Here is a 70,933-nt window from a genome sequence, read left to right on the forward strand (position 1 = left end):
AAAACAGTAGGTATGAAAATGTTTTACTCCTTGAATAAATTAATGTGACTAAAATCAAATTGGTAGAGGTTTAATTAGTCTTTAAAAACGGAAGGTCTCAGAAGAATTAAAATATATAATTACACATTTTTAATATAAGTGGTAATGTTATCAAGAAATATTTTTTTTTATTTATATTAAATTGTATTAAAACACTTGCCAACCCATTAAGTAACAGCAAAAAGAAATAGTAATATTTAGTGGATAAAGTTTAGGAGAAACTTTACTTTTAATTTAAGTTTAAATTTATTATTTATTTTGTTTTGTATTAAAAAGTTTCTATCAATAATTTTTCTCGAACTTTATTATTGTTTAACTGATTTTATTTAAAGACAATGATATATTGAGAATTCATATTTTTAATATAACCATTCCAACTCTCAATACTATTATTTTAATACTTTTTTATATTATTTAATTTTAAACTTATCTTTATATATATATATTTATTTTTTTAAATTCATTACATAAAAATTATATATAATTCTAAGGATTATTAAAGTATGATTTTTCTTATTTAAATGTTTTCCCAACAAATTTCTGTACCTCTGAACTCTCAACATAATAAATGTTTCTTAAATGATCACATTTTAAAATAAAGATATATTTTTTTTCCATTTTTGCTACACTATAAATAAAAAATATCATTTAATTTATGTAAGTATGTTAAAAACATGTTATTTATATTCTTTTAATGAGATAGTTATAGCTAAAATTAGGTATTATATTTTATTAACGAACTAATATTTGCACATTTTATATTGCACGAGATCCATTAAATTTGAATATAATTGGAATAATTTTTTTCTCAATCAAATCAATTTAGTTTTAACCGGACATAAGTATTTAAAAAATCTAAACAAAATTCCTGTTTTAAGTTTTCTTTAGTTATTATGTTAATCCAATTTTATCAAATGGTTTTTTCAATGTGAGAGAGCAGTTAAAATTAAATTTTAACAAATAGTTATTATATAATATTAATCATCCAGAAAAGATATGCATTTTCTATGGGTCTAATCTGTATTTTATCCAATTGTATTATTTTTTAAAAATTTTAATATTTATATCTTATGACTTTTTTTATTTAAAACTAATTCAAATATATTTTTATCACAACTTTACCGTATACCTACCAATATATATATTTTTTTTGGGTGTGTACCACTCAATTAAAATCCAAAGATAAATATTTTGAAGTTTTGTGATCCATTTAATAATCTTTCACAACAAATATTTTTCCATTCATATATATCTGATATCAAATCTTTAACTATATATTTAAAAAAATTCTGTTAATTATATGACACAATCTTAGTGAATCAATATTAATGTCAAACATTAAAAAACATCCGAATTAATAAAAGCTGGAAGATAAAGTTAGTTACAGTGGATGAATATTAGGAATATGTTAGTTTTCAAAATTGATGATTGATAAAAGATAACAAGAACAAACACGATGTTTAGATTGCTATAAATACACATGATGTGGGACTCAAAAACTGTGTGACCATTGCTCAATTTACTCTTGTTCCTTTTGTGCCAAATCTTTGTTTTTTCTCTTCCTTTCTCTGAAGTGTTGCGATGGAGATTGATCTTTCTCCTCAATTAGCCAAGAAGGTGTACGAGGGCAATGGTGGGTCTTACTATGCATGGTCCCCTTCTGAGCTTCCCATGTTGCGTGAAGGAAACATCGCTGCTGCCAAACTAGCTCTTCAGAAGAATGGTTTTGCCCTTCCTCGTTACTCTGATTCGTCCAAGGTTGCATACATTTTACAAGGTCAGTTTCCATTACCTTCTCTTTTTTTTCATATCTGTTTTCATTCCTTCACTTCCCTTATTGTGATGTGCTTAATTCACCCAATGATCTTTTGAAATCACAAAATGGTCTTTTTAAAGATCCTTTCTTTTTCAATGATGATATCTGACCATTTTTTTCTGCATATACCCCCTTGTTAATATTCATTATGTTTTGTTGGATGATCCATCAATCATTACGTTTTTAAAGAATATTTTAGTTTTAAATTTGATTTTCATTTTGAGGGTCATGTGAATCGAATTTCCTCAGACACTGATTAAGAATCAACTAGATCGGTTTTGATCGCAGTGTTGTCTCTGCTACACCGTATTAACAATCACAGTAATTATTGAGATTCTTAAGAGCATGTTTGGTAACCCGTTTGAAATGCTGCAAAAACGGACCTTCACACTTTTGGAGAAGACTAGATTTATGACATTTAAGAGAAAGTTCTGAAATTGTAGCTATTTTGTTTTTGTTTCATGCTGCAGTTAAAGAACATTATTTTATAGACGCCTTTTCTCTTAAACTGAGATGCAGTTTTTTCAGAATTTTTTACATGGTTACAAAAATGACTAATATATAATACTATTATACAGTTATAATTTAGTTGGAGGATGCTGGGCCTGCTATGATTTATGATATCTATAATATTCGTATGTTTTTTTTGCCATGTTAAATATGTTAATTTATTATGTTTTAAAAAGTTATTGATAATTTTTTAAAATCTTGGACAATTGTCTAATTTTATATTTCCTACAACAAATAATGTACTACTTGTCAACGATAGATAGGTGAGTGAGATGATACTCTGAAGATAAAATTTTATGATTAGCTTTTAATCAAGTAGGGTGTTCTTAAGATTAGTAAAAAATGATTGAGTGAAAGGCTCCAATTTGTATCTGATTCAGTATTCTGATTATTGGTTGATTTTTAAATGTGAACTACAGGAAGTGGTGTTGCTGGAGTTGTGCTCCCTGAAGCAGAAGAGAAGGTTGTTGCAATTAAGAAGGGTGATGCTTTGGCACTCCCTTTTGGTGTGGTGACATGGTGGTATAACAAGGAGGATACTGAGTTGGTAGTTCTGTTCCTGGGTGAAACTTCAAAAGCCCACAAGACTGGTGAATTCACTGATTTTTTTCTGACTGGTGCAAATGGAATCTTCACTGGATTTTCAACTGAGTTTGTGGGCAGGGCTTGGGACTTGGAAGAAAAGGATGTGAAAACCCTTATTGGGAATCAATCGGGTAAGGGTATTGTGAAGCTTGAAGGAAATATCAACCTTCCTGAGCCTAAAGAGGAACATAGGAAGGGCATGGCATTGAACTGTGAAGAGGCTCCATTGGATGTTGACATCAAGAATGGAGGAAGGGTTGTGGTGTTGAACACCAAGAACCTTCCCTTGGTAGGTGAGGTTGGTCTAGGAGCAGACCTTGTGAGGTTGGATGGAAATGCAATGTGTTCTCCAGGATTCTCTTGTGATTCTGCTTATCAGGTTACATACATTGTGAGGGGAAGTGGTCGTGCTCAGGTTGTTGGTGTGGATGGTCGTAGGGTTCTGGAGACAACTGTGAAAGCTGGAAATTTGTTCATTGTGCCAAGGTTTTTTGTTGTGTCCAAGATTGCTGACCCTGATGGCCTGGAGTGGTTCTCCATCATCACTACCCCCAAGTGAGTTTTCTTTTCTATTCATTGTTGTTTGTCATCAACATCTGATAAAAAAGCACTAATCTTCTGTCCACTGCATAAATAGGTTTTAAATATTTTTGTCCACACCAGTCACCACTTTTTGAGTCAATATGCCACTCTTGACTTGGGAACCTTCCTCTATCTTATTCTGAACTGTTGTTGAGCAGGATTAACAATTAATTACCATTGACATTGTTGATTCTCTTCTAGAGAAAAAAAAAAATCCTTCCTCTCATGTTTTTGGTATTGTTTTTTCAGCCAAAATTGGATGTCCATTTTGGTTACATAAGCTGATCCTTAATGCAACCTTGCCTGAATTACTAAATTAAAACTCTATTTTCAAATGGAAAACAACACTAACACAGTTGAGCACAATAGTCCAAGTTCTGTGTCCATTTTTTTGTAGATGTAGCTGGTGGTATCTGGGTAGTTAGCTAATTGCAGTGAACTAGTGATCATCATGCTTAACTTGACAATCATGAGTCCTAATAAACTCATGCTTTTAAGTAAAAGTTGTGTCTAAAAAAGTTACTTATTTGTTCATATCTCTTTGCTTGTGGCTAGTTTTGAAGCTATAATGCATATTAACTCAAAAAATGGCTATGATTGTTGTTTTGACAGTCCTGTATTTACTCACCTGGCTGGAAGCATTGGGGCATGGAAGGCTCTTTCACCAACGGTTCTGCAGGCTTCTTTCAATGTAGATGCAAAACTTGAGCAACTCTTTCGTTCAAAGAGGAATGCAGATGCCATTTTCTTCCCTCCTCCAAATTGAAGTAGCACAAAACCAGCATTATATTATATTTACATGGTTGAAACTGTTTGAATTATTTTGAGCTTTTTAATGGACTACTTTATATAGTATATATTTAGTATATATATCTTATTGTTTTAAGATACATGTGTGATATATATTTATAAGGGTCTTTACATATTATTACTCTTTAGAAAAGAGAAAAATATCTCAGTATTTGAATGTCATTAGAATTTAAAAATATTTTTTTTGTTTAGATTAAAAATACATTTTTAAATAAGACTCTTTAATTAATTTCAAATGTTTTGTAAAAGAAGTTTGGCCTACACAGCAAAATAATTAAAATAACAATATAACATTAAAAATGACAATGAATATTTTTTAATAAAATATTAGGGATAAATTAAAAAATAACATCATTTTAATAACTTAAAGAAAATATTACACTTATCTTCTCCCATATTATTTTAAATGACATTATTTACATTTTTTAGTTTTAAAATAGATATTTATTATTGTTATGTTTATAATAAAATAATATTTACTTTCTTTAAAATTCTTAAGTGCACATTAATTATGTTAGTAATTTTTATATTTTAAAACTTTAATTTCAATTTTCATAATATTTTATTTAAGTTTTAATTAATACAGTATTTTAAATGAATTAATATAATGAAGTATTATTTTATTAAAAGTATTAGAAAAATTAATATTTTTTATAATTTTTTTGAATATATATTGTAAAACTAGATAATATGTTAAGTTGATAAACTTATTTAAATGAGTCTATAAAATAGCAAAATAAGAAATAACTTGTAATTACTAAAATAATTACCAAAAACATTGATAATGATATTTTTATTTTTTTCTAATATTTTAGCTGAATAAGAAAAAGTCTAAATATTTATAATATATTAATCAGGACATTGACATTAAAACTATTTACATAAATGAAAATAATATTTTTTTAATATCTTGCTCGTCATAAGTATTATCAATAATAAATATTTTGTTTTTATACACAGTAATATAGATGAAGTAAATAACTAAATCATATTACTTATAGTTTACTTCCTTTTTAAGAAAAAAACCAATACAACATATATCTCTCATCATTTTCGCTGAGTTATATTTTTATTTTTGTCTACATATGTAGAATTTGAATATTTTTCTAAAAGAAATTACCAATACAAAAAAACTTATATAACAATTTAAATAATTATTATAAATCTAAAATAAAATTAAGTATTAAAAAATATTTACATATAACGATTTTTATTTATATTATGAACTTTTGTCACATTTCACACGAGACTTTGGCTTATAGAAGATAATAGAAACATGGTTTAGAGAAAATGGCACCCTTGAAATCGCTGGAGAAAGAGTATCCTCTCATTGACTCCATTTTTCAAAGCTTCTGTGCTTCACACGCCATTTTCTCTGGTTCTCTTCTCTTCCCCTATTTCTTTTCTTTCCAATTTCATTCTTCACTTTTTTCAGAATTTGCTTACGAAATTCCACTATCTTTCTCAGTTGAAGATTTCCTTCTGCACGATATTGATGCGTTAATTGCCTTGGCGGATAATCACTGTGCTTCACAAACACTTAAGCAGGTAAGGGTTACCTAATTTTTGTTTTTTTTAAATTATTTTATTTTTATACTCTGTAAATTCTGTTATTAGGTTAATCAATAATAATTTTGAGTATGCATTATTCAGGGAATCAACCAGCTTCTCTCAATAATAGATGCTCGTCATCCACCGTTGCTAAATGGTTTGCAGCTCTTGGAAGACGCTCAGCAGAATAAACATGTTTTGTCCACTGGCTGTGAACGGTATTTTCAGCCTAACGTATAGTGTTGATGTTATGTTAGCATTTTGCATTGTTAATTTAATAACCGTGTTTGCACGCCTTTTTCATGCTCACGTTTTTTCTTTGGGGTTGAAAACTTTTGTGGATTATAACGTTGAATTCTAATAGATGTTAGATTTGTTTTAGTAAGGCGTGACTGTCTATTAAAAGTAGCACTACTTATTACTTAGTGCTTGAGTCCATGTAACTCAGGATTGATGCATTGCTCGGAGGTGGATTACGTGAAGGACAATTAACTGAACTTGTTGGGTCATCCTCATCTGGAAAGACACAGGTAATAGCCCACTCCATAAAAAATCATAGCTTGAGTAGGAGTGTTAACAGGGTGGGGCAGGGATGGACACTATTCCCCTGCGCATCTCTGATGGGAATTCCCATTTCTAATCTCTATCGTGAGATGTTTACCCATGGGTTTTTATTTTAAGAAGTCACAAAAGATTATAAATGCCTAAAATTTTTCTGTCACAATGTGGCCTTATATTAATTTCAAAGAATATCACAAATGGCAGTCTTAGTTCAATTTTGTCCTGTAATAATTAATGCGCACAAACAATATGAAGGGAATAATTTCTTTTGACATCTATTATCATTGTAAATTCATTTGTTGGAAAAGTCACTATAAAAGATAAAAAATATTACATTCTCTTCTCATCTAAGAAAAGAGAAAAAAATATAATATAAAAATGTTAAATAAAAAATATATTTTGTTGAGTTCTCTGCTGTTAACTATTTTGATCTCTACTCCTTCCCTGTTTATCAAACGGGGGTACCTGTCATCCCCATTGCAGGAAAGCCCTATGGAGTTTGCAGAAATGGAGATTTCATCCATGGTTTATCCTGGATGTATTAAGAATAAAATTATAGAAGTAAAATGGTTTACTTTGGTCCTGTAGATGATCTTTCTGCTGCCCCCGGTTCTCAGCTACACAGCACACACATATATCCTTCTGAATATTGACATGTACATGATGCAATTGCTAATGTGTCATCTCTTATTTGGTTGATATTATAAATTTTTATCTCTGTTCTTTTGTTTATTATGTTCAATTAAAATATAACTTACCTTTTTCTTTTATTCATTTATTTTAGGCATGCCTATTGACTGCTTCAACTGTTGCAAAACATAAGAGTTCAGTTATATACTTAGATACAGGCAACTCATTTTCACCTCACCGTATTGCACGTTTTGTTGGCCAGTCTTCTGCTTCTGACAATCAGGTTATTTTGACTTGAGACTTTTGACCCATTCATTAATTTAATGATCTTAAAGCTGTTTTTAAATTATTTGTCTTTTAGGCTGCCCATAAGCTCAAAGAAGTATTGGACAGGATAATTTGCTACTCAGTGTTTGACATCTATCAGATGTTTGATGTGCTGCATCAACTGAAGACTAACTTAAGATCCGAGGTTCTCATTGACTGGAATATTTGTAGTTGATGCAACTTACTCGATTTGTATTTCTTTCTAAAAAATAAACAACTACTTTATACTGGCCCAGATTGTGAAATCAAATCAGCATGTTCGATTGCTTATTGTTGATTCAATCTCTTCACTGGTTACCCCGATCCTTGGGGGCAGTGGTCCTCAGGGTATGGTATACTTTTCACACAAAATTCTTGGCTATGTTTACCTTAGATGATGACACTGCTTACCATTTTAGTTTAATGAGTTGTGCAAGTTGCTGTCTATTTCATTCTTTAGGAACTCCCATCCTGATTCTATCCCTTTTATCCAATTTACCTGCTTTATGTATACTTTCTTAGCAACATGAGCTTTTAACTACCCCGAGTTAAGAGAATAAGAGTGTTTGCTACTCTACATTTAAAGAAGGATGCAGAGGAGTATGGCGTGCATCTTATGTAATTTTGAACAATTAATTTAAAGAGCTGGCTTCTTGTTTTATTAATACTTTTCCAACCATACTTCTCGAATTATCTAAGAACTATGTATCAAGTCAAGTACTTCATTCTGATTTCAAAGTTTAACCACTAAGTCACTATTTTGTTCTTCTCAGAAACACCAAAAAGCAAAAGATTAGATATCTCCTAGGAAAGTGTATATATTTTTCATAGAGATATATAAACTTGACTGGACTCTTGAAATGAAGAGTCCGGTTATATGGATCATAAGCCATTCTGCAAATTGATTAGAGGTCAAGTTATTTTTCATGTCTTCCTATTTTCAATTCCTTTCCCTTCCTAGGTTATGGGAGTCTTAATTTCCATTATAAGAGGTTGGACAGAACAGAATACAGATACTGACTGGTGCATAAACTAACTGTTACATGCAATGGGTGATTTCAGGACATGCTTTAATGATATCTGCTGGGTTTTTACTGAAGAAGTTAGGTCATGAGCATAATATTGCTGTATTGGTAAGTTTTCGTTTCCTTTTTCTTATAATTGTAAGTAAAGCCTACTATTTAAAAGGATTATTCTGGGGTGATCTATATGATATATACAACCAGTAATATAGTTGTCAGAATGGGCCCGCCTGGCAGTTGGACCAGTCCACCTTGACCTCACCTTATAACTAGGTTGTCATGGTCTGACTTACTTAGCAATATAATCTGAAAAATATTGGCCTGGTTTTGCCCACCACGGTTTGGTGGATTAAACATGTCAGTCCATCTAAATTTTGACCTAGTTATTTTAAAAATAAAAAAATTATATTTTTTAATTTTTTTTATATATTTAAAAAAACTTAATACGTAAAAATTGGTACTCCATAATTAAGAATTAAAGATTGCATATGATACATAATGAATAATGAATTAAAGAATTAAAAATGTCACGCAAACTCATTTTTCAATCCTCGTAAACGTCACAAGTTTTCTAGATTTTAACATTACTTTTGTCTATCAATTCCAAGTTTTCACATAATAGATAGTTAATAAAAGAATTGAATTTTTAATTTATCATTATCTTTGCAATTAGGTGATTTGTTTTTGCGAGGTTGTTACTGGGCTTGATCCAAAATATTTGACCCATTGTCTATCTAAAATAAAATTCATTTCTGGCCCGCCTGAATCCATCATGGTCTGGGTTGACTTGTGGGTTTGGACCCGTTTTGACAGCTCTAGCAATCGCTAAAACTTTTCTCACTAGGTGGGATCACCAACATGGATTAAACAATGTCATACTCTGTCCTAAATCATGTTTGTAGACAATTTTTTTGCTTTAAAATTCTTGATTTGTTTCGGTTTCTTCTATAGTTTGCTTTGATCTCCCTCTGTAGGTCTAGGATATAGCTGCTGGACTATTCTGCATCTGGTCTACTCCATATTGGAACTGTTATAAATTTTCTTCACACACACCTAAACCACTTAAAACGATACTTTACCATTTGTTCTAGAATAGATGCTACTCAACTTTACCCTAGTGCCCTCATTCATTCTTAATCCTATCTTACCTAGTGGAATCCTATCTTGCCTAGTATGTCCACTCCTCTAATTTAAGATCTCATCTTTGCTACATTGAGTTTATTCTGCTTTTTTAAAAACAGAACAAAGCATGAAGGATGTAGAAACCAAACTTACAAGTAAAATAAAAAATATGTATAAACATTAAATGGCAGCTGAAAAATCTCAATTGGCAACACTGCTATTAACGTTTTAGTTTTTTTTATCAGCAGCTATTGACGTTATTTAGTTTCATACAACCTCAGAGTCACAGGTCTTGTAGATGTGAGCTAAAAGTTTCCTTTAAGTTTGAGCAGTACTTTTTCCATAACAAATAAAACTTGAGACTTCTCCATTTCATCCATTTTGTTTGAATCCTGTGGGTTACTTCCCTTCTATTTCTCAGTCATCCTATATGATGTATATAGTGTATGTTCTCCAGGTTTACCTCCATGTTAAGGTTGTTACACCTCTTACTGGATTTGCATTCTATATACTGTCTTCTGTTCATGAAAAAACCGTGCTTTTCCAAAGCTCATCTCCAACATCCCATTTATTTTTTCCAATCAAAACAATATCATCAACAAAAAAGCATATATTGTGGTACCTTATAAGAATGAACAAGACTACGGTAAAGAAATATGGGCACAAAATCGATCCTTGGTGTAGTCCTGTTCTTTTTTCTCCTATTTATTTTCTTATATATTCATGTTCAGTAATTACTACCGTTATGTGTGTTAAACAATGTAATAATGAGGAGAAGTTTATGCAGCGAGAGACACAGCCTTTGAAAAGGCCAGATAACGGTTGACTCGTGACTGGTCTCATTCTATATTTAGAATATTTCAAACATAATTGCTGTGATTTTAATTAATGAGGAATGGAGCCTATATATCTTCAAATAACACTTCTAAGGAACAAATTTTGAAGGTAACGAATCATGTGGTGGGTGGGGAAGATGGTGTTTCCAAACCAGCTCTTGGAGAGAGTTGGAAGAGTGTCCCGCATGTACGGCTTTTGTTTTCCCAAGATTGTGGAAGCAATGTCTGCAATATTTCAATGCTAAAACATCCATCTATGGTATGCCATTTGATCAGAAAATGTCTTTATGGTGTCGTATGCGTTAGTTAATGTCTTGTTAATGTCCTGTGTTATTTATGGGTATTCATTAATTGGGATTGCATTCTACTCTGGCACCATTTTCCCGTGGGAATTTGATTCCTCCACATCTCTATAATTGATGGGGCAATTTGTTATTATTATTTGGGGTTGACCACTGAAAAATTAACCAGTCTGAATTTGTTATTCTGTTTCAGGCTTCTGGTAGAGCTGCAAGTTCTGCTATGTTTTTATGACTGTTATTACGGTTGATTCAAAATTATATGCTTCATTATAATTCTGATCCCACCGTGATATTCCAAGTTAAACTACAACCATTTTGATTAAAATCAATTCTGATAAATAGAAATATATCAAACATTAAGTATGGTATTGACATTATCTTGAAGAATTGATGTCTGTAGTCCTTGACATTTTAGTTGTCGTAGCCATTGGTTTTAACATTAACACTGTAGTTTGTAAACATTGGTTTGAAAGCACAACATGCTCAAAAGTCAATTCATTACATGAAATTCAAGCATGTTTGCAGTGATTGTAAGTTTAAAACAAGAAATCCAGAGAGGCTGAAAGGAGGCTAATAAGCAAGATATGCAGTGAGCTGCAGCAGAGTCTCAACTCCATCAGTATTTTGTTGCTGACCGCTAACCGGAAAAGTCTTTATGATGGCAAACCCCTCTGCGTTCAGATACTTTCCGGTTCCTCCAATGATGGCAATGTGGGACTCAGAGACCTGCGTTCGATGGACACCAAAGAAGCTGAGACTGTCCACGTAACCATTCTCTTCAAACTTAGCAGTGAAAGCCATTGACTGGCTTGTTCCATCCACAGAGCTGGCTATATAAAAGCCTTGTGCTTTTCCCACCAAACCCGAACCCAACTCGTGTCCTTCCGTCAGTTCATCGTCAAACACAATCATTGTTCCAAACATGACCTTTTGCAGAGTCATTCCTTCTGGGAGCTGATTCGTGTTGGTCACCGGGAAACCAATCCCACCGTTCACAAGGTTGTTGCCATTGTTGTTGAAGACGTTCCCTGTGGTACCACCGAGTCCGGTGAGGAAGGGAAGGTTGTTGTTGTTAAGAATTCCGCCATTGTTGTTGTTCTGGGGAAGGCCACCGTTGAAAGGAAGGTTTGCGCCGTTTGGCTTAGCGAATGCCACTTGAGCGTTGAGAGCAGGATTGGTAACAACGCCCGTTACGGCTCGAGCTGAGGGGTTGGAACCTCCGAGAATGTCGTGCATGAAAAATGAGAGTGTGTGATGTTGGTCAACGCCGTTTATTGGTGCCGCAACAGGGGATGCAGGTACAACTGGAGGGAGAATGGATGAAACGGGGGATTGAGCAGTGTTAGTTTGTTGTGGTGTTTCTTCTACTTCATCCAGGATTCGAGTTGAAGTAGTGGAAGTGATTGCAAGGAATGTAAGTGCTACCAAAAGCATTGCATTCAGAGGCATTGTCATGCTCATACTCATGGAAACAGATTTAAAACTTGCTTGAGATGCAATTAAAGTTATGAGGATAGAGATGCATAAATAGGTAAATTAGAGAAGCAAGTTCAAATATATATATATATATATATATATATATATATATATAATATGTGTGTGTGTGAGAGAGAGAGAGAGAGACGTACGTGTGTGATGGAGTTGATGGGTGTGGAGTAGTTGATGGGAGGAGCTAGTGCAAACTAAACATGAAGGATTTATAAATGAATAAAACATTAAAGGATCTTTCTCATAAGAAATTTGACGCAGCCAAAAAAAAAAAGGATAAAGATGGTTTCCCATGATTTGAAAAGAAAAGTGAGTTATCCTAATAATAATTTTGACATCCTCTTGGATAAAGCATTTGGTGGTTAAGAACCGAATCGTCATGTAATTGACTGTAAAACATGAGAGTTGATTTCTACATCGTGGAATTTAGAAAAGTTTAGCATGGTTCTTTCATTGTTCCTATTAATGGGTATTAGAGTGTTTTGTTGTGTTTCCCAACCACAATAATAAGACTTGGCCTCAACTTGTTTAATTTTATAATCAAATCTCATCCTCACTAAATTGTTGCAATTTTATTTGCCTTGTAAAACTCGTTTTTGTACTTTATTCTTTTTACTTTGTTTGATTAAATTAATTAGAAATAAATTTATTATTAATCGTTAAGGTTAATTTTCTTTTCTTGTTATTAATCTTACATTGGCGTATTATTATTGTCATTATTGTTGCACTTGGTATTATTGTTATTTCTTTAATAAATATTTACTTTATCCCGATCCTAAAATAATTTGAGTTCATTCCTTAAGAATTTATCTTCATCTCAACTATCAATGTAACTTATCTTTATTTCATATTTTTCTCCTTTTCTTAATCTACACATATTAGCGGCTAATATATTAGTTTTCTAGTGAAAAATTAAAATCTATACATTTTTTTCTTTTTCACTTTTACCATCAAGTTAACTATGTACCTTTTTTTGTTTATACTTATCTAAGTATAACATTTTGGTATTCATATTAAAACTTAGATACTTTCATTCAGCAATAAATTTATTTAACCAACTAGGTCGAGATATAACTAAAAGAATGAATTGTCGAAAGGTCTAGTCGAAAAGTATATACATAAAAAAAATTAAATGTTTAACTAAAAGAATGTACTGCCAAAAGGTCTAGTCCGTAAAAAAGTTAAATGTTTAGAATTTAGGGTTTAATATATATATATATATATATATATATATATAATAAATATGGCTATTGTAATAAGATTCAACATGACAAGGTCCAAATTAATAGGTGTGTGTTTAAAAAGATATTGGGTACAAAAAGAAAGGCTTAAGTAGGTTAAGAGTCCAATAAGAAAATACTATAAATAGGCATCAGTCTAAGATGTAAGTAGAGTGAATTTTATCTGATAATTACATAAAAATGATTCTAATTTTAGCATCGGAGCGCCTTGCAGGTACTCACACTCAACCGTGAGAGGAGACCAAGAGGAGAACCCGGAAGGTACAGTTGATCTAGCATAGCTTTGGAAGCTTGCCAAACTTAAATCCAATCCAAAGAGCCCTAGCCGAGAGTCAAGAGCCCAATCCGAGAAGTGAAGGCGTTCTGGTTGAAGATAGTTTCTAGTCCTTTTTGCATGAAGAAATCCTATTAGTAGCATTTCACTATTACTTTTGTTGTTATTAAGGCTATCATTACTATAAGTACCATTAATTATATTATTATTATATTTTTTTATCTTAATTGATAAATTAATTGCGTTAATCACGGTTTCTTATCTTCTTTTATTGTTTGAGTTATTATATTCTTTCATCATATTTTGTTTGTTTGCCTTAGTTTGATGGGCCATTTACAAACCATTCTCAAATCAAATCTCATCATTTCAATTTGCATACTCAATTCAGAGAATTTCCTTTTGCACCTCATAAATATGAAAAATTTCGCTGTCATCTTGGTTTAAAGTTTAAAATTGAAAGTCAGCTTTTTAGATTAAAAAATTCAGAAATTTTTTTTTTACAGAAAAGTTTTTAAATTCTATAATTCAAAAGATACATTCAACTTCTGGATTAATTAATTTAAAAATATTTTTTTTTACATAAAAAAATTAGATTGTATAATCTGAAATTTGTTTTGACTTTCAAATTATAAAATTTAAAACTTATGTTTTTGGCTTAAGAAAATATTTTAGATTATATAATTTAAAAGTATTTTTTTTTTTTAAAAAAAGTTCTTTAAGTTATGAAATTTGAAAGTCAATTGTAGATTGCATAATTTTGAAACTCATTATTAAAGTTAAGAACTTTTATAAAAAAAATATTAAGAATGCAAAAAATTTCTAAATATAATTAAATAAAACAAATAAATAAATAGTGATCCTGCCTGTTGACCGGAGCGCTGGAGAATGCCTCGTCAAAGGATCGACGTGCGCGCCGCTTCCCACCTCCGTTCCTCCTCTGGATCTATCTCAAGAACCTGCAAAGAAACGATACGGCGCCGCTGCGGCCGATCGCACTCCGACGCTCAAGTCAGTGATGGTATCACCAAATACTAAGAACTGGAACCGTGCAAATCTCTCTCACAAACAGCTCTGTCACTCGCAAGCGTAAAGTGTATGAACTGAACGTGCGTACCTTAGAAAATCTGTTAGGAACTCTTATATACCTGGTGGCTTTCTCTCTCCTGGCAGTTACAGACTTGGACACGTGGCTCGTATCCAACTGTACACGTGCCATCATCTGGAGGCTCCCTGACTTGGCGCTACTTCTACTCTCATTTTGGCTAAGTTACCTATGCATGGTGCTGCCCAGTGCATAGCTAACTCAGGAGTGCGATCTCTATTGAAACTGGCGAGGTAGGGCCTTCATACACCTTCCCTGTGGTCTCGCCGGCCGCCTTCATAATCTGCTTCTCCTTTATCTTCGGCGATGTGCTTGTTCTGGCGATCTCCGACTGCCTGGTCGCCTGAGTCTGCATCTGGCGACTTCATCCTCAACCTGGCGATCGCCTATTCTGGTAAGCTGGAGATCGGAACACGCCAACTTAACTATCGGCGACTACACGTGCCTCCCGACTTCCTTCCCAACTGTCAACCTGGCGCCTTGTCAACACGCCTACACCGTAACAGGATGCCACGTCATCGCATCCGACCACCAGGGCGGTACACAAGCCCCCCAGTCTTAAGCGAAGACTTGTCTAGCGAAAAGACTGAAAAAGCCTTCGTTAACACCGGTCTACGTGGCATGGGCGCAAAATTCCAAGCGATAGTACTTTCTGCTGCTCTGACGCTCCACCAAACTCTTCGCGCATCGTTCGACACGTGGCTCTCATCAACGGCCATCTTCATCTGCCGTTAGCGCTTCCCAAAACCGTTCGAAGACCCTTAAACCCCTTACGCTCCTACTGTTCCATCACTTTCTTCACACTTGCATACGCTCTCATTTCTTTCTGCGAAAGCTCTCGACGTTCCTCGACGCTCTAGATCACCACCTCCCTTTAACATTCTCCCGATCATCGAAAGGTAACTACTTTCCTTCATCTGCTGGGTTTTCTTGCATTTTCACCGATTTGCATCATCCTGTAACTGTCTGGTGCATATGTTGTGGGCTGTTTTTCCATTTCTCCTTCTGCGTGACTTAGGGCTTTGTCGATCGTCGCAACGAACTCACATTCGTTCGTCTTTCACCTTCCATTCATGATCGAGTCAGCCTTTGTAACCCTCCTGATTATTTTTCCTTCCTCCTTCGTTTGCAGTTGCTACCATGACTCGCACGAAGATCACCCCGAACCCCCCTCCGTCAGCGCGAAACCCCCCTTCACAAGCACACGACTCTACGCAAGTTCGTGGTGCCCCCTCTTCGCAGGCTGTGAGGCCCGCGTCTTCTCAAACCACTCTGGCCCAGGCGACTCCACCAAACGCTGGAGGAGCCCCCACCCCACTGCCAGACTTCAAGACGTTATACTCATGGGCTAACTCAACCCTCTTAAAGGAAACGTCGTCGGTGAACACCGCGGGAGCGGTTCTGCGATTGACCAATGGGGACGAGGCCCACCAATCATTCCACAAGGAGCACGATGAGAGAATGATGGTGCTGCCTTGCCCAGCCACTCTGCCAGTGTGCGCCGATGATAAAGTGAGCGCCGACGGGCCCTTCTGCTTCGTCTACACCACTCTCTTCAAGAAGGTTAAACTCAGGTTCCCTCTCACTCGATTTGAGAGGGAACTCTTAACCGAGCTCAACATCGCTGCCGCCCAGCTTCACCCCAACAGCTGGGCGTTTGTCCGAGCTTTTGAGGTAACGTGCGCCCACCTGGGGTTGCCCGCGTCAGTGGACGTGTTTTTATTCCTGTTTGAGGCCAAGTATCCAGGAGATCGCCTGTGGGTCAGCCTGAACGCCATTGCTGGGAGATCCATTTTCACCATCTTCCAGCAGTCGTACAAGGATTGGAAGGGGAAGTTCATCCAGGTTCGCGCAAACGACAAAGACCCTTCCCTTCTCGACGGTTTCCCCTTGTACTGGGTGGACAAGGGGAAAAAGGAGTCCAAGAGCTGCTTCAGGAGGCCCAGAAGTCCTGATAGCATGGAAGCTTTGGACAGAGACCTTTGTCTCTTCTGGAAGAGGGTGGCAGATGCCCACATAACATTCTTGACCCCCACCCTGATTTCCTTCGAGTTCTTTGAGGACCAGTTGGAATTTCAAATAGGTTAGGGCGCTACATCTTTGTCTTGACATTGCTTCTGATATTGTTTCTGGGCGTCTTGTGCGATACACACAAGACTTTGGTTTTATCTTTTCTGCATATGCCTGCTTTTGCTGTCTTATTGTCTTGTACACTTACCCCTTTCTCCTTTGAGCTAACTTATGCACTTTCATTTCATGTAGACACCATGTTGGGTAAGAACATGCTCGCCGATTTAAAGGCGCTCGCCCGCAACCACGGGTTGGCGACCGGCTCCCAGACGGTTCCCAACTCAGCGGTCGAGAAGGCCATCATCCAGGGGCGATCACCGCCTAAGGCGCCCACCCAACGAAAGAAACTGGTCCTTAAGAGGCCAAAGCGGAAGGCCCCCCATGTTGTCCAAGAGGATGAGGAAGAGGACGACGAGGTCACAGAGGATGGCCTTGTCACGAAAAGGAAGAGGGTGGCACCATCTTCTCCACCTGCCCCGCCCCCTCTTCCAGCTTCAACACCACCATCAACACCCGCTCCTCCTCCTTCACCACCAGCACCACAAGCCCCTTCACCACCAGTCCAAGCAGTTCCATTGGCCACTGCGCCACCTGCAACTGGGGCCCAAGAGCCAAACTTCTTAGAGGACCCCCCGAGCGCCTCCACACCACATATATCAGCAGGAGGGGGCCCTCCTTCCAACACTTCAGCTGCAGGAATCGTTCCAATCGGGGATGAGGTCGCTCACACCTCTCCAATCCTAATCACCGAATCCCCGATTGCGTCGCCACGCCAAGAAGCAACCACCGAAAATATTGTTAAGGAAGGCGGCGACGAGAACCCTCAACAAGCCCCCCTGACGCCTCTCCAAGCTGCAAATCTTTCCCTCGAGGTCACGAGGATGTGGGAACCTCTGACTGCTAAACTCAAAACCATTGCAGAGGATATCCCATCAATCATAACGAGAGCTGTGGAGAGCTCCACCAGGCGGCTACAGGATGATATCTACAACCTCAAGACCGAGAACAACACAATGAAGGTCGAGGTGGAGAAGGTGTCATTCAGCCTAACGCTCGCGGAAATGGAACATTCTCGAGTGGAGGATGCCCTAAACACCGAGCTTAGGCTTGCGCGCAAGGAAGCTGTTGACCTTCGCCGCAAAGTCCATGAACTTGCCCAAGAAAAAGTCGAACTCGAAAGCAGAATCGTGCCTCTACGTACCAAGGCGAGCGACCTGGAGGCTCAAATTCAAGCCAATGCCGATAAGGTACAGAAGCTGGAGCAAAGGTCGATCGACCGCGAGAAGCTACTTGGGCAAGTAGAGAAAGCAAGAGACGACGCCATGGCTGATCTCTCCGAGGCAAACAAAGAGAAGGTGAAGATGGCTGCCGAGTTGGCCCAAGCTCAAACAGAATCCAAGAAGGTGGCTGACGACCTTCTTCAAGCTCAAGAGACCAACAAACAACTCCGAAAACAGGTCGAAGAGCTGGAGCAGCAGAACAAGGAGCTTAAGCAGCAGGTTGAAGGATTTCAAAAGCAAATTGAAGAACTTAAGCTAAGCTCCGCTCAGATTCTGGTTGTCGGGTTTGATGCCGCTCGAGAACAGTTCGCATGCCTATTCCCCGATCTTGACCTTAGCATGGTGTCGTTAGACAACGAAGTAGTAGATGGGAAGGTCGTTCCCGCCGAAGGCTCAACCAATTCTACCCCATCTGCTTCTTTATGAATTCACTTGTATTTACCTTGTAAAAACCCTTGCACACGTATTTTGAACAGCTACTTATTTCAATAGCGAAACTTGGACATTTCTTCTGACTCCTTTTGAGCGCTTTACTTTCTTTGTATGTTTAACTCTGCTGCGTTTAACTTAGCGATTTTGCAAACATGACCTTTGGCGTAACTGCTTCGAGCCGATTCAAACTTAAGCAATAATCGCTTTAAACAACTTGTACCCCTGAGGCACTAACCTGATCGTAAGAAAAGTTCCAAGCAACGAACTGTGATTCAATCATTGGTTCAAACAACGTCCCACTTGACCCGCTTTATCAAACAAGTCTTTCAACCTTCTCGCCGTGTTTGAACTTTTCGCGATCACCTAGACCTCTTGGTAACACCAGCTTTCCTTAGCCTCAGGCTTTGGCAGTCATTTCTTTATCTGAGGCAGAAATGCCCTTTGGGATCTTCCTTTACCTCCCTGAACCCCAGAGCTAGAGACTGGCTGGCTAGGCGTTCTCTTCGAACCTACCTTAGCCACCTTTCAAGCTTCTTCCACCCTCTTCGCCATACCTGAACTCGTTCAAGACGAGAAGGATTTTATCTTGCCTATACTCGCACACAAGCGAGAAGGTCTTTTAACTCGCCTGAACTCGCTCATCGGCGAGAAGAACTTTTACTCGCCTGAACTCGCTCATCGGCGAGAAGGACTTTAAACGGCCTTAACTCGCCCGACGGCGAGAAGGACTTTGTCTGGTGCCTCAACTTGCCCAGGGTGTACATCTCCTCCCCCCTGGATGCACTGAGGACCTTTTCTTTCTCATGCCTGCACTCGCTCGACGGCGAGGAGGTCTTTGATGGGCCTTAGTTCGCACAACGGCGATAAGGACTTTATCCGGTGCCTCAACTTGCCCAGGGCGTACATCTCCTCCCCCCTGGATGCACTGAGGACCTTTCTCGCCTGCGCCCGCACAACGGCGAGGAGGTCTTTAACTTGCCTCTACGTTGCCCCGGGAGTTACATCTTCTCGCTCCCAGAAACACGGAGGACCTTTCCTCTTTCTCGCCTGCACTCGCTCGACGACGAGGAGGTCTTTCATCTGGTGCCTCCGATCGCCGATAAACGATGAGGACTTAACAACTTAACTGGTGCCTCTAATCGCCGAAAAACGATGAGGACTTTAAAACTTTAGCTGGTGCCTCTAATCGCCGAAAAACGATGAGGACTTTAAAACTTTAGAAAACACGCGACATATCTTTTCGTGCCTTAAATCATGTACGAATGACAAGGTCTTTCTTCGAAACTTTTGGGAATAACACATATGCAATCTGAAAACACCTTATACTTCGAAAACTCTTCTTTTATTGGGTGGCCTCATTAAAAACCCTCCTTAGGGAAAAAAGAGTGCCCCCTTGAAACTGTTTTAACAGAAACATTGCAATGTAATATTTGTGTTTGTCTTTACTTACAAAGCTCTTAGCTATAGTACAACTTCAGGTGTGTGGCGTTCCAGGTACGAGGGATCGCCCCCCCTTCCAACGTCTCCAAGCGATAGGCTCCGTTCCCGAGTGCCTCGGTTATTCTGAACGGTCCAGTCCACTTGGGTGATAGCTTATTCTCCATCTCGTACTGGTGGGCCTTTCTCATCACCAGATTGCCTTCTCTAAACTGCCTTGGCATCACCTTTGAGTTGTACCTTCGCTCGACCCTTCTCTTCACCGCCTCAGCCTTCAGCCTTGCCTCCTCCCTGACTTCGTCCAGCAGATCCAGGTTCAGTCTTCTCTCTTCATTCGAGTCTTCCTCTACAAAGTTCTGGAATCTCGGCGAGCTCTCCTGAATCTCGACTGGAATCATGGCATCACACCCATAGACCAAGCTAAACGGGGTCTCATGGGTTCCTGACTGCTCGGTGGTGTGGTACGCCCAAACTATTCGGGGTACCTCCTCAGCCCAACTTCCCTTGGCTTTCTCGAGCCTTCTCTTCAAACCTCTCAGCAACACCCGGTTAGCTGATTCCACCTGGCCATTAGTCTGAGGGTGCTCGACGGATGCAAACACTTGCTGAATTCCGACCCCTTCGCAAAGCTTCTTCAACAGGTGGCTCGCAAACTGAGTCCCATTATCTGATACCAGGCGCTTAGGCACTCCAAACCGGCACACAATATTCTTCCATACAAAGCCTTCGATCTTGTGCGCGGTGATCTGGGCCACTGGTTCTGCTTCAATCCACTTGGTGAAATACTCAATCGCCACCACCAAGTACTTCATCTGCCTGATCGCCAGTGGAAAAGGTCCCAGGATGTCGATTCCCCAAGTATGAAACGGCCAAGGGCTATAGATCGACTTCAACTCCTCGGGAGGTGCCTTGTGCCAATCGGCGTGCTGCTGGCATTGTTTGCAGCACTGGGCGTACTTCTTGCAATCTTCTCTCATGGATGGCCAATAGTAGCCTGCACGGAGAGTCCTCGCGGCCAGAGCTCGACCCCCGACGTGACTTCCACATATTCCTTCGTGGAGCTCTGCCATAATCCTCGTGCACTTCTCGCCGTGTATACATTCCAGGAGTGGGTGAGTGAATCCAAACCTGTACAGATCGCCATCAATCAATGTATACTTGCTGGAATTTTTCTTTACCTTCCTAGCTTCTGTTGGATCTAGCGGGAGGAGGCCATCCGCCAGGCACCGCTTGTACTGTGTTATCCAAGTGTCTGGCTCGTGGGTGGCACAGACATGCATCACGTCCACTTTCTCTCCTCGACATGCTCTAATTCTCGGCGATCTCAGAGTTTCTTGCGTCAAAGACTTATGGCTTATCGCTGCTCTCTCCGTCGACCTGCTTATCTGAAGGACCAGGTGATCTGCTACAAATGCCCTCGGCGTCTTCAAAGTTTCTTGAATCACTGTCCTCTGCCTACCCCCCTTGCCTGAGCTGGCGAGCTTAGCAAGCAAGTCAGCTCGGGCATTCTGTTCTCGGGGCACATGCACCACTTCAAAAGAGGCAAAAGAACTCTTCAATTCCTGCACATACGCCAAGTAAGCCGCCATTTGTGGATCTTTAGCCTGGAACTCGCCTGTTACTTGCCCTGTGACTAGCAGCGAGTCACTCTTAGCCATTAGCACTCTGGCTCCCATTTCCTTAGCCAGCAGAATCCCGGCGATCAGCGCCTCATACTCTGCTTGATTGTTGCTGGCTTTGAAGGCGAATCTCAACGATTGTTCGATCAGCACGCCATTGGGTCCTTCCAATATGACTCCAGCACCGCTACCCTGTTGGTTTGACGATCCATCCACCGAGAGTACCCAACGGAAATCGTCTCCTTCAACCCGCGTCGCCTCTGAAGAGAGCTCGACTACAAAATCTGCAAAGATTTGCCCTTTGATCGAGCCTCGAGGCTCATATTTAATGTCAAACTCTGACAACTCCACTGCCCACTTCACCATTCTTCCTGCAACGTCAGGCTTCTTCAAGACCTTCTGGATGGGCAAGTCAGTCATCACCAGTATTGTGAAGCTGTGGAAGTAGTGGCGCAACCTCCTCGCCGAAAACACCACCGCCAGCGCAGCCTTCTCCAGGGCCTGATACCTCGTTTCTGGGCCCTGCAACACTTTACTCACGAAATAAATAGGCTTCTGAGCCTGGTCTTGGTCCTGGGCGAGCACGGCGCTCACCGCCCTCTCAGTCACCGCGAAATACAATCTGAGAGGGGTTCCCGCCAGTGGTTTGCACAGAACCGGCGGGCTCGCCAAATATTCCTTCAGCTTGACGAAAGCTTCCTCGCACTCTTTCGTCCAAACGAACTTGTTATTGCGCCGCAGACACTGGAAATAGGGATGCCCCTTTTCTCCGCTTGCTGACACGAAGCGGGATAGTGCTGCCATCCGACCTGTCAGCTGCTGGACCTCTTTTACTGTAGTCGGGCTTCTCATCGCCAAGATGGCGGCACATTTGTCCGGATTGGCTCCTATTCCTCTTTCAGTCAAGAGAAAACCCAAAAATTTTCCAGCCTCCACGCCGAAAATGCATTTCTCCGGGTTGAGCTTCAACTTGAACTTGGCGATCGTCGTGAACAATTCTTCCAAGTCTGCAACGTGCTTGCTTTTCTCCTGCGAGGTCACGACCATGTCATCGACGTAAGCTTGCACGTTCCTTCCCAGCATTGGTGCAAGTACTCGGTCCATCAGCCTCTGGTACGTGGCCCCCGCATTCTTCAGCCCAAACGGCATCACCTTATAGCAGTAGCACGACCTCTCCGTCATGAAGGCTGTTTTTTCTTCATCCATGGGATGCATCTTGATCTGATTATAGCCCGAGAAGGCGTCCAGGAAACTCAGCAGCTTGCACCCTGCAGCACTATCAACCAGGGCATCAATGCTTGGTAAAGGATACGAATCCTTTGGGCAAGCCTTATTCAGGTCGGTGAAATCGACGCACATGCGCCATTTCCCGTTGCTCTTCTTCACCAGCACGACATTCGCCAACCACTCAGGGTACTGGACTTCCCTGATGTGGCCTGCAGCGAGGAGTTTCTGGGTCTCATCCTTGATCGCCTGCCTCCTCTCTTCATTAAATTTCCTCCTTCTTTGCCGCACCGGTCTCACCATGTTGTCCATCGCCAGATGATGGCACAAGAAGTCGAGATCGATCCCGGGCATGTCCGAAGCGGACCAGGCAAACGCGTCCAGATGCCGTTCAATCACCTTGGCGATCTGGTCCTGGAGATCGACCTCCAGAGATCTTCCGAGCTTGAAAACTTTCCCCCCGATCTCCTTCTCGAGCCACTGCTCGACGGGCTTGGGCCTTGATTCTCTGGCGATCACCGCCTTGGCGATTCCGAGTTCCCTTGCTTCCTCCGGGCGATTCCGCGCCTCTTCCTCCTCCAGGGCAGCATTCCTCTCCCCCAGCGCAGCATCTACCATCTCTACGTCCCTTCCGGCGGCCTCCTCCATTATCGGCGGTCTGGGCTTCACACCGGGCGGTGGGGTGGTTGTGACGTAGCTCACTGATCTTTTATTTTTCAGGCTATTCTCATAGCACTTTTTCGCTTCCTTCTGATCAGACTTTATCGTGATTACCACCCCTTCCATGGACGGCAGCTTCACCTTCATGTGCCGAGTCGATGGAATTGCGCCTATCCTGTTAAGGGTGGGCCTTCCCAGCAGGATGTTATATGCTGAAGGGGCGTTTACGATGAGGTACTTGATTTTCTCCGTCCTCGACCCAGCCTCATCGGTAAACGTGGTTCTCAGCTCAATGTACCCCCTGACTTCCACCTGGTCGCCAGCGAACCCATACAAGCACCCTCCATAGGGCCTCAGCTGGTCAAGGGGCAATTCTAGTTGCGTGAAAGTCGGCCAGAACATCACGTCTGCCGAACTTCCTTGGTCCACCAGAACTCGGTGAACCTTCCTCCCCGCCGTGATCAACGAAATAACAATGGGATCGTTGTCGTGAGGCACAACGTCCCGAAGATCCTGCTTGGTGAACGTAATGTCCACTTCGGGCGAGTGATCTTCAAACATGTCCACCGACATCACCGATCGCGCGTACTTTTTCCTCTGCGATGCGGTGCATCCACCACCTGAGAAACCCCCTGCAATGGTGTGGATCTCCCCATGGATAGGCATCTCGTGTTGCTGGGCTTCTCCCCCTGCCGGCTGGGAACTCGACGCTCCTCCGGTCCTTCTGTCCAGCAGATAGTCGTTTAGGAACCCGCTCTTAACCAGATCGTCGAGCTGGTACCCTAAAGACAAACACGAGTCCAGGTTGTGGCCAAAGCACTGGTGGAACTCGCACCAGACGTCCGGCTTCGACCCTAGCACCTTGTCGCCGACCTTCTCGGGCGCCTTCAATCTAGCAGATATGTTAGGGATAGCGATCAGGTCCGCTAGTCCCATGACGAATTTGTGCTTAGGCGGGCGATTGTATTCCCGGCGTGCTGGTTGTTGGCGTGCTGGCGGTTGGCGCGCTTGACTTCTTCCCTTGTTTCTCCTATCGTAAGGATAGCGAGTCCTTTGATCCTTTCTGGCCGCCGCTGCCGTTTCCAGCACCCTCTGTGGCTGGATCCTGGTCTGGGCGTGTGGCCTGACGGGAGCCACACTGCCTCTCTTCTCGGCGACCTCACTCTCGTCGGCGATGTGAGCCACCGCAAGTCGCCTGACTTCAGCAAACGTCGCTGGATGAGCCCTGATCAAGGCTTCGCAGAATGGCCCTGGCTGCACGCCCTTCTTGAAGGCATAAACCAGCATTTCTTCATCCTTGGCCGGCGATCTGACCATCTGTGCCATGGTCATGGCGGCGTCGCCTTCAGCTGCGACGGGAGCCACGGGACTGGAACGATTGCTTCTCATCTTTCTCATTAACTTCAGCGAACCACAGAAGTACAGCAAATAACACTTCAACCACGAACGAATCAGCGACCGATCGGAGAAGATTCAAGAAACTGCGTAAGAACTTCAAGAACACCGCAAACCTTCGAAGAAAATCGCAGCTTCACCAAAAACCACCGTTTCCCCACGAACCAAACAACCACTCGAAAGAACTCGAATCCACCGATCGAAAGCCAAACGAACGGTTTAAAACACAAACTTCACCGAACGAAACTCAAAGAAACCAAGAATGACGGTTGCACCAGCACACAACCGCGCAGAAAACCTCGAAAACCTCCACGAACTCACGCTGTGGATGGGAGCACGTTTTACACGGCCCCACGGTGGGCGCCTGATGATCCTGCCTGTTGACCGGAGCGCTGGAGAATGCCTCGTCAAAGGATCGACGTGCGCGCCGCTTCCCACCTCCGTTCCTCCTCTGGATCTATCTCAAGAACCTGCAAAGAAACGATACGGCGCCGCTGCGGCCGATCGCACTCCGACGCTCAAGTCAGTGACGGTATCACCAAATACTAAGAACTGGAACCGTGCAAATCTCTCTCACAAACAGCTCTGTCACTCGCAAGCGTAAAGTGTATGAACTGAACGTGCGTACCTTAGAAAATCTGTTAGGAACTCTTATATACCTGGTGGCTTTCTCTCTCCTGGCAGTTACAGACTTGGACACGTGGCTCGTATCCAACTGTACACGTGCCATCATCTGGAGGCTCCCTGACTTGGCGCTACTTCTACTCTCATTTTGGCTAAGTTACCTATGCATGGTGCTGCCCAGTGCATAGCTAACTCAGGAGTGCGATCTCTATTGAAACTGGCGAGGTAGGGCCTTCATACACCTTCCCTGTGGTCTCGCCGGCCGCCTTCATAATCTGCTTCTCCTTTATCTTCGGCGATGTGCTTGTTCTGGCGATCTCCGACTGCCTGGTCGCCTGAGTCTGCATCTGGCGACTTCATCCTCAACCTGGCGATCGCCTATTCTGGTAAGCTGGAGATCGGAACACGCCAACTTAACTATCGGCGACTACACGTGCCTCCCGACTTCCTTCCCAACTGTCAACCTGACGCCTTGTCAACACGCCTACACCGTAACAGGATGCCACGTCATCGCATCCGACCACCAGGGCGGTACAAATAGTATAAAGTATTCACAACTTCAAAATGGAATATTAATCCAAATTAAAATTATCAAAAAATTATTTATTTTAAAACTATATATTTATATACGATTTACTTATTTTTGTAATTTATTGTTGGAGATCCATATCGAATAAAGATAACTAACATTTCATATTTCATAGTATATAATTGAGTTTAAATTTTTAATATATAATCTATATTTTATAAGATTTACTTAGATTTAAAGTTTATTTATAAAAATGATACCAATAATTCTTTAGAGTATATTTTAATGAAAAATTATTAGATTTATCATGTGATTCCCTATTGAATCACCATCAAATAATTTATAAATATATAATTTTAGATGAATTTAAGGAGGTTGACCTGATAAAAAAAATTTGATGTGAAAAGTCAACCTGAAGGAGACAATATTTAATTCAAAGTTCACGGCTACAAGAATCCAAATTTTCAACATTTCACTTGAATCAAATTAACATGTCTCATTCTCACCAACTAAAACTTTAATTCAACCAACTTTCAATGGACTACCTTTGCATGTATTCCCATCATCATTCTCAGAATAACAATAATTGGAAGAAACTTTATTTCTCTCATAGCATCAAATTCAACCACTATATGCTTCTAACCATCGTTTCTAGTTATTGCTTTTCAGAAAATTCTACACTCAAACATTGGCCATAGGGAAGGGTTTCACCAAAAGTCAAACATTTATATAACATTTTTTTTAGGAATGATACATTCATAATCTATATTTTTTTATATAATCACGTTATAACTCTTAATATTAATATTTTATTATTTTTTTTATATTATTTAATTTTAAATTTATCCGTTATCATATATATTTATTTATAAATTCATACATAAAAAATTGTATATAACTTTATAATTTTCCATTTTTATAAGATACTTCCATCAAGTTTTATTTCCATCAAGTTTTATTTCACTTTAGTTGGGTTTTCCTATGTCACAATTATGTCACAATAACTTTCAGTCTTAAAATCTTAAAATAAACTTAGAATGTGATCATATTTAAATAATTCACTTCCTTCTAAAATTTGTATTCTTAAGTATGGTTGTTGGTATTAAAAAAATATTTTAACTTCACTTTCATAAATAATATATCTACTTCTATTTTCATTACATTATCTCTATATCTATATATAAAAGGGATTCTCCATTATAACCGTTTTTTGGTGTACATAATTTTTTTCCAATTCTATTCTTGTTTAATATATCTCATTTTATTAATACAATGGAGTATTTTGTCATTTTATATTAATTACTTAAAAACTAAAATTATTTTTTAATTTTTAAAATTAATATTCATGTATAGTTTTTATATGACTCTCATCCTTTCCTTAATTTCTTATTTTAAGACAACAACCGGAAGAAAGAGATAACATACTCTCACATTTTTACATCAAATCTCTCCAATCAAATAAAATAACCTCAATTTTCAATCACTCTCTGCACTTCATTTTTTGTTTTTCAATTTTAACTCATCCAAAATTATTTTTGTATGTATGTTAAACTTCTATTATCGTAAAAGTTGAGTAAAAGAGAAAAGGATAGTGTTAATAATAGGAGTTTTTTTTTTATAAGAACTGAATTCCAAATTTAAAATTCCGATTAATGTTTTTACTTTGAAAACTTTCCTACGAAAAGTCCAACTTTCTTTACCAATATATTTTTGTTTGAAAATGGAAAAACCCCATTGGATAACTTTGTGGTGGAGAAATGGTAGGCTTACGTGATTATGACAAAAACTTTTACGATGTTTGCCTCTTTGTTCTTTTCTAAAATAATTAATGCAAAAAAAGTGTTATATAAAATATATAAGTGGGAGGTGTACTTAAAGACAAAAAATAGTACGAAGTGAAGAGAAAATTTTGGGTGAAAAGGGTCCACTTTTCTCAATTATTATTAAAATAAAGTTGCTTTTTAAAAAATTATGAGGTTTAGAAATCATGTTAATGTGGTTATGTTAAGATAAGATGATTTTTTTTTTTTTTCATGTGAAAATAAAATCGTACCAAAGTATAACTCATACTATCTAAAATTAAGTGAAATCGTGGATGATTTTGATTAGGAATTTTTTTTATCAGTTAAAAGTGTGATGTATTATTCCCTTAAAACATTAATTAATGCATAAAAATTTATAACCCTTGTAGAATGTTTAAAATAATCCATTCAAAAGTAAAATTTCCAGTAATACTAATAAATAGAGAAGAGATTGAAATGTTTTCTTATTTAGTATCAAGAAAATAAAATAAAAAAATCACTATAATTATAACTTTTTTTTATTTCATCACAAATGTCAACATTATCAAATATTATGTAAAATCGATTCATAATAACAATCAAATGTTTTCCTTAAAATTGATTTCCATGTTAAACAATAAAAGGTTTTGACAGAAAATATTTAGGATATATATAAGATGTCTTTCATCATCTCCATCTTTCTAAAGTAAACATATATTATTAAATTTCAATAAAAAAAAGATTGCAATATACTTTAAAATACAAATTAAAAAAGGCCCTTTTTTTAGTGTTAACTTCAGCACTACAATTAATTTAGGGTATTATTGCACGTATCAGATAACCTAAGTTGACAATAATTTGAGTATATTTCAAAATGACTGGCATAATATAGCAATAAGTTTTGTCCTTTTAATATTGTGTTGTGTACGTACTAGGGACACTGACATGAATACGAATATAGATACACATAATGTAGGATAAGAGGAGACGAAATCTATATATTATGTAATTATGAATTATATAAATTGACAATAAAGATTTATGTGCACTTCCAGATTATTTGTTGGAGGAAAAAGATGTTTTTCATGACTGATTCAAAATGATTTGTTTTTTATTTTTATAATTATAATAAAAATGTATACAATAAGTTTGAGTTTTAGAAAATTAATGTATTTTTTATTTTTAAAATTGTGTTAGAATCGTACTAGAATTGTTAAAAATCTAACAAATACTTTTTGAATTAGACACTTCATAGATACGTGTGCTACAAGTGTCATACGAGTGTCGGTGTCCGATAAGAGTATCCCACACCGACACACCATTTAAGAAGAGTGTCCGAATTTCATTGTGTGAAACAAAATTTTAAAATTAAAAATATTAAAAATAATATGAATTTAGATATTTATGGATTGAATTTGTCAAATTGTACTTTTTTGACCCTTATCAACAACACCCCATTTCCAATGAACACACGCCACTCAGTTTTTCTGTGCATGTATAAAAAGGCAGCGATAGTAACCATGAAAGCCATCTTCAATTCATAAATCTCTTAGTTAAACAAAAACGAAGATGATTTCTGAGTCCCTCTTGTCAGTTCTGATTTTCTTCCTCTCTGCTTACCTTTTCAAACTGTTGTTTGAGAGAAGAAGAAAGCCCACGGCCCACTTTAAGCCCCCTCCAAGCCCACCTGCACTACCCATAATAGGGCACCTCCATCTGCTTAAACCCCTCATCCATCAATCGTTCCGGGAACTTTGTCTCCGATATGGGCCTCTTCTATACCTTCGAATAGGTTCTGTGAAGTTCATAGTTACAAGCACCCCTTCACTCGCCAAAGAATTTCTCAAGAACAATGAGCTCACATACTCTTCTCGCAAAATGAACATGGCCATTGACATGGTTACCTACCACAACGCTACGTTCGCGTTTGCCCCGTACGACACTTACTGGAAGTTCATGAAAAAGCTGAGCACCACTGATCTCTTGGGAAGCAAAAGCCTTATGCAGTTCCTACCTATTCGGACAAAGCTGGTTCACGAATTCGTTCAAACTCTGTTCCAGAAATCGAAGGCCAAAGAAAGCGTGAACCTCACTGAATCGCTCCTGAGGCTCTCCAACAACGTGATATCGGAGATGATGCTGAGCATCAGGAGCTCGGGATCAGACAGCCAGGCAGAGCAGGCACGTGAGTTGGTTCGGGAAGTGACGCAGATTTTCGGGGAGTTTAACGTTTCGGATTTCGTAGGTTTCTGCAAGAACTTGGACTTGCAAGGTTTCAAGAAGAGGGCATTGGATATACATAAGAGGTACGATTCTCTGCTGGAGAAGATAATCTCTGATCGTGAAGAACTGAGAAGGGAATCGAAGGTTGAGGGTTGTGAAGAAGGAGAAGAGAAAGTGAAGGATTTTCTTGATATGTTGCTTGATATTCTTGAGCAGAAAGAACTGGAGGTTGAGGTAACTCGGAACCATGTCAAATCATTGATCTTGGTACGTATAGCTTCTCACGCATGCTTGATATTAATTTATTTTGATGAAAAAAAAAAATATAGATTGCCATTTATTATGATGCATGAAGTAATATAACAAATAACCCTAACATATAATGAGTATAAGGTTTTAAATATTAAAAAATAAACATATGATAACTTTGAAAGCTTTTGGATGAGATTTAAGTGAAATAAATATAATTAGGTGTAAATTTTATTTTATAAAATTAAATTAAATTTACTTTTTAATATAATATGAAGAATTATTTAAAGTTTATCACAATAAAAACTTATTAAATTTATCGGATTATTCGCTATTTATATATATATATATATTAAAATTGAAATAAATTTAAATTTCAGAATTTTTATAGTCATTATACTTTAAAAACATGTCCATGAGAAATGTAATAGGTAAGCAACATTAAAATGTCAAAAAAATCAAACTTATTTATTATGATAGCCACACTCATTAATAAATATTAAGTTTAGTAAAAATATTTCTAATTTTTCAACTATATTATATTTCTCTTCAATGTAATTAATGGTTTTCTATTAACTATTCTTAATGATTTATAGAGATGTGATTGATAAAAGTAACATGGGAGAATTTTTTTTTTTAAAAGAAAAGCTAGTATATCGAAGACACGAGTCTAAAAATAAATTGTTAAAAAACTAAACTTATTTATTATCTGAGAGATGTCATACTCAAAAGTATTAATTTAAAATCTTTCAAAATTTACTATTTCATCTACCTTCCCATTTAGTAAACTATTATTTCTCCATCTTTAAACATTTGAAATAGAGTCATTAACATTTAAAATATAGTGACATATCATGCTAAAATAAAACCACAACAAATATTAATATTTATAATAATAATAATAAAAAACCTTTAATTAAAATACACGTAAAATGCAAAAACTTAGAATTTTTTTAAATCAATAAAATTATGAATTTTTATAAATAATTGAAATATTAATATTTATTGAGTTGTTGGATAGAAGAGGATGGTAGAATAAACATTAATCTTTGAAATAATAGAGTTTGACTGTGAACATTCTATGAGACTACATGAACAAATAAATAGAAGTTTTAAATTATTAATTATCATTATTGTTTTCAGGACTATTTTACAGCAGCTACCGACACAACTGCTGTATCAGTGGAATGGGCAATAGCAGAACTGTTCAACAATCCAAAAGTTCTGAAGAAAGCTCAAGAGGAGGTGGACAAAGTGACAGGAAACAAGAGATTACTCTGTGAAGCAGACAGTTCAGAGCTTCCTTATATCCATGCCATCATAAAAGAAACAATGAGGCTTCACCCGCCAATACCAATGATTATGAGGAAAGGAATCAAAGAGTGTGTGGTTAATGGAAACATGATTCCAAAGGGTTCAATAGTTTGCGTAAACATTTGGGCTATGGGGAGAGATCCAAGTATCTGGAAGAACCCTTTAGAGTTTAGACCAGAAAGGTTTGTAGAAGGTGAAGGAAAAGATGTAGACATAAAAGGGCATCATTTTGAGTTGTTGCCATTTGGGAGTGGAAGAAGAGGGTGCCCTGGCATGCCATTGGCCATGCGTGAATTGCCTACAATCATTGGAACACTCGTACAGTGTTTTGAGTGGAAGATGTTTGGTTTTGAAGGTGAAATCTTGGAGCATGGTACAAGTATGATCAATATGGATGAACGACCAGGGTTGACTGCTCCAAGGGCCAATGATCTTATATGCATTCCTGTTGCACGATTCAATCCTACTCTTTTTCATCAACTCTAAGTTTATCGTCCAAGGAATTGCTGACACCCCACTGTTATATACTACATGCATGAAAAATAGTATTACGTTTGATATTTTGGATTTTGCAGACAAGTGTTGCAATTTTTCTTTAATTTGTATTTTATGTTTGATATTGGGATGGAGTGTTGTAATTTTTCTTAATTTGTATATAATGTTTGATATTGGGATTTATCGTAAATAAATAACTGAGATGACAAAAAAAATGAGGCAAAGGAAGAAATATTTCTTCTATTTTTTAGTTATTGTTTGTTAGACTTATTAGACCATCCACTGTTGTATTGTTATCAGACTACTTATAATATATAATCACACGCACGAGTTGGTAGCCTCGGGGTGAGGGGTGTATTAGAGATCTCACATCGACTAGAGATTATGACATTTCATAGTATATAAGTGAGTGCAAACCTTACCTTATAATCCAGTTTTATGAAATTGAGTTATGCTTAAAGTCCACTTCTTAATAGAATTTTACATTATGCTATATTTTTTTTTTCAATTCTATCAAAATGTATAACATTTTTAAAATTATCAATATATAAATAAGTCAATTGTTGTATTTCATTGTATTGGGATAATACGAATTATCTATACAATTTTAATGTTACTAGAAAAGCAATTTTAATATTATTAAAAAGGTCATGCAACACACTATTTTAATTATTTTAATCAATTCTCTTTTTAAATTTATAGTGAGGTCATGCACTATTGTATAGGTGGTGCACTACTAAAGTATTTATTCTAACTACGGTGATGTATTAATTCTAAGATAGAAGGTGAAGTCGTATAGATGGTGTAGGATTTTGATGTATTTCTTTTAAAATAGAAGATGAAGTTCCCCAACACAATTTTAATATTCTTTTAAGATAAAATACTGAATAAAGTTTATGATTTTAATGTTCATTAAAAAAAACACTCATTATCGACTATTAAAAAACCCATATAAACACGATTCTCAAGTCGTCATTATAGAATCATATTAACGACATATGGAAAAATTTTAATGACAGTGTGGGTCGTAGTCGCAGTTGCTGGCGGCACTATGGGCGGGTGAATGAGGGCTAACACGCAAAGGACGCATGCGCACACGGTGGCTGGCGGCACAAGACCACATGGTGTTGGCACGGTCACAGAGAGCAACGACGTGGCGTGGTGGGTTCTGTCGTGGGTCGCATCGGCACGACGGACGTAGTGGTTTGACAAGCGCAAAAGGTGTGGCATGGTGGGCTTTGTCGTGGGGGGGCAGTGGCGCAACGAGTATAGTTGTGTTCGCGGTCGCAGTGGTTTAGCAAGCGCAAAAGTTGTGGCGTGGCGGAGCTGGCAGTCATGATAGCACAACAGAGAAGAGGGGAAGACGAAAGGAGAAGAAGGCAATGAAGAGTGAACGAAGTCATAAAACCCTACAAACACACATATAACGATGGTTCAGGTTTGAACTGTCGTAAAAATTGCTAAATAATTACAAGTTTGTCACCACTCTAAATAATGACAAGTTTCACCATAAATCATAAGAACGAAGTCATGCTTGTTATTGGGGCATGATCATGGAATGGGACATGAGCATGAAATATGTAGATATTTTTCTATAATGCAGGTGAAAATGAATATAAAAATCATTTCTTTATATTCTTGCAGAAGTTTATATTTTGGCTTTGAGTTTGAAATTTACAACATGGTTATTTAAAAGTTTATCTAATGGTCGAAGTCAAATTAGTCACGTCATTCGGTATCGATATATTAGAGATAAAATAAAGAATACGTGACAATTATGGTAACATCCTTAAAAAAAAGTAATCTCCTTATAAATTCGGGTAACACTCTATAAATCTGTTACATCCCGATATATTTGAAATATAAATAAATTCATTATTAAACACTATAAATAAGTCTTCTACACAAGAGTACTGTACACTGTTATCAATTACACCACACACTCTTAATATAAAATATACTGATTTGATTATGGAAGAAATTTCTGCAAGTTAACTTCTGATTGAGTAACAAGGAGTTGAAGAGTAGTTCTAAAGAACACAAGAGAAATGAAGGAGAAACTATTGAACACAAGAAAACAAATAAATAAAAAAACAAATAAAAAATAACCAAAACATGAAAAACAATTAGTTTTCTTGGTGTGTAGTTCTTAAATTTTGACGTCTAAAAGAGCTCAAATTTGAAAAAAAGAACAAGTTTAAGTTGGTGTGTTTGTTAACGTTTTTAATTTAATGAGAACATATAACAACTGAACAACTTGTCGCATGAAAAATGTGGAAGTGGACAGCTACCAAAATGTAGTTTTTTTAGGAAATAAAGAATATGCAATTGCATTATACAATGTCGGTAATAAAATAATCATTTTCTACAATTTTTAATAAATTTAAAATATTTGCTTTTTTTCTCCTTAAAATAAACCAAAATTAAATTTAGATGAACTAATGAATAAGATATATTAGAAAAGGAATTAAAATGCAGTTATGGAAATTATAACTCGGCGTAGATTAATTTAGTGCAATTAAATTTTGGGTAAATTGTGTTCTGAAACACATTTTTTTTAAATGGATAAATAGTATATAAAGTATTCACAACTTCAAAATGAAATATCAATCCAAATTAAAATCATCAAAAAATTATTTATTTTACAACTGTATATTTAAATACAATTTATTTATTTTTATAATTTATTTGTTAAAAATCTCATATCAAATAGATAACTAACATCTCATATTTTATAATATATAATTGAATTTAAACCTCAATCAATTTTATAAATTTTATAACATTGAATTATACTTAAAATTTATTTATTAAGATGATATAAATAATTATTTAAAATATAACCTAACAAAAATTTATTAGATTTATCAAATCACTCCCTATCAAACCACTATCTCATAATTTATAAATATATAATTTCATTTATAAATATATACTTCTAAAACATAGTCTCATTCTCACCAACTAAAACTTTAATTCAACCAACTTTCAATGGACTACTTTGCATGTATCCCAACTATCATTCTCATAATAACAATAATTGGAAGAAACTTTATTTCTTTCATGGCATCAAATCCAATCACTATATGCTTCTAACCATTGTTTCTAGTTATTGCTTTTGACAAAATTTTACACTCAAACATTGGCAAGTGGAAAGGGTTTCACCAAAGTCAAATATTTGGATAAAATTTTATAAAATCTATATCTTTTATACGATCATATTACAACTTTTAATATTATTATTTTAATATTTTTTTCATATAATTTAGTTTTAAACTTACCTTTTATTATATATATATATTTAAATTCATTATATAAAAAATATATACAACTTCATGAATTTTCAAAGTATTATTTTTCATTCTTATTCTTATTATAAGATATTTCCGTCAAGTTCTATTTCACTTTAGATGGATTTTCCTATGTCATAATAACTTTCACAAGTGTTAAAAAAATATTTTTATTCTAAAACTTATTGTCATAAATAATATCTCTACTTCTTAAATTTAAGATTTTCATCACATGTTTCTTATAAGAACTGAATTCTAATTTACCTTGAAAATTTTCCTACGAAAAGTCCAACTTTCTTTACCAATTTATTTTTGAAAATGGAAAAACCAAATGGTAGGCTTACGTGATTATGACAACAAACTTTATGAGGTTTGCCTGCAGGTGACCCAATGCATTCATTCATGTGTTCCTTAAGAAAATAATACATCACACTTTTATTAACCTTAAATATTGGTTATTAGTTATTAATTCTGAATTTATTATCTCTAATCTATTTAGTATTTTTATTTTATAATTTTCAATAATTATAATTTTATTTTATATATATATATAATTGAAGTAAATCAAAATAAATGAATTAGTTTTATAATTTTGTATAATTTCAATCAGTTTCTACAGCTTTCTCTTATTTCTTTTTATTAATTCAAAAAAAAAATCAATTTCACTTAATTTTAGATAGTATGAGTTATACTTTAGTAAGATTTTATTTTCACATGAAAAAAAAACATCTTACCTTAACATAACCACGTTAACATGATTTCTAAACCTCATAATTTTTCCAAAAGCAACTTTATTTTAATAATAATTGAGAAAAGTGGACCCTTTTCACACAAAATTTTATCTTCACTGCGTACTATTTTTTGTCTTTAAGTACACCTCCCACTCATATACTTTATATAACACTTTTTTACATTAATTAATTTAGAAACTCTTCCATTTTTACTTTAAAATTTATAACCCTTGTAGAATGTTTAAAATAATCCATTCATAAGTAAAATTTCCACTAATACTAATAAATAGAGAAGAGATTGAAATGTTTTCTTATTTAGTATCAACAAAATAAAATAAAATAAAATTCACTATGTACCTGTTGTGGAGAGATGGGACCTAGGCACGGTCGGTTGACGTAGTGTAATTGTTGACGTGTCGATCTTCTTCTCCTTCGGTCGGTCGTTCCTTCTGGGTGTCTCCTTCAGTCGGTCGCTCCTTCTTGGTGTCTCCTTCGGTCGGTCGCTCCTTCTTGGTGTCTCCTTCAGTCGGGCGGGGGAGGGTACCTGCGAAGGCACTCCGACGCTCAAGTGAGTATGAGATTCTAAGTGTGGTTTAGTTAGTAAGTGAGTACGTACCTTTCTCTGGCTTGATTACCTAATGGGCTTTCTACCCTTTGGGCTCAGGGTGGTTATGGATAGGTCTTTGCCAGTTGTGCTCCAGAATACCGGGGAATATATCTTTAAATGCGTATTCCTTATTCTTCGGAGGTGTATCTTAACCACCTTATCTTGTTACATAAATATCAATATATCTTTAAATGTGTATTCCTTATTCTTCTTCGGAGGTGTATCTTAACCACCTTATCTTGTTACATAAATATCAATATATCTTTAAATGCGTATTCCTTATTCTTCAGAAGTGTATCTTAACCACCTTATCTTATTATATAAATATCAATATATCTTTAAATGCGTTCGGTCGGTGCGTCCTGTGCCTATCGTACACACTATAATTATAATTTTTTTTTTATTTCTTCACAAATGTAGACATTATCAATATTATGTAAAATCGATTTCACAACTCTTCCTTAAAATTGATTTCCATGTTAAATAATAAAAGGTTTTGACAGAAAAAGTTGAGTCATCTTTCTCTCTCCACTAGGATAAAAGTGTAATGTTAACAAAAAAGTTCTCATCAAAGTACATTTATTTTTTTAAAATGAAAGTAAATATATATTATTAAATTTTAATAAAAAAAATATTGCAATATACTTTAAAATAAAAATTAAAAAATGCCCTTTTTTTAGTGTTAACTTCAACACTACAATTAATTTAGGGTATTATTGCACGTATCAGATAACCTAAGTTAACAATAATCTGGGTATATTTCCAATGAGTGGTACAAATTATATAGATTGCAATTTATTATGATGCATGAAGTAATATAACAAATAACCCTAACATATAATGAGTATAAGGTTTTAAATATTAAAAAAATAAACATATTATAACTTTGAAAGCTTTTGGATGAGATTTAAGTGGACTAAATATAAAGATATTTTATTGGTATAATTAATGGTTTTATATTAACTATTCTTAATGATTTATAGAGATGTGATTGATAAAAGTAGCTTGAAAATATTATTAAAAAGAAATGTTTTTAAAAAAAAATTCTTTTAAAAGCTAGATTATTGAAGACAAGCGTCTAAAAATAAATTGTTAAAAAATTAAACTTATTTATTATCAAAGAGATGTCATAGTCAATACTAAAAAATAACATTAAATAAAAATTAATTTTAAAGATGAAAAATAATTAATTGCTATGTTGATTAAATTAGAGATCATTTTAAAAACTAAAAAAAAATATTAATTTTTAAATTAGTTTCTATAAATAATTTTTAAATTGGTATATAATTAGTTACTCAGTTTTTTGTTACAAAATTTAGAATATGAATAATTAATAGTTTAAACCTCGTAACTAATTAGATACCAATTTAGAAAATATTTATCAATAATAGAAATTAATTTAGAAACCAAAAATTTTTGTAGTCTTTAAAATATCTCTTTAATTTAGTTAATATATTAACTAATTATTTTTTACCTTTAAAATTAATTTTGTTGTAGTGCAATAGTATTAATTTAAAATCTTTCAAAATTTCACTATTTCATCTTTGTTACATTTATTAAAATATTATTTCTCCATCTTTTAACATTTGAAATAATCAAGTGTTTGAGTAGGAACATTCTGTATTATCATAACTTGAGACTACAGGAGCAAATAAATATAACTTTTAAATTATTAACTATTATTATTGTTTTCAGGAGTTTTTTACAGCTGGTACCGACACATCTGTTGTATCAATAGAATGGGCAATGGCAGAACTGTTCAACAATCCAAAAGTTCTGAAGAAAGCTCAAGAGGAGGTGGACAAAGTGACAGGAAACCAGAGATTAATATGTGAAGCAGACAATTCAAAGCTTCCTTATATCCATGTCATCATAAAAGAAACAATGAGGCTTCACCCGCCAATACCAATGATTATGAGGAAGGGAAACAAAGAGTGTGTGGTTAATGGAAACATGATTCCAAAGGGTTCAATAGTGTGCATAAACATCTGGGCTATGGGGAGAGATCTAAGCTCTTGATGCCAATTGTTAGAATATATGGCCTTAAACGAGAGGGGGGTGAATTGTTTAAGAGGGATTTTAGCAAACTTTGAAGATATAATGAAAATCAATGCTGAATGACAGAGAAAGAAATCAAAGAAACAAAGAACCAAAACTGTTTCAAGATGATATCAGAAAAACAATTGGTTGTTTCTTCGAAACAATCAGTTGTTTTTATCAGCAGTTTATAAAAACAACTTAAAAACAGAATTTAAAGAGTAAAGGGTAAGAGATAAGCACGCAAGCAATTTATACTGGTTCACTCTTACACCAAGAGCTACATCCAGTCCCCATAAACCACTGGGTATTCCACTATGCAATCAAAACCAGATTACAAACACCACACACCAAAGTAGTGACCTTGAACCCCTTAAGAAACACACTACCTTTGGCAAACCACACCAAGAGTGTTGATCTTGAACCCCTCAAGAACACACAACACTCATTGGCAACACAAATACAGAAATACAGTAATCAAGGAAGAAGAGAATAGAATACACCTGGGTATTACAAAGCTTAAAGATCAGAATTACAACCCAATCCTATTCCACACACTTAAGAATGATCCAAAGCTCTTTCAAATCTTGGAAAAACTATTTTGATAAACTCTTTCTGTTACTCCAAGATTAGGAGCGTAAAACCACCTTTATATAGACCCACCAAGTGATCAAAAGCATTTAATAAAGGAGCCAAGTTAGTTAGGATCATTTAAAACACATTAAAACCGCTTAACAGAATTATGTTAAGGTTTTCAGGAAAACAATCGGTTGTTTTGTCGAAACAATCGATTGTTTTGGTTTGACAGCAAAGTCAACCAAGTTTTTCAAAAACAGCTAAGGTAAAACAACCTGTTGTTAGGTAAAACAACCTGTTGAATTTTTGACAGCTTTTTAGAAAACACATCTTTTCAAAAGGTTAAAGATTCAAATGAACTTGGATCAACTTAAGTAGTGAATTAACGAGTTTCAAACAACTAGACAACACACACACACCCAACAGCAAGGTCTTCAAGCTTTCCTATTGGATTTGGAGACATCAAAGCATCTTGTTCAACACGAAAGTTGTGGCGTGGTGGGCTTTGTCATAGGGCGCAGTGGCGTGGTGGGCTTTGTCACAGGGTGCAGTCGTGTTCGCGGTCGCAATGGTTTGGAAAGCGTGGAAGCTGTGGCGTGGCAGAGCTAGCAGTCACGATGGTGCAACGGGGAAGAGGGGAAGACGAAAGGAGAAGAAGGCAATGCAGAGTGAAGGAGTGAAAAAGACTAAAGGCACGAAAGGAGACGCAATGAAGAGTGAAGGAGTGAAGAAGACTGAAGGCTCAAATTGAAGACGAGGAGTGCGAGCATGGGAGTTGAAAAATCAATAAATTAAAGACAGTTCAGACTGTAACCGTCATTAAAAACCACATACACACATATAACGATGGTTAAGGCTTGAACCGTCGTTAAAAACACTAAATAATTACAAGTTTGTCACCATGCTTTTTTTAATGATGGTTTTGTAAAAAACGTCTTTGTATATGATTGTGGTATTGATATTTTGTACTATTGGTTGTTTCGCTATAAATCATAAGAACGAAGTCATGCTTGTGATTGGGGCATGATCATGGAATGGGGCATGAGCATGGAATATGTAGATATTTTTCTATAATGCAGACGAAAATGAATATAAAATCATTTCTTTATATTTTTGCATAAGTTTATATTTTGGCTTTGAGTTTGAAATTTACATCATGGTTATTTAAAAGTTTTTTTAATGGTCAAAGTCAAATTAGTCACGTCATTCGGTATTAGTAATTGACGATCAATGTATTAAAGATAAAATAAGAGTTCTTGATAATTATGGTAACATCTTAAAAAGGGTAATCTCCTTATAAATTTGGGTAACACCTCTATAAATATGTAACATCCCGATAAATTTGAAATATAAATAAATCAATTGTTAAACACTATAAATAAGTATTCTAGATAAGAGTAAGGTACATTTTTATAAATCACACCACACACTCTTAATACAGAATACTGATTTGATAAGTTAACTCCTGATTGAGTACCAAGAGGTTAAAGAGCTAAAAAATAGTTCTAAAAACCACAAGAGAAATGAAGGAGAAACTATCAAACACAAGAAGAAAAAAAACGACCAAAACATGAAAAGCAATTGTTAATATTAGTTTTGTGTGTAGTTCTTAAATTTTGACGTCTAAAAGAGGTCAAATTTGAAAAAAAAAGAACAAGTTTTAGTTAGTGTGTTTGTAAACGTTTTTAATTTAATGAGAACATATAACAACTGAACAACTTGTCGCATAAAAAATGTGGAAGAGGACAGCTACCCAAAATCTAGTCTTTTTAGGAAATAAAGAATATGCAATTGCATTATACAATGTCGGTAATAAAATAATCATTCTCTACAATTTTTAATAACTTTTAAATATTTGCTTTTTCTCCTTAAAATGAACCAAAATTAAATTTAGATGAACTAATGAATGAGATATATTTGAAAAAGAATTAAAATGCAGTTATGGAAATTATAACTCGGAGTAGATTAGTTTAGTGAAATTAAATTTTGGGTAAATGTGTTCTAAAGTACATTTTTTAAATGAATAAATCGTGTTTCTAAATTTTAATTTTGTCAAATTTACATTGAAATCGTGCTTTAAAATGTATTTTTTATAATTATTTTTTATGTTTCTTAAGTTTTTATAAGAAAAGTTTTGTTTAGATGCACCAGTTTAATTTTTTTAAATTTAGGTTACTAAAATCGTACTAATAAGAACACTTTTTGTAATTTTATTTTTTTTAGTTTATTTAGGAAAGTTGTGTTTAGATATATAAGTATAATTTTTTTTTTAATTTTTATTTTAAATTATTTTGGTGAAGTCATTGTTTCAAATGCAAATAAGGAAGACATTGTTTTGAATTTAAGCTCGGAGAACGGGTGGAGAGTTGTAGTTACATTGTTCCACTTCATATTTTTTTTCTTATTTTTATTAATACAATTTTTTCTTACAATTTATTCAAGATCGAAAGTTCATTATCAATTTTTTTTTTTTTATTGTTTTTTCGAGATATTTGGGAGAGATACTACAAAGACACTTCGATACTCAAATTATTGAAGTTAACTCTAATGGTCTGGTTCAAGATTTAGAATCACATTACTTTTCACGATGAGATCCTCTCTTATTTATATTATTCTAATGGACCTTGTCCTGTCATAATGATTAAGGTAAATTCAATGAACACATAATCATGCTTTGGTGCTTCTCCTTCGAGCACCTAGTTTTTCGGTTTCAATAGAGTTGTTAGTGATTAACACTAGTATTTGACTTACCAGTTGATTAGTGAAGGATAAAAATTCAATATCTAATCCTTGGTATAACACAATTTATAATGATGTAAGAGAAAACATTTAGATAGATAATAATTCTTCCTTTTCTTCTTCATGTGCAAAAGCCCTTTCACTATATGCAAGCACTTTTATTGCTGTAGAAAGTCTAAAGTATCGCAAGTAAGGCAGCAAGAAGAAGAGGAGGCTCGGCCATTAACAGTTGCGTTAGAATTGCCTCTCCATCCGCCACTGAAGAAAGAATCTCACCCTTCCGCTGTCCCTACTATTCGACATTTCCCGGAGGAGTCAATCAGTGAGGGAGGAAAGATTCAAGACTGAACAGCCTTCCAACTCCATTCTCTATCCTCCAAATCAATCGCTAATGTATAACCTTTGAAAAGCTTTCATTATTAGCACAACTTTAACAAAAAAAAAATAAATTAAACTGATGCATCTAACCACCACGACTTCTCTTAACAAAGTTTAAAATAATAAAAATTACAGAAAGCTTCTTTAAAGTTTAACTTCAACATGAATTATTTGTCAGAAGTAAAATTATATACTTGGAAGCAAGAAATCATGCTTCCAAGCAAAATGTACCTATCTTTCTAATTTTTTTTAAAAATTTACCTACTCTAATAAATTTGATAAAAAATTGCACTATTTTTATAAATTAATCAAGTATCAAATGTTACAATGAAGTCAAAATAATTCTTGGAAAAATGTTTATGTATGGGTTAATTTAAATTAAATTGGTGTCACCAAGCTATCACAATTTAGGAATGTCAAATTAAAATATAATTTTAATTGATAAATATTTTACATTTGATAAAGTGAGAGAGGGTGATGGTTTTTTTTATAAAGGTAAGTATAAATATTTGTTAGGATGTAAATATAGGAATTGAAAAATCTTACCCAACCCTATCTTTTATCATCTTTTAATGGGAGGTAAGGTACCAAATTGTCAATAAGGTCCATGAGAGTAATATTGTTTGTATCACTTCTTAAAGTACTTTTAGTCAAATTATTTCACTCTTTAAATAAATTAATTATTTGATAAAGAGTAATTGATTTGAAGATAAGTTGAAAAAATTTAAATTAATTTTTTAAAATGATCGAAACTATATATAGCCATTATTAACTGCAGAAAAAAAGTATTTATTAAATTTAAACAAGTTCAGGTAAATTTATCTATACATATTTTTAAAGAATTTGTAGTCATATGACTCAACCCATTTTTCACACCTCACCAATATGATAAATAAATAATATAGGGTTAAGATTAACACTAATGGGCGGTTAGGGGATATTCTGGTATTATTACTTGTGAATGTATTTTTCGTGGGAGTATGGAAAAATTTATTGAAGTTTTTTTTTTTTGCGTTGTTGTAAGTTCATACTACTCTGGTTACTGAGTTTTATGGGATTATACATGTTATGAAGGAAGCTCAAAAGATGAAGCTTAATAATGTCTGGTTGTAATGTGATTTTGTTTTAGTTTGTGTTGCGTTTACTGTTAGGACAAATGTTCCTTGGATGTTTCGTACTAATGACATATGTACCGTCCCGTATCCGGGCGTTGACAAAGTCAAGGTCAAAGTCAAAGTCGGGGTCAAAGTCAACATAAGGCGTCGCCTAGGTGAAGAGACGCCAAGTGCCAGCGTCGCCAAGAGGAAGCGTCGCCAAGGTCAAGGCGTCGCCTAGTTAAGGCGTCGCCCAGCTAAGGCGTCGCCAAGGTCAGGTTTCACAAAGGCAAGGCAATCACAGTGTGGCTCCCCGATACCCATGGGTAGGAAAGACCATGGAGGGAGCGACGCCGTGGGAAGGCCTCAAATCCCGATGATCCGGGGTAGTAATAAAGAGAAGAGAAAGGTGGCTTCAATGCCATAGTAACAGCGCCAGTGTAGAGCAACCTGACTCGTGAAGTGCCCCTGCCGTCCCAGAGACGCCCTTGGGATAGATACGACTCATGAGGAGGGTCACGCCCAGGGTAGACAGGTGCGGGGTACGAGAGGAAGGTAGATACGCTCTCGTAGTGAGTGACTAGATGTTGGGGGCATGAGTTGGCACCCAAAGAGTCACCCCTAGCGCAGACGCACTCCCAGGTAGGAGGACTCACACGAGGAGATACCCTCAGATGGGGTCACGGCGCTGTGAGGCCCTCCACGTGTACAACATACTTATGGCAGCCTTGAATGTTGGAAAGGGGGGTCGAACTTTTGGCAGACTTTCCCAGAGTACACTCTAGTTGCTTGTTCGAGTCTTGAGATTACGCACAAGGGACTAGAGAGAGAGAGGTTGTTTGCCAGAGGGAGAAAGATACACAATACACAGTTTTGTTAGACCGCCTTCAGAGTGCTAGTCACGGTGCTCCGATACGGAGGTGTAGAGTTTTGGTGTTTCTTGCTAGCCGACTTGAGCGTCGGAGTGCAAACGGCCGCTAGGGCGCCCTTTTGTCCTTCCTTGCAGGAATCCACAGGTAACTAGTGGGAAGGAGTCCCTAGCTGACGGGTGAGGTCGCGCACAAAGACGTCATAGGTCAACCGGTCGGAACAACATACTTATCTTGATTATTGTTGGAAAATTAGGTTTAGAGTTACTCATATTTTTCGTGTGAAGAGAATGTGTGTGCTGATAAGTTGGTTAATTTATGATTTATTTATAGAGAATCTTTTCATTGACATCTTGTATATTATTATAATTCTATGAATAAGTATAGTCTACCTATGTATCGTTTTTGTTAACATATGAGTTTTTAGTCTAATCCCTGTATTTATATATATATATAAATATTTTTTTTCATATGATGACAAATGACGGTTGTTATTTGAGGTGTCAGTCTAGTTGGGAATCTTACGTTGTTGGGATCTTACGTTGCATATGCCTGAAATGAAAACTTTTATTTTAAAAAAATAAATAATATATAATGGATGAAAATATAAAAAAATATATTCTTTCATATTTTATTTCTTTTGCTATTTTAGGTTGGTCTCCATGGTAAGAGCAATGTTATTGTTGTTGGTTCCATTGTCCATTTCTTCACTGTGACTCTCCTTTCCGCTTGAATGATCTGTGGGAGAGGCAAAGGGATTAATCCAAATCCATTGCTCCATTATGCTAACAATGGATACCAATTCCATACCCATAAACCTCGATCCCATGAAAGACCAACTCCAAAATTTCGCAGGCGCATTCCCTTCGTCACCGAAGTCAAAACAGTGGAAGACCCAGAAGAAGCCTTGTCTCTCTTTCACCGTTACAAGGAACAGGGTTTCCGCCATCATTACCCTTCCTATGCCGCATTGCTCTATAAACTAGCTCGTTCTAGAATGTTCGAAGCCGTCGAAACCATTCTCGCTCACATGAAAGACACCGATATGCAATGCAGAGAAAGCGTCTTCATTGCTCTCTTTCAATATTACGGTCCCCAAAAGGCCGTTGAACTCTTCAACAGAATGCCGCAGTTCAACTGTGTCCGCACGATACAGTCCCTCAACGCTCTTCTCAATGTTCTTGTAGACAATGATAGCTTCGATGAGGCTAATGATGTTTTTGGTCGATCCTATGAAATGGGTTTTCGTCCAAACACTGTCACTTACAATATAATGATCAAGGGGTGGCTGGGAAAGGGCGAGTGGGGGAAAGCATGTGAGGTGTTTGATGAAATGCTTCAGAAGAGAGTGGAACCTAGTGTAGTCACTTACAATAGTCTCATTGGGTTTTTGTGTAGGAAAGGTGATTTGGATAAAGCAATGGCCTTGCTTGAGGACATGGGTCAGAAAGGTAGACGCGCAAATGAAGTAACTTATGCTCTTTTGATGGAGGGTTTGTGTTCCGTGGAGAAGTATGATGAAGCTAAGAAGCTAATGTTTGATATGGCGTATCGTGGGTGTAAACCCCAGCCGGTGAATTTTGGTGTGCTGATGAATGATCTTGGGAAGAGAGGAAAGGTTGAAGAGATCAAGTCTTTGCTCCATGAGATGAAGAAAAGGCGGCTTAAGCCAGATGTTGTAACTTTCAACATATTGATAAATTATCTTTGCAAGGAAGGCAAGGCAGTGGAAGCTTACAAAGTTTTATTTGAGATGAAGATTGGGGGATGTGAGCCTAATGCAGCTACATACAGGATGGTGGTTGATGGTTTGTGCCGGATAGGGGATTTTGAGACAGGTCTGAGTGTTTTGAATGCAATGTTAACAAGTAGGCATTGGCCACGTTCTGAAACATTTAATTGTCTGGTTGTTGGCCTTTTGAAATCTGGGAATATTGATGGTGCATGCTTTGTGTTGGAAGAGATGGAGAAGAGAAAGGTAGAATTTGATTTGGGGAGCTGGGAAACCATAATAAAGTTTGCCTGCAGTGAGGATAAGGGTGTCAGTGAGCTTTTGACTGTACTTACATCTCCGTAAATCTAATATAATGCATTCTGTATGGGCGAATTGTGCATATCTTTGCAATTTTTTCCATGATATCATTTGAATTCCCTATGCCCATTAGTGTCTTTGTCATATAAAGTTAGAGTCATTGGTGCTTGGAAAGCCAGCATCTTATATGACATGCGCTCATTCCCTCCCATGATTCTTATTATGCGTTACTTGTTACTTGATATTTCGAGGTCCCAGGCATGTGGACATATTTCTCTCGGTTATTTCTTTGTTCTACTGCTTCTGTCTCATTTATCTTCTCCTCTGTCTCATTGTCACTGATGTCCCAGGTCTATTTCCATCCATAGTAAGTTTTTTTAAATAATTGATTTAGAGACAACTTTAAAGATGAAATTTATAATCTTTCTTATTAGAGACAAGTTATCTGTTTATAACATTAAAGGAAAAAAAAACTGCACGATGTCTCTATAAAAGATGGAAATTTTCTATCTTTAATGCATTTGCTTCCGTTTGTAATCATAGATAAATTACTATTTTTATTTGTAGTTCTAACACGCATAAAACTCAAATACATTTTTATGGATGCTTTTAATTCTATTATATAATCAGTTAGAGGTTTACACCTTTATCATGAAATGAAGACTTCAATTTTTCATAATGTTTCAGGAATTCATTGCTACAAATTTCCCATGAGAAAGATTCTTTAAATGTTTTATTTATAATTTACACTGTCTAGTTTTAACTACTACATTGAGAATTTCAATGAGATCATGAGCTAGCAGCTCTCATCAACTACTCCGCACACATCAACTCCATCACATAGACACAATTATCGTGTTTGAACTTGCTTCTCTAAATTGCCTATTTATACCTGTCTCTCCTCATAGGTCTAATTATCATAGCATCTTAACCATTTTTTGAAAATCTCTTTCCATGAGTATGAGCATGACAATGCCCCTCAATGCAATGCTTTTGGTAGCACTTACATTCCTTGCAGTCACTTCCACTACTTCAACTCGAATCCTGGATGAAGTAGAAGAAACACCACAACAAACTAACACTGCTCAATCCCCCGTTTCATCCATTCTCCCTCCAGTTGTACCTGCATCCCCTGTTGCGGCACCAATAAACGGCGTTGACCAACATCACACACTCTCATTTTTCATGCACGACATTCTCGGAGGCTCCAACCCCTCAGCTCGAGCCGTAACGGGCGTTGTTACCAATCCTGCTCTCAACGCTCAAGTGGCATTCGCTAAGCCAAACGGCGCAAACCTCCCTTTCAACGGCGGCCTTCCCCAGAACAACAACAATGGCGGAATTCTTAACAACAACAACCTTCCCTTCCTCACCGGACTCGGCGGTACCACAGGGAACGTCTTCAACAACAATGGCAACAACCTTGTGAACGGAGGGATTGGTTTCCCGGTGACCAACACGAATCAGCTCCCAGAAGGAATGACTCTGCAAAAGGTCATGTTTGGAACAATGATTGTGTTTGACGATGAACTGACGGAAGGACACGAGTTGGGTTCGGGTTTGGTGGGAAAAGCACAAGGCTTTTATATAGCCAGCTCTGTGGATGGAACAAGCCAGTCAATGGCTTTCACTGCTAAGTTTGAAGAGAATGGTTACGTGGACAGTCTCAGCTTCTTTGGTGTCCATCGAACGCAGGTCTCTGAGTCCCACATTGCCATCATTGGAGGAACCGGAAAGTATCTGAACGCAGAGGGGTTTGCCATCATAAAGACTTTTCCGGTTAGCGGTCAGCAACAAAATACTGATGGAGTTGAGACTCTGCTGCAGCTCACTGCATATCTTGCTTATTAGCCTCCTCTCTCTCATTCTTCTGTTGAACTTACAATCATTGCAACCTTGTCTGTATTTCCTGTAATGAATTTACTTTGTGAGAGTATATTGTGCTTTTCAAATCAATGTTGACAAATTACAGTGTTAAATGTTATTTTCCCTTGACAACTTCTATTATTCTCTATTGTAATACTTTCTTCTTTTGTCAATCACATTACTCGTCTCAGGATCAAGATTTCTTCTTGCATTTCAGAACCATATGCAGAACACTACAATCATTATCCAACAGTTCAATTTTTTAATGTTAAATTTTATTATTTAATGTATACCATTCCTATTTTTCATGGTTAGGAAGAGTGGCCATAGAGAATCCGTACACCATGCGTATATTTTCCCTTTTCTTCTTAGTTCTCTTTCTATTGCATATTTTTTTTTGGCAAGGTCTGTTAAATTTTATCTCTTTTTGTACACTATCATCATGTATATGTGGTATCGGATCTCTCTTTGACTAATGTTTTTGTCACCGTAACTCTTATGACGAGGAAAAAGGTAAAAAAGGAACAGATGCATGCCATAAACTGAATGGTGCAAGAAAGAAAAAGTTCACAAATGGTGTTGTAAAAATTATGAGTAAAATTTAACACTTTTCAATAACTGTTCATTGTAAGAAGTTAGAAAAGAAGAATTAGTCTAAAGTGTTCAATTGAAACTGAGGTTATGCCGTCAATGCAGTTCTGTCATTTTGAGAATTTACTGGTAGGCTTCGCCTTTTTATCCTCTCTGGCACAATTTCTACTCTCTCCAGTGCCCCCAGCAAGAAAAATCCTATCAACTGAAACCATTGCAATTACAACAGTCTAGAAAACATATGTTTTTAACATATAAAAAGGTCAAAGCAGAGATTAAAAGCCAATAATGTTTCTCAAATACTGCACATCTGGAATCACATTTAGTCATCGCACAAAGCATCAAAATTCCCTGCATTGAACTTGCTGGGTATAGAGCTTAAAATACTTGTTGTGAATGATTTTAAAAGGTATAGAATTAAGTATGCAACTATTATAGAACACTTACAATTTGGATATCCAACTATTTGATATTATATTTCCATTCATGTAGAAAAAAGGTTTTGCTTCTTGAACTACAAAGAATATGTAATCTTCCTTGCTAATTGCTATAATATACTATCTAGGTTATGTAAAGAGTAATTTGAAGAAGTGTTTCCAAGCCATTTGTGGTATGCTGTTGAGGTGAAAGCAATGTTTCAATTTTGGCATACCCTTTTGCATTATCATATTTTCCAGTTCCTCCAACTACAGCAATATGAGACTCCTGTGTAGCTGTCCTGTGCACACCAAAGAAACTAACAGCATCCTCCTCCTCATCACCTTCACGACCAAACACAACCGTAAATGCCATGGTTCGGCTACTTCCATCCAATGAGCTAGTCAAATGAAATCCCTGTGCTTTACCAATAACCTCTGACCCAAACTCATGCCCTTGCGTAATTTCATCGTCAATAACCGTTATTCTTCCGAACAAAAACATGTCTAGTGATGCTCCTAGTGGATTCCTATCGATAACAACCTTGTTTTTGTCAATGCTTTTTATGACCATGGTGCTTGAGTGTGTAGGATTAGTGGCAGTGCTAGTATCAACTAATGGTATGGCGCCTTTAAAGGGGAAGAGCCTATTGTTGGGTTTTGAGAAAGGAAGTTTAGCGGTTTGAGTGTCTACAATGGTGCCGGCAACGATTCTTTCTGAAGGGGCTGATCCACCAATGATGTCATGCATGAAGAAAGTTATTGCAGGGGCTGGAGCCTCCCCCTCAGTGACCATATCTGTTTTGGCACACCTTAGGGTGATGACAAAGAGGAAGAGATGAAGTTTCAGGGAAAAATATGTGAAGGTGAGCTTTTTGGCCATTTTGCCTTTTCTGTAAACTGTGATTCATATATATCTTGAGTTGAATAATGGTCTGGTTGGTTGCTTTGAAGAAGGATGAAGTTGCACCAAGATTATACTAGTAGTTTTATAGGAAGATTGGATTTGCATAAAGGGCAGATAAAAGATTGTTGTGTGCAGTGAGCTTAAACAATTGAAATATTGGAGTTGTTGCTTACTGAATCAGCTCTGGGAAGTGGAGTAGCTCTATCCTACTACAGGTTCATCAATGAATAATAACTTGTTTTAAAAAATGTAACTAAAGTTGGAAGTTAAATAGAATAGTATAGTAATTTTTATAATAGTTAAAGACAAAAATAATTAAAACAAAATACAGACCAAATAAGTATACTATCATATTCCACTAGGTCAACTAAAAACGAAACTATTTTGAATGAAATTAGGAGGTGCAAGCACTGCTACCAAAGCATGAAAATTGTAAATATACAAAGAAGACAAAGCAAGGAGCCCACAAATTGTAGAACGGAACACACTCTGAAAAAACAATCATGCCTCAATAATACAATGTGCTTGTCTTCTTCTCGCCAAACTTTCTTAATTCCACAACCACTGCTACTACTATTCACATCACTCCAAAGATGAACACACTTCTTAGACCAAACTAACTCAACCACCCTAAGAAAAAAAGGAAAGTAATTAATAGTAGAAGGTAAAATACAATTTTGAAAATCTAGATTAATCTCATAATTCCTTGGTGGGACCAAATGCATCATCTTTATTTCCTTTCCGTATTGCCTTTGCCTTTGCGTAGCTTCAGCTATCCATTGCTTCCAACTTCTTCTCTCTAGTTTATATGTTTAGACCTTGCCACTGTCAAAGAAATTAACCGCCATACTCATTACTCCCTCGAAAAAAACCGTGAAAATGATGAGACAAAACCGTTAAAAGATATTCTGTTCTTCCTCTACTTTCACAGCTGTAACTTCTACCATGCACCATCGTTCTACGGTACGTGGAAGGACCAAAAGCTACTACCACGATGGAAGGAAAACCCAACTCTGTGTACCTTGTTCATCCCAATTGCCCATAAGTCCTATGCCTTACATGGAGAAGCACATAAAGAGCTCAGCTGACAAGGATAACCGTGACACGCGTAGAAAGAGTTCTGGTGATGTTAGCGACCTGTATACTCATGCTGCTGCTGATGGTTCATCCAGAAGGTATCTCCTTGGTGATGCGCCATTCATTGAGTGGGTATCAGACTCTAATAAATTCACACCAATCCTTCCTTCTCAACATCATGTCAAGGACAAGCCCATGCCCATCAAAACAAATCATCCTCCTACTCTTCGCTCCTCTTCTGAAGCTCGCTCCAAGGACCAGGTTTTTCTTTTCTTTTCTTCTTTCTTTCTTTTTTCCTCTAAATAATATTTAAAAATGATACTTACTAGTTACTATTTTGTCTCAATGAAAATTTGGAGTGTTACTCTATATACTCATTTTGTTTAACGATGACATTAGGGTGGTCATGTTTTGTCTTCTGAAACCTTCAGGTTGTTGTTTTGAGGGTGTCATTGCACTGCAAGGCCTGCGAAGGAAAAGTTAGAAAACATATTTCAAAAATGGAAGGTGAGTCTGGTAAACCCACACTTAGTTTTGGAGTTACAAAATAAGAGATCCTCAATATAATTATCCAAAAAAGTGTCATCAGTATTATTACTCCCGTATTCTTGAATTTTGTGTTGTTTCTAAATACCAAAGTTTGATGTTTTTGGTAATGCAACTAATCATTTATATCAACCAATCTAGCATTAAAGCATAAGGGACTTGTTGATCTTACAGTTTCTCCATATATTAAATGCTTGTGCTGAGAATAATGTATGGCTAATCTAATCCTGTATGTTTGTAGGAGTGAGATCATTCAGCATAGAAATGGAGACAAAGAAAGTGACCATCATCGGAGACGTGACGCCACTGGGGGTACTGGCGAGTGTATCCAAGGTGAAGAATGCACAGCTATGGCCATGTCTCTAGAGTTGAATTTGATACACCTTTGGGGTGTGCGTGTTTGTATGATTAGAAATTGGATGAGTTGTGAAGCAGTGAATGGATCTTAATGTGTGTGTTGTAAATGAACATTTTGCTTTAGTTGTTTATTAATTGTGGTGAGTAAAAGGTAGCCCTGCACCAAGACCCACATTACTCGTGGGGTTTACTAATATATAAAAGTAGAAAGTAAGGAAATTGAAAATAAGTATTTGAAGGTGAAGAAGCTCACTCACACCACAACCCTTGAGGCTAAGCACTTGAAAAGCAATAATGAGTAACGGTATCTCCAGGCATATGAGAAGCTTGCAAATGTATGTTGAAGGCACTTTGTTGGGGAGACAAGTCAGAAGGTAATGCATGCCAGACAGTGGTAGCAGACAGCACTCAAGGCCAGGCTGGTGTGTTTGGAAGCATTCTCTTCTCAAAACTTATGCTTCTAACATTTTCTCTTTCAGCTAATGTCTCTGAAAGGAAGGAGAGTTGTTTAATGTGACATTATGCAGGTCCCATTGTTGGAGGGTTCATTTTGCTTTTGTTGTTTTTGTGAACATTGTACATTCTACATTCCCTACAAGTAGCCTAATGATGAGAGCATAGTCCACTTTTATCGTTGCCTAGTCCTTCTCAAATTTGAGGTGGTGGGGTGTTTTATCTTCCTTATATACTTTATCTACTTTCTCTAACCAATTCATGAGACAAAAGGTACCATGTAGAAGCCATCATATATCTATTTTATCACTGGTTTTACTTTCCTCTTCGAGTTCCTTCTTTGCTTTACTTTCTTTGATTGAACCTCGGACCCCTGGAAAAAGAAAATACCACAAGAAGTTGAAAAGCCATGTGCACATTGTATTGAAGTTTTCAGCAGGGAAAATTTGTATATTGGATGGGCGCAAGCACAAATGTAGTGATTGATTACTTTTTTACAACTTCTTCGCTTACCATATTTTGCAATAACCTCACATTCTATGAACAAGTGTTGCATCTTCTACGTTAAACCTTAGATCAAATTATCTTTTATATAGGCTTCAACTCTACCTCAGCAATATATGATGCTACTTTCTTGTTCCTTTTCCGTGCAAGAAGTTTCCATCTCCAACCTAATTTCCAGCTCATTTTACTGTCTTCCTTTCCACTCACCATATATCACATCATCTTATTAAAGGTAAGTTATTATTTATCAGTAATTAGATATCTGTGGGAATACGGAGAACCCGATAAGTGGCAGGACAAAATTTAAATTAGGAAAATGTTGGTTTAACAACCGCTTATCTCATTGCTCCAGTGTACAACTGCACATGTGGCAAAAATATAAATATTAAATTGTTGTTGCGGGGTCCACAATTTTTTTTTTGAAAAGGTTTAATCTTTGGTTCAAATTTTCATTAGGGTTACGATACTCTCCCTCTTTCAATTTCTTCTTCTTTTGGTGGCTGAACTCTCCCTCTTTCAATTTCTTCTTCTTTTTGGTCCCGTGGTTCACCAGTGCACCGTTCCCTCTTGCAGTTTGTTGTTGTATTGGTTTCCTGTGTCGTGGTTCCGTGGTCTTGTTCTTCGTTGTCGTCGTCGACCGGTGTTTGCTCGGTGGACGCCCTCCATCTCTTTTCATGGTGGTTAGGTGATAAAGATAATATATTTTTGATTCAATTTATTATGAAGTGAAACATTGTTGTGTGATTTTGATGTTGTTGTAGAGCCTCTTTTGATTCAATTTTAGTTTGAGTTTCGTGTTGAAGGAAGTTTGAAGCTTTTCTTCCTTGAATGTTGAACTGTTGGTATTGTTGTTATTACTAGACACATTGATATAAAATTGATAAATTTTTTTCACAGTGATGAAGTTAGAGCATATAAATTGTATGTTCTAATCGTTAAACAAACGAGTTTGGTAATTGTTGGTTTAGGGTTTAGTAGGAATATGTGGTTGGGGTGGGCATGATGTGGGCAAAAAGTGCGTTAGATAAGATTTTTAGAGTCCATCAGCTTATTGAGTGTGATTGTATAAGTTGGGAGACCATGAACATTTGACATGTGCTCCATTTCCTGCATCTATTGCATGTTGAGCTTTGAGGTTGTTGTTAGTAGAGGATAATTGTTTGAAACACTTTGCAGGCAAGACTAATGGCCAATGTAAGAATATAATTCCAAAAGCCCAAATTAAAACAGTTTCATACAACTAGATTAATTGAAAATAGAACACGATAGGGTAACCTCATCATAAAAACTACACGCAAATTACTTATTACCCCAACTCTGTGTTGTGCACAGATATGTATTAGGTCTTTCATGCTGTTGACAACCTCCGAAATTTGTCACGCATTGTAGCATGTAATATATTGGTTGAGAAAATACAAAGCATAACAAATCAAAGGTTTTCTTTATAGTACTCAACATTTGACATACACTTTCAGGTATAATTTAATACCATACCTGCAAACATCTCACATATGTTTCAGAAAACCCCAAGTCATTAAGCGATTGCAACTCCAAAATCTGTGGAAGCTGGCATCATGTTGTCAATACTCTGATGCAAAATAAACATTACATTAAGCTTTGAAGCTTGAGTCCAATGTCATTGTAATTGTTTGTTACCTAGATGTGACATAGACAGTTCTAAGCAGTAAATACTTTTTAACCAATCATTGTTATAAAATGCTGAAAAACAGAGTGTGGTTGACAAAAGGGAATGAGAATATGAATTTGTAATCTATATTTAAGAAATTACCATGAGATGCTCTTAATTTTGTATAGCATGTTTGTAAAAATATGAATGTGTGACTTTGCATCTCTATATGTATAAAACATGTTATTTCTATGAAGCAGGGCAGCAGAGTGCAACCAAACATGCCCATGGGGTAAAATGTCATACTACAATAAGATCTTTTTGTTTCCAATTTTACGGTTAATGATTTCCAACAATACTTTTTTTCCTGTGATTTTGGCCTTAGTTATATACAGTTGGATAACCGTTCAATAAACCCAATAAATATGAAGAAACATAGTTTGCACCATATCCTTTTTGTTGAGCTGTTGTTATCCATGTATGTAGAGTTGTTTTTATCCATCTATATACCGAAATCACAGTATGCAGCATGAGTGTAGGGCAGTATCCAGTGATCACAAATTCACTCAATGGGTTTGTTGTATGTGGTGACCCTAGTAGGAATATGTGGTGACCACATTAGACTTCCTGCACAGTCCCTTTGCAAACTTATTCTGGAAATGTGAAGTGCGTGTTGGTGTTGGTTTGGTTGGGCGTGATGTTGACAGAAAATGCGTTAGATCAGATTTTAGAGTCCATGAGTGTAAGGTAGTGTCCAGAGATCACAAATTCACTCAACTTAGGGCATTGTTGTATGTGGTGATCTTAGTAGGAATATGTGGTGACCACATTATAGTTCCTGCATAGTCCATGTGCAAACTTATTATGTAAATGTGCAGAGCGTGTTAGTGTTGGTTGGGTTGGGCATGATGTGGGCAGAAAGTGTGTTATATCAGGTTTTGAGAGTCCATGAGTGTAGGGTAGCATCCAGTGATCAAAAATTCACTCAACTTAGAGGATTGCAGTATGTGGTGACCCAAGTAGGAAGATGTGGTGACCCGCATTAGACTTCTTGTACACACCCAGTGCAAACTTGTTCTGGAAATATGAAGTGCGTGTTGGTTGGGGTGGGCATTACGTGGGAAGAAAGTGTGTTAGATCAGGTCTTTAGAGGGCATGAGTGCAAGGCAGTGTCAAGTGAGCAATTATTCACTCAACTTAGAGGATTGCAGTATGTGATGACCCAAGTAGGAACATCTGGTGACCCACATTAGACTTCCTGTACAGACCCAGTGCAAACTTATTCTGGAAATGTGAAGTCCATGTTGGTTGGGGTGGGCATGATGCGGGCAGAAAGTGAGTTAGATCAGGTTTTGAGAGTCCATGAGTGAAGGGCAGTGTCCACTGATGACAAATTCACTCAACTTAGAGGATTGCAGTATGTGGTGACCCAAGTAGTAACATGTGGTGACCCACATTAGACTTCCTGTACACACCTGCAAATTTATTCTAGAAATGTGAAGTGTGTGTTGGTTGGGGTGGATAGTCCCCCCCATCAAGGTAGTCAAACAAAAACTTCCTATACAGCCAAACGGGTTAGTATTGAAATGAAAACTTTTGTTATTTTTATGCATATTCATATGTAAATATTTTTATGTGCTTTTCTTTATGTAGTTATAATTGTTAAGTATTGGTTTTGAAATATATTGAGCTGTGGAATGGTATGGTTGACTATGACGGGAAGACGATGCCTGAATACAATAACGTACGTATTTGTTCCCTTCACTAGTAGAGTACAAGTTATAAGTTTTATTCTGCACTGAAAATTGATTTTCAAAATTAATTTCAGGACGAGCTTCAAGCATTCCGTCAAGAAATGGTTTGTAATTGGGTCCTTGATGCACATAATGCAGAAAGAGAAAATGTGTTGAGGGAGTTCAACTTTCGTGGAACATCAGAATGATGGTGGTTGAGAGTGCGTTGCATGTGAAGCTGTTTGTTCTGCAATTGTGTAGTTATTCATTACATGTTTTAGTGTATCCTAGGAGCATTCATAACTGTAGAAACATAATGGATTACATACACTTCCATTGAGTTGAACAATGTGCGAACTTTATAATGCTGAGAATTGAAGACGGATATTGTTGTACCATATGATGCAACAAACCTTCTAATTACACTTAAAATTAGTTTCCATCATTTGTAATTATGATGAGAGGTTTTTCTAGAAATGATCTTATTTGTATTCAAACCCAAAGGATCCATTAGCATGTGCCACATACTGTGGAAGGTTAATTTAACGGTCGTTCGTGGTTAAGTATGACTTCGTTCTTAGTTCGTTGGACTTAGTCAAAAAAAAGTTTTAAGTATTTACATTTGTGCATTTTGCTACACTAAAATAAGTTTAAAGTTAACAATATTAAGTTAAAGTTCAAAATTTGGCAACTTTTTTACCAAGTATTTGGGTAAAACATAAACAACTACGATCAAAGCGTGGAAGACAAAATTTCATGATACTATGCCTAAGCAACATTCCATCCAAAAATTTTCGTGCAAGCTCAAATGGACTCCCCTTCAGCACTGGCCTATTTTCGCTCAATCCAAAAAATTTCGTGTAAGCTAAAATGGGCCCCTTCAGCACTGGACTATTTTCGCTCAATTCAAAAAAATTCGTGCAAGCAAAAATGGACCCCTTTAGCACTGTCCTATTTTCGTTCAATCCAAATTATTTTCGTGCAAGCTAAAATGGACCCTTTTAGCACTGTCCTATTTTCGATCAATTCAAATTATTTTCGTGCAAGCTAAAATGGACCCCTTCAACACTGCCCCGTTTTCGCTCAATCCAAAAATTTTCGTGCAAGCTAAAATGGACCCCTTCAGCACTGCCCTATTTTCGATCAATCGAAACTATTTTCGTGCAAGCTAAAATTGACCCCTTCAGCACTGCCCCGTTTTCGCTCAATCCAAAAATTTTCGTGCAAGCTAAAATGGACCCCTTTAGCACTGCCCTATTTTAGATCAATCTAAATTATTTTTGTGCAAGCTAAAATGGACCCATTCAGCACTGCCCCTTTTTCGCTCAATCCAAAATTTTCGTGCAAGCTCAAATGGACCCCTTCAGCACTGACCTATTTTCGCTCAATCCAAAAAATTTCGTGTAAGCTAAAATCAACCCCTTCAGCACTGCCCCGTTTTCGCTCAATCCAAAAATTTTCGTGCAAGCTAAAATTGACTCCTTCAGCACTGGACTATTTTTGCTCAAACCAAAAATTTTCGTGCAAGCTAAAATGGACCCCTTTAGCACTGCCCTATTTTAGATCAATCTAAATTATTTTTGTGCAAGCTAAAATGGACCCCTTCAGCACTGCCCCTTTTTCGCTCAATCCAAAAATTTTCGTGCAAGCTAAAATGGACCCCTTCAGCACTGACCTATTTTCGCTCAATCCAAAAAATTTCGTGTAAGCTAAAATGGACCCCTTCAGCACTGGACTATTTTCGCTCAATCCAAAAAATTTCGTGCAAGCTAAAATGGACCCCTTCAGCACTGGACTATCTTCGCTCAATCCAAAAAATTTCGTGCAAGCTAAAATGGACCCCTTCAGCACTGCCTCGTTTTCGCTCAATCCAAAAAATTTCGTGCAAGCTAAAATGGACCCCTTCAGCACTGCCTCGTTTTCGCTCAATCCAAAAAATTTTGTGCAAGCTAAAATGGACCCCTTCAGCACTGCCCTATTTTCAGTCAATCTAAATTATTTTCGTGCAAGCTAAAATGGACCCCTTCAGCACTGCCCCGTTTTCGCTCAATCCAATTTTTGTAGTAGAACCTAAAGTGGACCCCTTGAGCAGTTTACCATTTTGGACCAATCCATTTTTTTAGTAGAAGCTAAAATGCAACCATTGAGGGAAAATGCATGACTGCTAATACTACTCACATAATTGATCGATTTAGAATAAATTATCCGCATTTTCGGGATAACCATGTACACTGTAATCTTACAAAATATTTTGAATATGGTAAAAAAACTTTCATTCAAACATATACAACTAGTCATTGCATGTGGGTGGCTGAACATGTACAACAATTGTTCAATATTACATAACAAAATTGTACATGTGTCATTCATAAACTCCATCCTGAATACATTGTTCACATTCGTCAAGATTACATCCTTATGTACTCTTTCGATCCTTTCAGTTTATGCAACAAAAAAATTACTATTATACACATCTTTATTACAGGATCCAACAGGAACAGTTAGAGCAAGTGTACATGCAAAGGAGTTAAAAGATCCAGAATTTGGATCACAAATTGCAGTAGGATCAGTCTTTGTGCTAAAGAATGTATTTATCTTCCATAAAACTTTTTTTTCAAATAAGTCCATTTCATATTTCATGAAATCATTAATATTGTTATAGGTAGTCATATTTAGTTCGAATCAAAGAACATTCTACCTTAATATATAACCATAAACAACATTGTTAAGGTATGTGGCTTTCATTATAACTATAGTACAGACAACTGTGCCTTTCGTTACAATATTCATGCCTATAGGTTTTAAAATTTAACATATGTACACCATCTGATTCATGCCTATAGGTTTTCAAATTTGACATATGTCCACCATCTGATGAGGAAGTTCGTTGTTCTCATCCAGTAATACGCGATCCACCGACTCTAGGTACAGTTTCAAAAATTGTCTATACTTAAAAAACAATGTCCTATATCCAATATTATAATTCACATTTCAATATTCAAAATATATTCAGATGCAAAACAATTGGAGTTATTGAATAAGAGGGAGGAAGATAGAATCTGACGTTCAAGGATGGTTTAAACTTCCACATCTTACAAACATGGCTACATGCACAATGAAGACTATTATTGTGTAATTAAGGATACAAAATTGTATTTATAATTTATAAGCACATGTTTGAACAATGCTTATTACATGTGTTAAGTGAATTTTTTGGTTACTTGTCCTTCTTAGCTTCTATGAACTTAGTTTATGTGTGTTGACACTGCCATACATTCAAATTTAAAAAATATGTTCACTTCAACCACATAAATGGAAGACAATTAAAATTAAATAAAGCTTCAAAAAGTCCAACCAAATTAGAGTTACTAAAATTACAACGTTGTTGCTAAATACATGTCTTAAATTCTCTAACCACATTACACCCAATGAAATAAACATATATCATTCTTAACAACTACTTCGTAATAAATATACTTAAGTACTAAACACGTCATGTACGATCCCTTTCAATTATGACTAACAAAATCATTTTTTCCCCTTCCATACCTAGTCCATGGTGATTTCATCACAGCCGACTTCACATGTTTCCTTGCTCTATGCTTCACTCGGGTGAATATGTTACTTTTTTCTTCTCCCCCATCTTGGTCTTCGAGTATGTCTTGCTCTTGGGGTACGTCTTACTCTTCGGGTACGTCTTCCTGTTCGGGTACATGTTGCTCTTTGGGTACACCTTGCTCATCAGATAGGCCTTGCTCTTCGTGTACACCTTGCTCTTCAGGTATGCCTTGCTCATTGGGATCGTCTTTATCATTAACGTAAGACGTCTGCACATGTTCGTCAACATTGAATACGTTATTTAAAACCAAACAACAATGAAAGAACATCAATCTTTAAAAAATGAAACAATTCACACTTCATCGCCCACTACAACCAACACTCAGTCACTTCCCATTTCCAGAACAAGTTTCACTGGGTTTGTGCAGGAAGCAAGAAGTGGGTCACCACATATTCCCTGAAGGGTCACCACATACTGTCAGTCTCTAACTTTACTAAATTTTGGGGTTAATTCACAGGGTCCTACTCTCACAGCCTCTAAATAACTCATTTAATCCACTTTCTCCCCACCTCGTGTTCCTCCCTAACCAACATGAACACAATTGACATTTCAAGAAAAAGTTCCCCTGCTAGGTTTGTGCAGGAACTGTGATGTGGGTCACCACATACTCCTACTGGGGTCACCACATACTGCAACCCTCTAAGTTTACTAGATTTCTGCTCACTTGTCACTGCCTTACACTCATGCCCTCTAAAGTCTTGATCTAACACACTTTATCCCCACATCATGCCCATCCCAAACCCTAAACATGAACACTCACTTCATATTTCCATAACAAGTTTCATTGGGTTTGTGCAGGAAGTAAGAAGTGGGTCACCACATATTCCCTGAAGGGTCACCATGTACTGTTAGTCTCTAACTTTACTAAATTTTGGGGTTAATTCACAGGTTCCTACTCTCATAGCCTCTAAATAACTCATTTAATCCACTTTCTCCCCATTGAAATTTCAAGAAAAAGTTCCCCAGTTAAGTTTGTGCAAGAAGTCTCATGTGGGTCACCACATACTCCTATTAGGGACACAACATACTGCAACCCTCTAAATTCAGTGAACATTGTGGTTACTTGACACTATCCTACTTTGATGGCCTATATAAAAAACCGATTTAACCCACTTTCTCCCCACCTAGTGCCCTCCCCAACCAACATCAACACTAACACTAACACTAACACTAACACTCTCTTTTTAACTTTCTTATCCATGTCAACATTACAAAATTTCCTTAAAAATTTTGGTACCTCATCAACCTAACATTCCAAACAAACACTCTGCATTATTTTTACAGTAAGACACATATTTCCAACAACAAAATATTTTCCACAAAAAATCAAGTCATACTCCTGAAAAATGGGTCCCGATTTTTGGACAACTCTAAATGAGTTGCTCCACCAATCCCTTTTCTTTGTGTATCCTAACATGCTACTATGAAAAAAAAATACTACAATAATAGTGAAATACAAACCCACAAAGACCCACAAAGTAAACCCAACATCAAATACGAATGTACATTTATCTTAACAGTCTATACGAAAAAAATCTGTTTTGGCTCATACAAGGGTCACCACAGGACAAATAACAGGAATGACCCAACAACAAAAATCACACAACAACAAGGTTTCACTTAATAAACAAATGAAAAAAATAAATGTATTACCTTTCAAAACAGGATGTGCAAGAGGAGAACGCCACCCAACCACCGTGAAAACAGGATGTCCAAGATGACACCGCCGCCCAACCACCGTGGAAGGAGGATATCGAAGACGACACCACCGCCAAGCCACCCTGAAAATAGATGCACCTACGACGACCACGAACGCCGCTGCACATAAAGGTTGCGGAGAACTTGGAACAAATAGCTTGCGGAGAAGAAGATGTGGTGGAGAAGACGATGTTGTGGAGAAGACGATGTGGTGGAGAAGACGATGTGGTGGAGAAGAAGAAACCTAATTTCACATTCTACCGCACCCTAAACACTAAATTTCAGATTTTGCTTGGACCCCACAATTCAAATAAAATAATATTTGTTTTGCCACGTTGGCAGTTGTATGGTGGAGCAACTCATTTAGAGTTGTCCAAAAATCGGGACCCTTTAAATTATACCTAAGAGTATCGGAAGACCCTCTCCATTCTATATAAGAACAATAAGTGTTGTAATTATTTATATTATCATGTTTATCTAACTTTTTTATTTATATTTATAAAATAAATTTTTCTTATTTTTTTAAATTATTATAGTTAAATAAGATGAGTTTATAACTAAATAAATTATTACTTTTTTTATAAAGAAATTGGAGTTTAAACATTTAATAGAAAAATTATTGTAAAATTACTTGGTACTAAAGAATTTAATTGTTCATGTGTAAAATGAAGAAGATAATTTCGACTTTTGAAATCACTTATGATAGATTCATCACTACTAGAAAATCATCATTAAATATAAATCAATCTTAAAAATAAAAAATAATTAGTTGTTATATTGATTAAATTAAATACTATTGGTATTTAAATTATTTTCTATTATTGATAAATAATTTCTAAATTGTTATCTAATTAGCTACCTAGGTTTTTAGCTACAAATTATTTAGATTCTAAAGTTGGTATTTAAAATCTTGGTAGCTAATTAGATACCAATTTAGAAAATATTTATCAATAATATAAAATAATTTAGATACCAATAATTTTGTTAGTCTCTAAAATACTATCTAATTTAGTCAATATAGCAACTAATTATTTTTTGTCTCTTAAATTGATTTCTATTTAGTGATTTTCTTGTAGTGGATTATTGAGCAAAAATTCTCAAAATATAACTTTTGCATTATGAGAAGTTTTGCTACATGATTTTGGATTTTAATTAAGTGTATTGAATAAGACATACTTCATGTTGTGTTTTCTATAATATCTCTCATCTAGTTTACAAGTTTTCTTCCCACCTGCATAAGTCTTTGCTGCACACGGTGATTTTACAATAAGAAAAAAACTTTCAGGCAAAGTAGCATAAATATCATCCATCTAATAATGTGCACCAGAGCCTATGTCTTATTTATTTAACCTACAATAATAAGCACATTCAACATGAACATACGACAACACCTACACATTAATGACATTGTATAATCACAGATTTTAAGCAAAAATTTGAGTATTACATTAAATCTGAGTAAGAGAATGTGTCATTCATACCCAGAAATAGAGTTGTGTCATACAGAATAATTCTTCAACATCAACCTTATTGTTCTTAAATATAATTTTATTCCTGTGATTCCAAATCCTCCAGAACATAGCTACCCACATCTCTTTCCATATTTTATTTTGTTTTGCATTTAGTTCAAATAAATGGAATTTTTGAAAATGTTACATTAAATCCATATGTTGTACTAATTGAATTACAACTCATTTATCACACATTTATCAAACATAATTTGATTTCTTACACCCTACAATGACATGTGTTAGAGTTTCATCTTCAAATTGACAAAATACATAAAAAAAAGTATTAGATAATATTATCAATTGTACTTTAGTAGGCACTCTCCCCTTCACTAATCGCCAAACATTATGTTGAGTAGCATGAAAACACTTGAGCACTCCATAAAGCAGGAAAACAAATCCACTAAGTAAACCACTATTATCCTACAAACAATCATAAGTTGACTTTTCTATATACTCCCATTTTCTTCCTCTTCTAAATTTTTACCCCTAATATTTGCAAAGATTTGCTTCCTGTTGTGTTTTCCAGACAAATTTCCTACATCTCCATCCTAAGTTCCACTCCCATGTTTGCTCATCTCACCTCCCTAATCAAAGGTACCTGAGTAGTCCCTACATCATTCCAAAACTTAACCTTATTCTTTTTTCCAATCTTCTATTATACATTATTATTATTGAATTAGTTCTTGTGGTGGTTCTTTCCACAAACCTTCCTTAAGTCTACATTCGAAGTGTTAGATTGTGAGTTGGTTGACTAATGTATTGAATTATTATAATTTTTTTTTTGTTATGTTTTGAAATGAAAACATAAGTGATATGATTATTGTCCATTATAATCACAAAACAACTATAATATTAGATTTCCATTCCTAGACATGGAAGTAAATGAGTACGTGCTAGATACCAATACAAGCAAATTATGGGACCACAGATTTTCAGCTTCTTCTTTCTCCATTTTATTACTTTTTTTTTTCTTCTTCCATCATATCTAACCCATTAGTTACCCAATCGAATAGAACAGAGAAAATTGGAAACAATTTGAAGAAGGAAAAAGAGCAATTAATTACGTACATAGCATTCAAGTCTATATAGTCGTAGAGATTATCAGCGTTATGGAAATATCCATATGCTCGACAATGTTTGATTAATTTTTTAAAAGTAAGTTAATTGAGAAAAATGGCGTCCAAACAATAATCCTCACAACAACATTTGTTTTATGAATTGTTGAGTAAATATTTCTATTTCTACAATATTCAAGGGTAAAGACACTCTAAGGATCAAGTTGTGGTGAATATATATTTAGATTACGGGTATTACAGTTAATTGCTGATTAAAAAAAATGGGTATTACAGTTAGAAAATCATTACCATTTTTATTTGGAGTTTTCATTTATTTATAGTTTTTTCCTATGAACCTGAGGATTATCGTAGGTTTATGAAGGTTTAATATTTTTCCTAATCCGGTTTAGGATGTGATTAGTTTTGTTGTACTCAAAGATGAGTTATTCTTTGGTGTGATTCATGTTTGGATCTAATGACCGATATGTCGATAATACCATTCGGTACTCAAAGTATAAGAATCACTACAAGAAAATCATGAAATAGAAACCAATTTTTAAAGACCAAAATAATTTAGTCACAATAGTAATTAAATTAGAGACCATTTTAGAAACTAAAAATGGTTTCTAAATTAGTTTCTATTATTGTTAAATAGTTTCTAAATTGGTATCTAATTAACAACCAAGGTTTTTGTTACCAAATTTATAAACTAAAGAATTGGTAGTTAAAACATTGGTTGCTAATTAGATACCAATTTAGAAATTATTTAACAATAATAGAAACTAATTTAGAAACCATTTTTAGTTTCTAAATTGGTCTCTAATTTAGTTACCATTGCAACTAATTATTTTAGTATCTAAAAATTGGTTTCTATTTCATGATTTTCTTATAGTGAATGATTAGAAAGAGATTTGATTTGGTGGGTTGTTTTGGTGAATGAATGATTGGCAAAAATTTAGGTGTGCCTGGTTGGTGAAAACAGAATGAGCATGTGTGTAGTGCGTTGTTGTGTTTTAGTAGAAAAAATGGATACAACCACTATGATGTGATAAGAGAAGAGATATAAAAACAAATGAAAGCTATATAAAGTATCTTTCAAACAAAAAGTATATGAGTATTATTGTATTTTTTTGGTTCCAATGTCAAATTTTTCAAAAGTCATCATAGCCTTTCTTTTGCTCTATTGCTTTCTGATGGGTTCCAAGTGAGTAAATTCATGGTGTGGAAAGAAGAAAATAATAGCAAAAGGAAAACTGAAACAATGAGATAGTTTTATGATAACTTACTTTTATTTTAAATACTTTTTTAATTAAACACTCTTTCATAATTATTTTTTTAAAAGTATTCATTTTAACCCGTTTTAGATAGGACTAAAAGAAAAACTCTCTTTTTTCAAATCACCAAATTTTTTAAAAATTAATTTTAAATTTTGAGAATAAAAGTAACTTACTATATTTAAGAGACTAAAATATTTTCACCGATTTCTAGGATTTATTTATCTAATTCCAAATAAAAAAATTAATTAAACAACCTCATAGTCAATGACGAAAAGAATATTTAAACAAATTTCATTCTTGTAATATAGTTAATCTCATTTTATTTTCCTATATTACATTTAATGATTACCGGAAATGGAAACTTAAACTTAATTACATCACATGTTTGCTTGCTTACTCGGCGAGACCAAATAACCGTTAATTGTATATCTTTGTTAAAGTTTATTTGACATTAATTTTCTTTTTTACTTTCACTTTACAACCCTTTTTTAATAATAAAATATTATGTTTTATAATAAAAATTAATATAAACAAAATTTAAAAATAAAATAATAATATATTTAATTATCAAATGAATAAAGATTTCAACTTATCATTGTTATTCAACTATATCAGTTAGGCTAGGCTAATAGATACGAAGTCATTGATATATACAACCCTAAAAATAATATTGGGTTATTCAAGTTGAAAAATCACAGAGATTTGATTCTTAGTTGAGTAAACTTATACAAGAAATTGATAACACTTTTAATCATAAAACAATAAGTTCGTAGTCTTTTTTTCTCCTATATTTATTCATCTAATATAAGATTCTGTACTCCTTACTTTAATTTATGATAAATAGGTCTGGAAGGACAGTAAGACAATAGTGTTTTCAGTCAAGTCTGCTTACGAGAGCTATTAAAGAGAGAAGGAGAAGAGAAAAATTCGAGATTTTACAAATGTTTCTGGAGGATTAAAGCGTTGTCTTCGGCTCATGTCACAGCTTGGAGGGTGATTGAAAACAAGGTAGCCTCCAAGGTAAATTTGGTGAGACAAGGGATACAGATTGAGTGTAATCTTTGCAGCTTATGCAGGTTATTAGAGGAGTCAACAAATCATTTATTCTTCGATTGCAGGATAGCTTGGCTAATTTGGAACCTATGTTATGATTGGTTAGGAATGAATTCGGTTGATCTTATCATTCCTGGGTCACATTTTGAACACTTCAAAATTTTGGATGCACCTAATTTAGTTAATCTTACTATGGGTAATATTTGGATAGCTTTGGTCAGTGAGATTTGGAGACATAAGAATAATTGTTTGTTTAAAGGAGGAGTGGTTGATCATACTGAAGTTTTTTCTCTGGCACAGGTCAAGGTTTGGTCTTGGATCAACTCAAAGATACTGTCAGTAAATTTCTCATTCTCTTAATAGTGTCTTGAAGCCTTGGTATGTATGTACTCGATTTAAGGTTGGTGCATTGTTTTTTTTTTTTCTTCAGTTATTAATCTATAGATACGAAGGTGAAAGAACTTTTATCTTTTATTCTCTGTATGAGAATTGGATCACCCTTTAATTAAACCGATTTAATTTAATTGTTTATTGCCGATAAAAAAAATTCACATAGTCCATCAAAAATAATTTATGACCCCGTTATTTAACATTTAATTATTCTAAACAAAATCATAACTTGGGTATCTATAGATTGATGCGAACATACCTAGCAAGGTTTTGCCATACTTTACCCTACACAGCAACACTGAGATGAAGTATGCATACCCTATTCTCTGCTAAATTTGGTAACAAGTAAACAAGTTAGAGAATAGAAAGACATGCAAGTAAAACTCATCATAATATTAAGTTGCATATTTTGGATGAATGGATTAATGCCCGTATTTTGATCAAATTGTCTCACTTCACCGCCAACCAGACAATTTTAGAAGCCTTTGCCACCGCTGGGAGAGTCCACGTACGTAATAGATTTCGGAATCAACCAATGCCTTCGCATTGTCCAATCTCCACCCGGACATGCTCGTGGATCTCCAATAACTGAACATTCTTAAAGCTCTTTTCTATGGTGTTCATCTTCAAGCTCTCTCAAATGGGGGGGTAGAGGAGAGGACGATGGGTTCGGTTCATGCAATTCACTTGTTTTTCTGACCAACAAAATAGAAGTAAAATGGAGAGTGGGAGGGTAGTTGGTATGAGGCACATGGCTTTTTTTTCTCTGTGATTTCAGAGGATTGTGCAAAAACGATAAGGGTAAGGAAGGGAGGCTTATGTGGGGTGTGTTCTTAGAGTTTACTAGGTTGAGTTGAGAGAGATTTGCTTGGTGATTATGCAGGCTGTGTGAGTGTGATGATGAAGAGAATCACAGTGGGTAGGTGTATTTATGGTGGTGTGAGACAAGTGCTAGCTAGCTGTATCGATCAGATTTTTTTTATCTGTTTTTTCATGAAAGAAAAGACTCTTAAAATGATTTATATATATAAGTTTATAAATGTTGTTATTAGGTTATTCGCTAAAGTTTATATCAATTAAAAGGAACAAGGAAAAACTAAAAAAATGACTGAAAGAGTTGATTTGACAACCATCACTGAAAAATCTCTGAAAATTAACTTCTTAATAACATGAAAGATGTTAAATTTGTTGAATGCTTTTATTTAAGCTCTTAATTAATGTGGTTGGCTAGAAGAGAGTCTATATTATGATGAGAAGATGGTGTTACCATTGTAGGGTACGTGGTCCAAACATGGAGTCTTTAATTTAATCTTGAAGATGGACAGGGCATTGGATACCCTCTTGTACAGCACAGGAATACGTGTTGATGTATTACTTTCCCTCACCAAATTAATTCTGATCGTTCACAAAGAAGCACTTTCCAGATCAAGTAGTATTCTGTTCTTCTCTCAGACATGGTACTTCTGTCTGCATGCAAGTTTAGGGCAAACTGGTGGGGTGCAATGCATGTGGACCAGAATACTATTGTTCTACTAATTAATTAATAATCAATGATCCATCATCAAGGCCCTTTCATGATTTTGATTGAAAAATAGCCAAATGTGAAAATTTATAATTACCGGAAGTGACATTTGTATTCTGATACTGATACGTTCAAAAAAATATTACTGTTTTTAGAGAACACGCTTTGAATAAAATTAGTAGTCAATTATTGTGGCACGATAATTAATTATTTACTAAACAAAAATTATTACAATCAAATAATTAAATATTTTTTTTATTACTTTTGTTTTATTTTCAAATATAAGGTTAAGGTGTAGTCTTAGGTTACAAGTAAAAAAAAAATTAGCTGATTTCGCATATTCACAATGATGTATTGATTCAAAGAAGTGCTTGAAATCAATTAAAAATAAAAGATGTTGAAGGTAAGGACGAACAGCTAGGTCGCGATCTATATTGTGTTACAGGAAATGGTTTATCTGTCTAGTTAAAATATTGTCATCATAAGACTGGAAGTGTGTTGGAGAGGTGTAAGTCTGCCATGGTTATGTGTAGGTTTTCATGGTTTAGATGAGGTAAATATAGCTACAGGAATAGAAGCTTTAGGTTTAAGAAGGAAAGATTAGTTAATAGTTGTGTTTTTCCTTGTTGTTTACTTTGTTTTTATGCTAATTTTGCAGGGTGACTTTTTGGATGTGTGATATGGTGTGCTTATGTTACAGCAAGTACATGACCACAAGCCCAATAGACATAAGGTCCAACCATCGATGAAAGATTATATTGTGTAATAGGCCATGCTAGTTTTAGTAACTCAAGTTTGAAATAGGGAATCAGGGCTCATCTACCTGCACCATCCCAAAACATCACCTATTAGGTGATGCCAACCATGAATAATACCTTAATGGAGTTTCCCTAACCTAGATAGTGTTTTTTCTTAAGGATTCAGTAGCACAAGCTTAACATTGATGATTTCATCGACGTCCTCCATATAACCACACCATACAACAACTCCACATAACCTGACCATACAACAACTCCATAACCCAAACCACTAAAACGAACTTCATCATCATCCACTTCAGCAACTTTGAAAGCATTGATCAGGGTTCAGAAGTCAATCTGAGAAAGAAAAATTAAAGGAAGATACCTTGTGCTTCAACCTTAACCATGAAAGGAGCTAAGCTGAATGAAAAATTTCTTTAGCATCGGGAATCCCTTGCTAGACAACCAAATTTTGTTGTTCTCAAATACTCCAAACAATGGCTACCCACATTCCCTTCCATACCTGATTTTGTTTGATGGATAAATGGACTAAGTGAAAGTTCTCAATGGTATTTTAAGTCTTTATGTTGGACAAAACAGAGAGACCAAACTCGCGCATATACATATTTCAGGAATAAATGTTGAGATGATTCTTCTTGCGCTTTACAAAGCACATACTATCACACCTCTCCTGGTGAGATTATTACTAGTTGGTAATCTATCAAGCATAATCCCCAAGCAGTAGTTAATTAATGTTTTAGGTATCGTTTTTGCTTGCCATAAGAGGTTAAACACGTTATTCAATTAATTAGTAGCTGAAACCTTAGTAATTAATAGTTATATACCAATTTAGAAACTAATTTATAAATTTTTATTAATAATAAAAATTACATTAAATAACAATAATTTTTTAATTTATAAAATAATCTCTACTTTAGTTAATATAACACTATAAGAAAATCATGAAATAGAAACCAATTTGTAGAAACCAAAATAATTAGTTGCAATAGTAACTAAATTTTAGACCATTTTAGAAACTAAAAAGAAATTTGATTTCTAAATTAGTTTCTATTATTTTTTATTATTGTTAAATAGTTTCTAAATTGGTATCTAATTAGCAACCAAGGTTTTTGCTACCAAATTTAGAAACTAAATAATTGGTAGTTAAAACCTTAGTTGCTAATTAGATACCAATTTAGAAACTATTTAACAATAATAAAAAATAATAGAAACTAATTTAGAAATCAATTTTCTTTTTAGTTTCTAAAATTGTCTTTATTTTAGTTCTTATTGTAACTAATTATTTTGGTCTCTAAAAATTGGTTTATATTTCATGATTTTACTGTAGTATAGTAATTAATTATTTTAGTTTCTATATTTTTTTTTAGACATTTTTACACGACTTCATTCTATCATACTTGGTAGATAATTGAGTTTCTTAAACATGTTATTCTTTGATAGTGCTTATGGAGAAAACTTTATTAGCCGATAAAAAATTCCATTTTAGTGACCTAACCTTTTCAGTCTTA

The 70,933-nt window shown here is 35.8% G+C and overlaps 8 protein-coding genes across 13 annotated transcripts; 6 read left to right on the forward strand and 2 right to left on the reverse strand.

Moving 5' to 3' along the window:
• Nucleotides 1-1,438: 1,438 nt before the first annotated feature.
• LOC137823534 (glutelin type-D 1-like) lies at nt 1,439-4,418 on the forward strand. The gene is made up of 3 exons (XM_068628724.1): nt 1,439-1,816; nt 2,785-3,505; nt 4,145-4,418. Exons 1-3 carry the CDS (start codon nt 1,621-1,623, stop codon nt 4,296-4,298), a joined length of 1,071 nt encoding a protein of 356 aa, XP_068484825.1. The 5' UTR covers nt 1,439-1,620; the 3' UTR covers nt 4,299-4,418.
• Nucleotides 4,419-5,560: 1,142 nt separating this feature from the next.
• Nucleotides 5,561-13,906, forward strand: LOC137819159 (DNA repair protein RAD51 homolog 4). Of its 6 annotated transcripts, none has more exons than XR_011082239.1 (10): nt 5,561-5,720; nt 5,811-5,890; nt 5,996-6,111; nt 6,342-6,423; nt 7,239-7,367; nt 7,446-7,556; nt 7,648-7,738; nt 8,352-8,523; nt 10,480-10,629; nt 10,866-11,188. XR_011082239.1 is itself a non-coding variant. In XM_068622929.1 (10 exons), the coding sequence occupies exons 1-10, from the start codon at nt 5,633-5,635 to the stop codon at nt 13,670-13,672; spliced, it is 975 nt and encodes a 324-aa protein (XP_068479030.1). In that variant the 5' UTR covers nt 5,561-5,632; the 3' UTR covers nt 13,673-13,906. The 6 variants fall into 6 exon arrangements, 5 of the variants coding, with proteins under 5 accessions (XP_068479030.1, XP_068479048.1, XP_068479053.1 ...); XM_068622929.1 differs by lacking the exon at nt 10,866-11,188 and adding an exon at nt 13,616-13,906 and having other exon boundaries at nt 8,453-8,523; XM_068622947.1 differs by lacking the exon at nt 10,866-11,188 and adding an exon at nt 11,198-12,208 and having other exon boundaries at nt 8,453-8,523.
• Nucleotides 11,077-12,139, reverse strand: LOC137819188 (dirigent protein 10-like). Its single transcript, XM_068622965.1, has one exon. The coding sequence runs from the start codon at nt 12,137-12,139 to the stop codon at nt 11,243-11,245; it is 897 nt and encodes a 298-aa protein (XP_068479066.1). The 3' UTR covers nt 11,077-11,242.
• A 15,451-nt stretch (nt 13,907-29,357) lies between the features above and the next one.
• Nucleotides 29,358-32,273, forward strand: LOC137819152 (cytochrome P450 93B16-like). The gene is made up of 2 exons (XM_068622919.1): nt 29,358-30,318; nt 31,444-32,273. Exons 1-2 carry the CDS (start codon nt 29,398-29,400, stop codon nt 32,098-32,100), a joined length of 1,578 nt encoding a protein of 525 aa, XP_068479020.1. The 5' UTR covers nt 29,358-29,397; the 3' UTR covers nt 32,101-32,273.
• Nucleotides 32,274-45,086: 12,813 nt separating this feature from the next.
• Nucleotides 45,087-48,466, forward strand: LOC137824987 (pentatricopeptide repeat-containing protein At1g07740, mitochondrial). The gene has a single exon (XM_068630662.1). It carries the CDS (start codon nt 45,164-45,166, stop codon nt 46,505-46,507), a length of 1,344 nt encoding a protein of 447 aa, XP_068486763.1. The 5' UTR covers nt 45,087-45,163; the 3' UTR covers nt 46,508-48,466.
• LOC137824994 (dirigent protein 10-like) lies at nt 47,276-48,466 on the forward strand. Its single transcript, XM_068630669.1, has one exon. It carries the CDS (start codon nt 47,417-47,419, stop codon nt 48,311-48,313), a length of 897 nt encoding a protein of 298 aa, XP_068486770.1. The 5' UTR covers nt 47,276-47,416; the 3' UTR covers nt 48,314-48,466.
• A 919-nt stretch (nt 48,467-49,385) lies between these two features.
• LOC137825833 (dirigent protein 24-like) lies at nt 49,386-50,339 on the reverse strand. The gene has a single exon (XM_068631622.1). The coding sequence runs from the start codon at nt 50,216-50,218 to the stop codon at nt 49,481-49,483; it is 738 nt and encodes a 245-aa protein (XP_068487723.1). The 5' UTR covers nt 50,219-50,339; the 3' UTR covers nt 49,386-49,480.
• Nucleotides 50,340-51,187: 848 nt separating this feature from the next.
• LOC137824456 (protein SODIUM POTASSIUM ROOT DEFECTIVE 3-like) lies at nt 51,188-52,372 on the forward strand. Its single transcript, XM_068630109.1, has 3 exons — nt 51,188-51,580; nt 51,751-51,826; nt 52,107-52,372. The coding sequence occupies exons 1-3, from the start codon at nt 51,188-51,190 to the stop codon at nt 52,229-52,231; spliced, it is 594 nt and encodes a 197-aa protein (XP_068486210.1). The 3' UTR covers nt 52,232-52,372.
• The last annotated feature ends 18,561 nt before the right edge of the window (nt 52,373-70,933 follow it).

Source organism: Phaseolus vulgaris, chromosome 11, assembly GCF_000499845.2.
Source record: "Phaseolus vulgaris cultivar G19833 chromosome 11, P. vulgaris v2.0, whole genome shotgun sequence".
NCBI lineage: Eukaryota > Viridiplantae > Streptophyta > Magnoliopsida > Fabales > Fabaceae > Phaseolus > Phaseolus vulgaris.

What these genes read in the sequence shown, in the direction of transcription:
- LOC137823534 (XM_068628724.1), top strand. Translation starts at nt 1,621, where the DNA reads ATGGAGATTGATCTTTCTCCTCAATTAGCCAAGAAGGTGTACGAGGGC. An exon ending in GGTTGCATACATTTTACAAG is followed by an intron (nt 1,817 to 2,784) that starts GTCAGTTTCCAT and finishes TGTGAACTACAG; the next exon opens with GAAGTGGTGTTGCTGGAGTT. An exon ending in TCCATCATCACTACCCCCAA is followed by an intron (nt 3,506 to 4,144) that starts GTGAGTTTTCTT and finishes TTGTTTTGACAG; the next exon opens with TCCTGTATTTACTCACCTGG.
- LOC137819159 (XM_068622929.1), top strand. Translation starts at nt 5,633, where the DNA reads ATGGCACCCTTGAAATCGCTGGAGAAAGAGTATCCTCTCATTGACTCC. An exon ending in AGCATAATATTGCTGTATTG is followed by an intron (nt 8,524 to 10,479) that starts GTAAGTTTTCGT and finishes CAAATTTTGAAG; the next exon opens with GTAACGAATCATGTGGTGGG. An exon ending in TGCTAAAACATCCATCTATG is followed by an intron (nt 10,630 to 13,615) that starts GTATGCCATTTG and finishes AGCGCCTTGCAG; the next exon opens with GTACTCACACTCAACCGTGA.
- LOC137819188 (XM_068622965.1), bottom strand. Translation starts at nt 12,139, where the DNA reads ATGAGTATGAGCATGACAATGCCTCTGAATGCAATGCTTTTGGTAGCA.
- LOC137819152 (XM_068622919.1), top strand. Translation starts at nt 29,398, where the DNA reads ATGATTTCTGAGTCCCTCTTGTCAGTTCTGATTTTCTTCCTCTCTGCT. An exon ending in ATGTCAAATCATTGATCTTG is followed by an intron (nt 30,319 to 31,443) that starts GTACGTATAGCT and finishes TATTGTTTTCAG; the next exon opens with GACTATTTTACAGCAGCTAC.
- LOC137824987 (XM_068630662.1), top strand. Translation starts at nt 45,164, where the DNA reads ATGATCTGTGGGAGAGGCAAAGGGATTAATCCAAATCCATTGCTCCAT.
- LOC137824994 (XM_068630669.1), top strand. Translation starts at nt 47,417, where the DNA reads ATGAGTATGAGCATGACAATGCCCCTCAATGCAATGCTTTTGGTAGCA.
- LOC137825833 (XM_068631622.1), bottom strand. Translation starts at nt 50,218, where the DNA reads ATGGCCAAAAAGCTCACCTTCACATATTTTTCCCTGAAACTTCATCTC.
- LOC137824456 (XM_068630109.1), top strand. Translation starts at nt 51,188, where the DNA reads ATGCACCATCGTTCTACGGTACGTGGAAGGACCAAAAGCTACTACCAC. An exon ending in AAGCTCGCTCCAAGGACCAG is followed by an intron (nt 51,581 to 51,750) that starts GTTTTTCTTTTC and finishes TGAAACCTTCAG; the next exon opens with GTTGTTGTTTTGAGGGTGTC. An exon ending in ACATATTTCAAAAATGGAAG is followed by an intron (nt 51,827 to 52,106) that starts GTGAGTCTGGTA and finishes GTATGTTTGTAG; the next exon opens with GAGTGAGATCATTCAGCATA.